Here is a 72,089-nt window from a genome sequence, read left to right on the forward strand (position 1 = left end):
TATTACCTATGTGGTAGGTACCATTATAAACCACACTTCATATACACAAGAAAACTGGACAAAGATGTCTTAGGTCAGTACTTTACTTAGAGCACCTCGCTCCCTCAAAATAGAGTCAGTAACAAAGTTCAGGGGGATCTTATTTCCGGGTCTGTGCTCTTAATCACTATGATATTCTGCCTCTCCTTTATGTACTTTCTTTACTAGATACTCAGGATACAAATTGTATTTTCCTTAGAATGCAAGTTGCTAGAGATTCTGGAACTTTCCTGGATGTGTAATGTAACAGTCAATATAATGAAGTTAGTCAGCGCTATGAGTAGAAGAGGAAGGGGAGAGGTCAGAAGAACTGTAGCAAAAGGCACTTTATGACATTAGCATCCTATGGAAGTCCTGGTATTTGCATTGCCTGAGAGCAGGTTTCCTTTGGCTTTTGACAATTGATTTGACAGCAGTTAGCTGGTTGAGCTACTTAAGCTCCATGCACCAGTGATGTTAATGCTCAATCAGTTGAAAAATAAAGTATATGTCCCTAACAGGTCTCACATCATCCAATGCAGATCAGAAGTAAATAGTGCTGCATGTGTGCTCCACCCAAGAATTTCTAGATCCCAGTTTGAGTTAATAGATTCCCAAAGAGACAGGGAACAATCACCTGGGGAGCCCAAGTTACGGACTTAGATCATCCATCTTCCTTTCCAGTTTCCTTTCAAAGGATTGATTAAAACAACAACAGGCAACAGCAGCATTTATCTTAATTATGGTAACTAAATGCAGGATTTGCACAAATGTGATACTTAGATATCTATATACTGAGGATAAAAGTTCCCAAAGTGACTAGTGGTTGAGTCTTTTACTTAGTTCATTTGAATTGATACTAGATTTCTCAGTGATAATTCACTGCTAATTTAAAAATATAAACAGAAAGTAAGCACAGAGTTTTCATTCCAAATGAAAAACTTCTGGAGCTCACTTCTTGCAAGGAATTTTGTGGGTGTTAATGTTCCTCCAACATCTAATGTATCTAAATAATATTAGCAATCATCTTTTGTCTAAATAGCACTTCACAATTTTCCAACACAGCAATATCCATTTTGTTACAGGATTTTCATAATCCTAAAAGCCAGTATTTTTAATTGACATTTTTACCCAAGAGGAAACAAACTCAAAGCCTAATTTGTGAGTGGAAAGGCTAAGACTGATCAGATTTTCTGATTGGCATGCTTATGTGTCTCTGCAATTTCATTATATTTCCAAAAAACTACTTAAGCAGTTTCTTTTTTTCCTTTCTTTTCCTTTTTTTTTTTTTTTTTTTTTTTAGACGGAGTCTTGCTCTGTCGCCCAGGCTAGAGTGCAGTGGCGTGATCTTGGCTCACTGCAAGCTCTGCCTCCCGGGTTCAGGCCATTCTCCTGCCTCAGCCTCCCGAGTAGCTGGGACTACAGGCGCCTGCCACCACCCCGACTAATTTTTTTTTGTATTCTTAGTAGAGACAGGGTTTCACCGTGTGTTAGCCAGGATGGTCTCTATCTCTTGACCTCGTGATCCGCCCGCCTCGGCCTCCCAAAGTGCTGGGATTACAGGCGTGAGCCACGGTGCCAAGGCCAAGCAGTTTCTTTTTAGCTAGAGACTTCAGCAGACATAAGGGGCAACTGAGTAGTCAGTTGATCTGTATTTGTTATATAAGATACATCATAAATATGGCAGTCATGTTACATTTAGTAATGAGCAAGTGGCAATGGATTAAGGAAAAATTGAGTCTCAGTAACTAAACTATGCAACTTTCAGCCGTTCATGGCCTCAGTATTCTCACCTATAAAATAAAAAGGTAAAATCAAATGATATCCAAAGCCATCAATATTCTACTTTTAAAATTATAATGTAAATCATTATAATCAGTTATTGGGAATGTTGTACAATTTTTATATCTTAATGTCTTCTAAGAGCAGGTATAATAGAAATTTTTCTGGAAGCTGGAGATTTTTATTTTCCCACAGAAAATATCTCATATTGTCAGAATTTCCAGGATTATAATAACAGAAGTAAATTGGTTTGCATAATTGTATAGTAACAAGAATTGTTCTCTGTTATAGAGACTATAAATTCATAGATTTGCTTGTGAGACATTTTTACATTTTTCTTACATTTGGAAAACCTGGTTTGATTCAATGTTTTTCTAGATATAAATGTTTTCTTCTTTGATTTTGATGGAAACCAGAGACAGTTCAAATAGGAATATTAACTTTTTTGTGTTTACTTTTGTTACTGACTGAGGTATGCAAAGTTTGGTGACTCAAGTTATTCTGTAAAATAACATATAAGATTCAAATATAAAGATAAATATAAGAGGCATATATCCTTCATATGTCTTATGGCAGAGCACAAATGCTCATTTGAGGTTTGAAATTTTAATCAAAACAAATTGAACTACATGATTCTGAAATATTTCATCAATTTAAGGATAAAATATAAATTATGAGTTCTATTTCTAATATTTTCAAGTGATGTCTATATGCTCACCCACCCACCACCTATATATAGAACTTTCAACCATGCTGTGTCCACCTCGACAGTGCCAATATTTTATACAGTTTCAGGAAGAGCAAACTTCCCTCTCATGAGGACTTTTGGAGAAGGCCTACTGATTTCATGTATTTTGTTTCACTTTGGCATGATATTGTTGAACAGGAAGGATAATACCAGCTATCAGCAAAAAATCAGATTAATTTCTTTGTATGCCTTTGTAAACCACATGTTTAAGTAATATAATGTATGTAGGCAATGATTGTGGTGTAGCGGAAAGAACACTGGACATGAAGATAGAAATCCTGAATTTGATATCATGTGTACATTTTATGAACTTCCTTTACATTCATATATAAATTGAGAATATTATATATGCCTCACAGGTCTGTTCTGAGTATTAAACAGGAAAAAAGTTAACTCTTATACAAGACAAAGCTATCAACAAATACTGAGTATTATTAATACAGATAAAGTATAAATAAGACATATGAACCTCCTAAAAAAGCTCTTTACATAAAAAAGTGAAATTCAAATGCTATTGACCCTCTCTATCCATGTCTTATTTTCATAGGATGGATGGTTCTGCAAGTAAAGGAAGATAAAGATCCTGATATTGTTTCATAAGTCCCAAAGATAGAAAAGTCTCCACAGCTTTTGTTTCCATTATAGCATTGTAAATAGATGATAAAACTTTTCTTCTTAATGTATTGAACACCAATATTGTGTTAAATTAGAGAATTCTGAGTCCACTGTCAAGTTGAGACAAAATATGTTCAGCACTATGCCAGAAAAAATAAACAATAATATAATCCTAATTTGTAGCAACTGCAGGTGTTCATGGTACAAATACTCCTACTATAGCGAATCCCAAGCTACCAACTTGTCATCAATAAAAGTGCAATAAAAACTTGGGAGGAAAAAAGCTGGGAGAAGATGATCAACAATCAACTCTCCAAGCTAGTGCAAGCTGGCTCCAGCAAACACCTGACTGGGGGCCGCTGATATTTGTTTTGGCATCTAGTTAGTTTAAGCAAATACAAGAAGAATAATCTTGGAAGTGCTTATACCTTGCCTTTATTTATACAAGCTTCTATTCTATTTAATTTAAATCAGAAATGTCACCTATTTTTTCACTTATATTTTACAGGAAAACCGAAACATTTAATGCTGCCAAGTTAAAATAGTTTTGAGTTCAAAACCTACTTCTCTTTCTTGCTTTCTCTGTTCCCAAAGAAATAACAAGAAATGATTTGACTGTAATTCTAGTTTCAGAATTGCTCAGAAAAGAAGGCATCAAATGATAGAAGCCTGGCTCAATTTTCACTGCAGATTCTTCATTGAGGAAAGTTAATTCCCAATGGGCTATGTCAGCAATTTCATGAAATACACACAGCGAGACACAAAAGCAACATGAGGCAGTACACATCTCACTCTGTTGCCCAGGCTGGAGTGCAGTGGTGTGATCTCGGCTCACTGCAGCCACCACTCCCCAGGCTCAAGTGATCCTCTGAGGAGTTATATCTTTTTACCTCCCAAAGCCTTTAAATATGACCCATATTAATGTCAGTGTTATCAGTGAGGTCTAACATCTTTCTTATATTATATTACAGAAATGTAGTAACCCGGGATAGTGATGTTAAAATAAATAATTAAATCAACATTATAATGATTATATTTGGTTTATAAGACACTCAGCAAAGGAATTGAAGTTTAAAGAACATTTAGAACAAATATTTTAGCTAGCACTTGCAGTTCTTATCAGGGAATATCAATTTCATAGCAAAATATCCATTAGTGTAGCTAGAGTTTCATGACATGTGGTATGCTGGCCAAAACACTGGACTAGGAGAAAATAAATTCTGTTTCTAAGGCTGGTTCTAATGCTGCCACCAACAAGCTATGTGATTAGATCATGACCTAGCTTCTTCGTGCCTCTCTCCTATTGTAAAATGGCAGAGAGGGAGTTTGACACATTCAAGTATTCTTTCCAATTCAATACTTCCTGAATTTATGAATCATGGTGTTTACTGACAAATTCCTTCTTTGCAGCTGTAATTAAAATTTTTGGATTTGTAAATAAGCATTTTAAGTTGTCGGTTTTTTTTTGCAATGCCCCAACTGGACAATATGATTGAATTCATGCAAATGCCTAAACTACATGGATAAACTATTAAATTACATAACTCATACTTGGTTCTAGAAAAAGTTTCCATCCGATGCACTGTTTTTTACCTAAATACTAATGATTAAAAAAGAAAGAAGTCCTAATTTTAAATAGGTAATTCAGTCAGTCCTTCTGTTATGAATGGAACTGTGTCTCCTCCAAATTTACGTGTGAAGCCCTAACCTCCAACGTTACTGTATTTGGAGAAAGGGCTTGTGAGGGCATGATAAAGGTTAAATGAGGTTATAAGGGTGAGGCTCTAATTCTGCAGGGCTTGTGCCTTATAAGAAAAGAAAGAAGCACCAGAGTTCTCTCTCCTCATCATTTGATGACACAGTGAGAAGGTGGTTTTCTGTAAGCCAGGAAGACAGCCCTCATCAGAAACCAAATCCGCAGGCACCTTGATCTTGGACTAGCCAGCCTCTGGAAATGTGACGAAATAAATTTCTGTTTTTTTAAACCACTCAGTCTATGGTATTTTGTGATGGCAGGATTAGCTAACTATGCACTTTCCTTTATTTTTTTCATTTGAAACATTATGAGGCCTCAGTTTTATTTTTTCTCATTAATTTAGTAATCAAACTTCTATTTCATTGTTTATAGTCCTTATAGTTTTCTATTCGTGCTAATAAAATGAATTTAGTCAGGAAAAATATACATTCTACATCCTTCTTTCTTCTTTAGCCCCGATTCTGAACAGTTATCATGTTCAGTTATTCTATCTGCCTATCTGCTAAATTTTCTTTTTCCCCTCTCTCTTAATTTTTCTTCCCTACTTCCCTAATTCAGATCCCTTTGCTACACTATGGTTTCCTAATTGGACTCTCTCAACGGCCCCCAATTTTGCTTCAAAATGGCCCTACAATGAGCTTCTTCACATCTACATTTTTTAATTAAAATTTTTCAATGGTTCCTGGACACCCATAAGATAAAAATCTCAAACTTCTGCACAGATCTTTAGATCCTTCATATCAGCCCTTTGCTTCTTATCTTTGTTTATGTTGTTGCCTTTCTTTGGAATATTTTCCTACAATTATTTACCCACCAAACTGTTCCATATCCCTCAAATAATAATAATATCAAACACTTAATGCTGTGTGTTAGACATTGTCTTACATATTTTATGTGTATCTGTCTATGCATTTAATCCTACAAAAACTCAGGGGTTTTGTAATAACTATTCTTACAACTATTGTATAACTATTCTTATAACTAATGTATTACTATTTTTATCTGAGTTTCTTTAATTCAGAGTACTGAGTGTCATAAGGATTAGTAAGTTGGCCCATCACACAGCTAGTAAGTGGTAGAGCAGAGAATCTAACCTAAGCTGAGCTGTCAAGAACCAGAATCTAGGCTTTTCTAACCTTAAAGCATACTGCCTCTCTGAATACAAATGTCATTCATTTACTTTGTGAAGTCTTCTCTAAATTTATCAGAAAATCTCTGATGATTTCTTCTTTTGTGCCTCACTGCACATTACCCTACTTTATTAGTTAACTTGCTCCATTTTCAGGTTATTTTATTCTCCTTCACTTAACTGAAAACTCATTGAAAGCAGAGACCACAAATTTTCACCATTTTATCCTTGTAGCAGTGCTTAGTACATGGTCAATATTTAATAAGCGAATTTTAAATAAGATCATTTTAACATTTTGCAGAGATCTTAAAATATTTTATTTTCTTTGAAAAAAGGAATTAACTCTTGATATGACTATATAATTTATTATCTTTAACTATTTTGATTGTGTAATTTTCAAGGAAAAATACAATAACAGAATAATCCATGCCAATAATTTTTTATCAATTATAATCTATTCTTAGAATTAAACAAAATATTTTTCCATTTATAAAATATTTTTAGAAGGATGACATATTATTCTTATTTTGAAAATATTCAAGCATCTCCTAAAATAAAACTATGAGCTGCAGTGAGAAGTCATCATTTTCAAAATTAGCTATTTTTGGCATTACACATAGCTTGAAAATTGACATTATAATTAAAATTGAAACAATTAAAAAAGGAGGTTTTTTTATTCAAACAAGCTAATTATATTCCAGTTTATTAATCATGAGTCTAGACAATAAAATATGATACCACTGAAGTCCACATGAACTGCCACCACCACATAGAGAACCATTATCATAGTTGGGCTTACTGAAATCATAAAACACAATATGCTTTACCAATGTCAGGTCCAGGTCTGATTCCACACCATTATATTTCTCTCTTTTTTCCGTATAAACAATTGTCCATTCATCTTTATTGAATCCTATCTAAAGAGTCTTTGTGAATTCAAGTTTGTAATGAAAATTCTGCCTGTATACTTATAAATTATAGGAGAAGTAAAGTGTTTGAAAGGCTTTTCATATACCTACAGATATTTCCTAAGTCTATTCATGGATAACTCTATTGAAGAAGACAGATAATCAAGAGTCTTTGTCATATATACTTATGTAGCAACACATATAAAATGAAAGCAAATTTAAGCAAAATTAAGTAAAATGAGGGTAGTTTCAAAGTTTAGGGAATAGCTTTTACCTCAGTTGGTGAAACTTATATCACAGTAAGCCATGAGATAATGTCTCACCACTCTGTAGCCAGTCCTGACACCTAATCCCTCAATCTTTCTCTGTAAAAGGGAAAATTCATGTTTCCCTGAACTTAAGTTTATGAACAGTGATGATGAACATAAGATGTATTTCATTGAATTAGTGTACTGGAACATCAAAATATTTCCCAAATCAACTAGAGCTAAGTTGACATTTTAGTTACTTCCTCATGCTTTTTATAATTTTTATAATTTCTTCTCCAGTATAGTCCACAGGTTGGCATATTGTAATCTGTAATAAGGTTATAGAGACTGGATTTATAATGTAATTCAATTAAACCAAGTGTGGCCCCTTCAGCCTGTGAAATACAAAATAAGGTGATACAGAATGGTTTTTACTTGAACTTAACACCTAAAGAGTCTGAGATTGTGAAGACTGAAAGTAACAGGCTTGTGCTGTTACTTGTACATGGTTGGAAAAATTGAGTTTTACACAAACTTTGTTAAAATGTAAAAAAAATGTGTTAATATGATATTTTATTAAATTTTTATTTTTATTGTATGAATTACTTCATGACACCCTAATTTGGCTTCTCTAAATTCTAAACTATAGAGACTTTTAATCTATGTGACAGCATAGTCAACTATTATAGGCTATAATGTTTACTATATCAATGCAGTATATGATCACAAATTCATTTCAACAAAAAGAGCAAGAATGCTGGTGGTGAAGACATAAAAACTGCTAAATATCACAAGTAGTGAAACAGTTCTCTTTTATGTAGCAGATTGTTCAGGAATGTTTGTCTATTTGTTACCTGATTAGAGCCTTCAAATGCCATAGAATGCCTGGATCTTCCAATCCTGGCTAAGGCTTAAGGATGACTGAAACAAAATTATATGTAATCATGTTCTGAATTATACCATTTACATCAGTCTCGAGGCCCCTTGTATTTTGTAGTAAGCATATCTTAGTGATTTTAGTGGATTTTTTAGAGTGGAATTAGAGACTACTTCATTGCCATGGAGGAAATGGTTTGAAGTTTTAAAAGTTCTGCAACCAAATATATGTGAATTAATTTGGAGTTTAACTGATGCTATGTTCTTGGTGCCCAGATATTTGTCCCGAGGAAAGTTTTATAGTAAGGAGCCAAAGTAAAGTTTTAAAAGAACAACTAATGCTAATGGGGATTTAAAGCATTTTTTTAAGGTTTCTGTCATTTCTCCATAGTCCTTATGAGCTCAGGACTTATTTCTGCTGGTCCAGGCCTCTCCTTAATGTGGAAGAAACTAATTTCTAAGAGTCCTTGCTGTGCACGGAGAGGGAGATTTACTATCTTAGCCACTGCATTCTTTAATTTTTTAAGTGTTGTCTTTGGCTTAAAGGAATTATTATTTTTCTAAATTTATTTTTTTGTATGTATTTAAGGTGTACAACATGGTTGTGTAATAATACATAATCATGGTAAGATAATTACTACAGTTAAACAAATAAACATATCTGACATTTTCCATAGTTACCTTTTGTACGTGTGTGGTAAGAGCACCAAAAATCTACTATGGAAATTTTCTGTACACAATACAATATTATCAACTATAATGTTCATGCTGTGCCTTAGATCTCTAGACTTACACATTCTACATATCTACAAGTGTGTACCCTTTGATCTACTTCTAATTTCTTCCCTCTTCCTGCCCCTTGTACATGAAGGAGATACTGCCATTTGTAACTACATGGATGAACCTGGAAGACGTTATGGAAGGTGAAATTACTCAAATACACAAAGCAAAAAGTGCATAAAATCACTTATATGTGGAATCTATAAAAAGCCACTATATTCTTGGAGTGAATACAGAGTCATGAGGCAGTCATATGGGAAGGGAACATAAGTAGTGAGCTGCCTTATGGAGTATGAAAACTCATGTTTTACTCATTAAGGATGATACTGACAACCAAGATGATGATGTAAAATAGCTCTGGTATTCTAGGAATTACATCTGTATCTATCTATCTATCCATATTTTTTTAACATAATGTATTTTACCTTCTCATTTTATGTTTATTTTAATCAGGAACTTTAGCATAAGTCAATAATTCATGGGTAAGGAACACATGAACAATGAAGGACATAGCGAAAACTCAACCTGAAATTAAAAAGTAAGAGGCAAAAAATACCTGATCCAGGAAGAAAGGTTTAGTTGTCAGAGAAAAGAAGAATTTTGAGAGTAGGTTGGTGACTTTTCCGTGTTCTTGCCCTGACTGATCTCCAGGATTGAGGAAAATGAGGCTGACATTAATTTCTGCAAGAACAGTTTCAAAAGCTCTGTGAAAGGTGGAGTCACCTATAACGGTGCTTTGTGATCCTTCTCACAGAGTTAGCACAAATGGGAGAGAGGCTTTTGCTCCTATCTCCCCTTCCCACACTTTTCTTTAAGCTCCATGTTCCTTAGCAACTGTAGATGCTTCAGTGCACTGGTGCTGGTGCCCATTGAGAAAGACTCACAGAAACAACTCCAGGAAGGAGAAACATTATGCGAGTGAAACATTTGTTATTATTACTAACTTCATGTCATTTGTACAAAGGGCAGATATAGCTCTGAATATATATAGATGGCACTATTTTTTCCTGCTTTTCACCATGTATACACATTTACATATGCAAAAAGACATTCTTTTAAATTCATATAGGTCTAATTCAGCATAGACTATTGTTTTAGGTAAGGTTCCTTAGAAGCAGAGCCTCAGATATAAATTTTTATGCAAATGAAACAAGAGAGGGCTCCCAGGTGAAAAAATATGACACTTAGTGAAGCCGGTGGAACAAGGGGAGGAGGTAGGCAAAGATGTGAGTTCTGCTTCGTGGTTTTTAAAATGTGGTCCCCAGACCCACAGCATCAGCATCACGTAAGAACTTTTTAACATGTGAATTCTCAGGGCTGGATCTACTGAATCAGAAACTTGAGGATGGGACCCAGTAATCTCTGCTTTACCAAGCCCTCCAGGTAATTCTGATGCACACTAAAATTTGAGAATCACTGGCCATCTAAAGTCTAACCTCAGCCTGCTCTTACAGAGAACCCTAGAGCATAAATGGCACTGCAGACTTCTCTCTCTTTGAGGCAATTAAGGCAGTTTTTGTATTCCCTGTGAATTAGTTATTGGCTGCAGACCAACCATGGGGGGGGGCATAGTCTCCCAGCATTTCTGGGTGAGGCATTACTATAGACCGTTCTCATGAGAAGGATGCCACTGAGGACTTCTGGGAAATAGCATCTAACCAAGGCACCAACCGCATCTACTGCAACTATATGTTCCACCAAATAGAGTTTTGAGTCAGTAGAAAAAGTTTTGTCACAACCTGAAATCCAGACTTCTAGGAGGTTCTCCTGGCATTGAAGAATCTAACTTTGGTGTCTACTACATCCCCACTTCATTGTTTTTTCCTAACCAGCATTCTGATTCCCAATATAAAGAGAAACGTTCAGTCCTAGAGCACTATGGACCCACAAGGGAAGAAACTATAATAAAACTATTGATAATATTGAAGACTTCTCACTCCTTTAAACATCTTAGTCAATGCATATTTATTGGGCATTACCTGAGGAAAAAAAATTTCTTAAATTAGAATTATTAGGGAAAGGATATTGAAGAGGACATGAAAAGAACAATGGCAGTTCCCTGCAATTTGGGGGAGTTCTTCTGAGGAAGTACCCTGATCAAAAAAGGAACTTGCAGGAATTGGTCACATGTCTGAAGGGAGAAGATAGCAGTGGCCTAAATGGGCATGCATCCAGCACAGTGTCCAAAGTGGGAGGTATCATGGAAAAGAAAGCCACAGAAATTAAAAAGGCCTATGTCCCAACGTCATTTCTGTCCTGTTGCTGGGACTTTCGCTTGTTTCTTCTTCTGCTTATGCTCACTTTTCATAGCTGTGACAAGACACTCCAAAAGGAAGTGTTAAATGTAGACTTCAGTCATCTTTGATCTGGCCCTGCAGCTGATTAAACTTCAGTGTTAATGTCCTACTGGAAGCTTCCCTTGAGGAAAGCATATGTTTTCTCAGAACCACACATTTAGCTCCTTGATTATTTTTAAGTTGGTATTTTCATGTTTATTAACTTTGATTGTCCCCAAATTTGTGGAGTCTTTAAAGGGCAAGAGATTTCTCACAGGTATACCTTATTTACAGTCCCCTTCAAATCTAACACAATGTGGGACAAACAGTATTTGCTCTTAAAAAACTTGCTGAATCGATTTCTTTCATTTTATCAGGAGTTTTTCACTTCTCAGCTTAAAAAAATAACCCCACCGAAGTAACATAGAAATATAAATCAACTCCAAATAGCGCAAATTGTAAAAATCTGAAGGATACTACCTGCTATTCTCCAAGCACACACAAAAAGCAATGTTTTAACACTTATGTGAGTCTTTGGGCCTCTTATCTCTGACACCATCCTTCTATTTTAACACAATGAAATTTTGTTTTGTTCTGTTTCCCACTGCTGCTGTATTGTACCATGCTTAGGAAATTCAGGGGCCATACATAAATTTTTATACTAAAATTTGCATTCGACATTGGCTTGTTTCAGGTACACATAAACATAAGCACACTACAAATTAATACCTGAACCAAACAAAAAATGAGAATTTAAATTTCCCATTAATAGCACATGAGGGTGTGTGTCTGACACTAAACTGCTGAATATTTGCTCAGTAAAAGCACAGGCAACAGGTCCAAGCACCAGGAAATCTACATGCCAGTTGAAGTTTGAGTCATCTCAGGCCTCATCAGGCAAAGCTGATAAATAGCTTTTCCTGTTTAAGAGGAGGGTGATGGATGGCAATGCTGGTTTCAGACAATTGAAATGCAATGATTGTCATAAATCATCAAAGACCAATGGTGTCACTTTATTAGCACTGAGGTTGCAGAGGACAAGTCTTGATATGCTCCTCTGAGACACAACTATTTATACAGAAACCACTTCTTTTTATCTTGAGGTCCTTCCATCTCTTTAAGGAAAAATAAAAATATTTTAAAAAATAAACTCAAATCTATGATATTTTCACACAGTTGATTCCCAACTTTTTCATTGCAAGGAGCAAACAAAACTAAGACTTTGTTCTGATACATAATAATAGAAATGTCTTCTCTTCAATGTAAGTTGTATTAATTCAGAAGAATACAAGGGAATCACTCAGCTAACAAAGTGAATTGTTCAACAAAAGAACACATTGCAGTATATTATACTCTAAATCCTGATTAGTATTTTCTAAGTAGATTGAACCCAGATGAAGGCAAGAACAATCCCCAGAACTTTTGTAAATTCTAAGACAATGCCATGTATTAATAATATCAGTGCTAAATTAATATATTGATTAATTGATTACTTTGATTTTCATATGATTGCCAATTTTTTTGCTTTATTTTCCCCTTTCATAGGTGATGCTTTAAAAAGGACTTTAATCATATTAATTTACTATATTTTACGTCATGATTACAATTTCATTCTATGCTAATTCTAACATTCACCTTGTGCCCAATCTTTTTGCAGTGAATTTAATGCTTAGAAGGTTTAACAATGTTACTTTCAGGACACTTGCAGATCATCAAATTATTCCAAATCCTATGAAGTTTTATCAGTTTATGTAAACATTCTAGAAGATTCTTCTTCCCTCAAGCCAATATTTGTGCCATATAACTAGTGAAAAAGATAAAATTATCATTATTATTATTATGTTTCATTTGGAGAAATGGACAGAATTTCTCCACAGACCATTTCAGTTTGTATTCTTTTGGCATTCCAGTATGTAAATACTAAAATCTCAAAATTATAATCATCCCACTCAATTCAAGGTTTGGTTTCCTTAGTGCCCATTAACAGTGGATTGAAGAAAATGTGGTACATATATACCATAGAACACTACACAGCCATAAAAAAGAACAAAATCATGCCCAGTGCAGCAACATGGAGCTGGAGGCCATTATCCTCAGTGACCCAACACAGAGACAGAAAGCCAAATACCACGTGTTCTCACTTATAAGTCAAAACTAAACATTTAACACATATGATTGTAAACATGAGAACAGCATGGGAATCCCTAGATGGGGTGAGAGAGAGGAGGTTGTAGGCTGAACTGCCTGTTGGGTACTATGTTTATGGCCTGAGTGACAGGATCATTGGGACCCCAAGCCTCAGTATCACACAATTTGCTCATGAAACAAAACTGCGCGTGTGCCCTTTAATCTATAATAAAAGTTTAATTTTTAAAAAAGACAAGGCAGGTAGGATATTTGAAATAGGATATGAAACACAAAGAGAAAACTTCAGTGAGAATAAGGTGGTGTAATGGCTTATAGCCTTCACTATCCATGTCATCATCTTCTACGAGCAGATCTCCAGAGAAAACACAAAGGGAATAGAAAAACAGAAAGAAAGGTGAGCACAGAGGGAAGGTATCAAAGAAAAACTAAAGAAGGAAAAATGGAGACAGTTACAGCAAGGTTATTTTATACAGGCAATGAACAACACTCACAGCATTAAGTAAAAATAATTTTTTCCTTTATAAAAATAGAATTCTGAAATGAATTGACACATATGCATATTCATCAGGCTGATATTATTTTCATCTATTCATTTATTCATTCAAAAAGTAAACTAGATTTCGTTAATTGATTATTAATGATGTTAAAGAAGTTTTCATATTTTAAAAGGCTTTTCCTCTCCTTTAAAACTGTAAAGTGTTCATACGCCTTATCTTTCTTTCACTTTCTTCACCTTGGACTTCAGAAGCCTTTAAGGACACTTGTTTTCTCTCCAGTTCAAGAGAACTGGCACTTATGGCTGGGTGTAAGCTTATAGGAGAGAAAAGAAGAAAATTCAGGATTCATATGATTATCCAACTAACTACAGTCAGGGTCTTATGCAAGGTCATTGTGTTCATTTGGAATTTTAGAATAAAATCTTATTTGTGACTGTGAACTTTTTTTTTGGTAAGAATACAACAGGCTATTTCATGGACATGCAAAGATGAGAAATAAAATAAGATGATCTTATGGGGAATGAAATTAGAAACTCAGAAAACAATTTTTCTCAATCTCTCTCTTCTTTTCTCTCTGTTTTAACATAGTGCTTTCCTCTGCTGTGGAATATTATATGGTACAGGGTTTAAGGGTTCCTTTGTTAAATGCATTACATTGTCTTAAATAAAGACAATAGACAAAAATACTTGCTGGACATACTTAAAACCAAGCACATGGTAATTTTGTACGGTGTCCGTTTAGCTAAACTAGAACTATGTTCCTTGGAATTTCCCTTCCTATAAATTTCTAGGTTAGGATTGGCCAACAGAAAAATCAGCATAAGAATTAGAAGGCAAGACGTGAAACAACAACCCTTACCTTTTGAAGGCTGATTTAGGGTAACAAGCTGCAGCTTGAAGGAGTGGTTGCTACTTTGCCTTCACCTTCTTGGCCATACCCAGCAGTAATTCAGTTCCTACCTGGACTTCCTCTTGCAATTTCTCTGAGTCCTAAGTGAAGCTTGAACTTTAGTTTCTTTTGAAGATCATCTGTGGCAAAAGGTTGCAGTTTCTTTTGAAGATCACTTGTGTTGTTGAGTTTCGGGCTGGAGGAAGATGGGTTTTGGTCTGTCTTCCTCATGGATTCTACTTTGTCCTTACTCTTCTCACTTCCCCCAACACACTTTATGTCCAGGTTTGCTTTCAGAGAGCTGGTCCTGCTTACATTTAACAATTTAAGGCCCACCACTAGATGTAGAAAATAGCTTTGTGTAGACTTTTTCATCAATTTCTACAACTATGTAAGGTTCAATCTCTATAATAATCTCTCTTATTCCATACCATTCTAGCAATGCACTTCCTGATGAAACCTTAATTGGTACAGAAATGAGCTAAGCAAAGTGGTTCCAGAGGAAATAACTTATGGATGGCTTATGTGACTTGATTCTGGGTTATCTGGAACTGTTTTTATCTGAGCAGACTTAACTGCATTAGTAAATCTGTTGCGACTGGTAAAGAGGACACTACCAGCTTATGACATGCAGTGACACAAAATTTATTGAATTGCAGCAACATGCAGATACCTTTAATCAAGTGCCTATAGAAGGAAAATCTTTGAGTGGCCAAGTATTTGCTGCCATGGGGCATTTTCATAAAAAATAAAGATGATCCTTTTGCTTGGTTACTTCTAAATGTGCCAGAACACTTGGGGAGAGGAAATAGTCAGCTAAAGGCTTTCAATTCCCACCACGAGATCCAAATAAAGAAGCAGAAATATCCTATGACTGCTCTGAAACAAAGCAAAGCAAAGCAAAACAAAACAAAACAAAACAAAACAAAACAAAACAAAACTTAACTTTATCTTTCGTGGCTCCAGCACCAAAGTTTGAAATGAAACTAAACCAAAATGAAAACCAGACTCAAATTATGTGAGTAAATAGATTTGATTAAAGTAAATCGAATTCATAGCTTCATAGGGTCTCTTATTTTAGATTTAGGCATTGATTGGGAAAGACTTGCACCCTGGAAATGGTTGAGGCTATGTCGGAAAATCTGAAGCTAGTGTCCTTGAACCCTTAAATTTTGTCAAGTATCTTTTGCTAGTAGAGGGAGCCCTCTCTCCCCAGTCTTGGGGAAAAGAATCTGAACAATTTTATAAAAAGACTACTAGTCCTTCTCAGGACCTGCCCTCCCTACCTCTCATTGTTTCTAGCACACGCACACAGACGCAAGGATTGTCACACCCCATAATTGAATCACAGGGCCAATTCTTTAAGTTTTTGTACATAGTCATGGCATCCTGTCAAACTTCTCTCTTGAGAAATAGCTTCTGGCCTACTGCCCAACCATTGTAGAGATTGTTTTACCAAGGGCCATTATGTTTTGATGTGACTTGAGCTGCCTGTCATGAGGTAGATGTTTCCTGACATATCCATTCCTAAAGCTGGGCACGCACAAATGGATTCCATCATTGCACAGATGTGACAGGTAAGAGACTGAGCTCAAACAAGTCAAAAGTCATAACTAAGTTACATGAGCAAGTGGTACAGATGCTCATGGCTCCTACTCCTTCTGTGCTGCTTTCTTGCCACAACTTGAACACTTAGTTATGTAGAGGGCTCCTCTATATCCATTTGCTGAGGAAGAAAAAAACTCGTGGCTAGTTTATGGATGGTTCTGCATCACATGCTGGAATCCCCCAAAAGTGGATGGCAGCAGCATTATATTTCCACATATGGGTGCTAAAGAAGGGTGGTTAAGGGAAATCCTCTTAGTGAATAGAAAGTAGCAAATTTGTTTGTTCACTCTGTGTCGGAGGACGTATGCCTGGAGATATGGCTGAAGTATAGACCTACACTGATTCATAGGTATAAACTAATTATTTTATGGAAAATCAGGGACTTAGGAACACAACTGGTAATTTAGTGATAAGGAGCTATAGGGCACAGATATGTGGAAAGATCTGTCCAAATGAACAAAAACAGCAGAATTATGTGTACTTCATGTAAATGCTCTTCAGAGAGCAAACTGGCAGATGAAGACCTTAACAATCTGATGTACAAAATGATCAATTCTGTAGATATTAGTTAGCTTCTTTTCTCAGCCACCAATTTTGCCCAATGGACTCTTGAACAAAGTTGTCATAGTGGCAAGGATGGAGGTTATGCATGGGCTAAGCAACACCGATTTCCACTCTTCAAAGCCAATCTGGCTGCAGCCACTGTTTAGGCCTTAATTTGCCAACATCAGATTCTAACTTCTAAGTTAGGTATGCGTGACTTAACTAGAAGAGAAATGAACAACTCCCAAAGATTGTTAAAATACCATAAGGAATTTATCACTTAGTAAAGTCATATTTTTAGTTGTATAGTAGATGGTTTTATCAAGTTACATTTTATTAATGTCTTTATTTGGAGGTTAAATATAGATAACAGATTGCATGGATGTCACTTCAACAAGGATACACTAGATGTTTTATGCTGTTTCAGCCTGATTAAGCCAAACCTTCCCCCAGAATCTCTGTCTCTTTATGGCTTCAGGTTAGAGTTGGCGAAAAAGAAAATTTGTAAAAGTTTAAAAGGTAAATTAGTTGGGCATGGTGGTGGGAGCCTGTAATCCTAGCTACTTGGGAGGCTGAGGCAGAAGAATCACTTGAACCCGGGAGGCGGAAGTTGCAGTGAGCCGAGATCACACCCAGCCTGGGTGACAGAATGAGACTCCATCTCAAAAAAAAAAAAAAAAGGTAGAAGTGGGGCATAAGACATATACTAAAGGCTGTTATAGGACACCAGACCCCACTGCAGCTTGTGCCAATTGTCAGTGAGCTGGTGACTCACATTTTTGATGTGGGCAGCAGCCAAGCCTGCAGCTCCCTATGCTTCCACCAGATATTCTTTTTCAACTTCTCCTAATCTTGTATCATGTACCTGTGCAGCTTTATGGTAAGTCCCAGCTTTTTCTTCAGGTTACCCAGTTCATTGCAATTGGACGTAGTTTCAGTTTGTTTCTGTGTGTAGCAGTTTGTTATTTCTTTCCACTGCTTCACATTCACCTTTTCATCTTGACTGCTGTCCCTTGTCATCTATAGGCACTTCAAGCCCATCACCATATGCACAGACAAATGCCTCTCATGAACTCTGTAAGGTCTAATCCCTATAATAACTCCCTTGTTTTGTATCACTCATGGGAGTTCTGCTTTTTTGATGGAGCCCTCACTGAAACAGTCTGTGGAAGTCAGTTTTTAATAAAGAATAAGAAAGAAATTTCCCAATAGTCATTGCCAATCTAATACCTGTAGAAACAGTAGGCTGGGCATTGACCAGTTGCTGAACTTTCTCAATTGCTAATGTTTAGAAGTATGCATTTAATCTTCTATGTCAGCTAAAAAAGCTGTCACAGTGGACAACTCTAGCTTACAGGAGCATTATGGGAACAGCCTTTTGTGCTTTCACCGAGATAGCAATTGCTGACTTGGTAAGTCCAAAGATCCAGGATGTGTCTAGAAAAGAGTATATGTCTTCACATTTGCTGTCTTCTGCGTCAGAGAACCCATGCTATTTAGTTGGCCTAAAATATCCTATTTTAGACAGTGGTCATAAGAAGGTGACCAAGTTGCCCTGTTTAAGTGCCGTACCCCAAATAATTGGTTTCTATGTTTACAAAGTTGGTTTAGAAATGAGAATTGGTTTACAGGACTATTCCTGCAGGAGAAGTGGGGTTCTCCTAGTGAATAAAATAAAAAGCTGGAAGGGAAGTGATGCTTACAGAGAAAAACTCTAATCTAAATCAAAGTCACCGAAGAGGTTCAATTTTTCCCAGGATACCAATATTAGTGCACAAGGCTTAGAATCTAGGCTAGAATTTTATATTTTGTGGTAATAGTGGAGAAGAATAATATTATCAATATATTCTATGGATTTGTTTAAGTATCTTTGAGAGTTTTTTATAGCACCTCAAATTGGATTGAGACTTATGATCTTCACATTTAGCAACCATTATCCACATATCATTAGCTATATACTTATTTTTTCATTTTGAAACACATAAGCAGCACCAAATGTATTTACATCTATAAAGAAAATATATTTTAAAAATTAAGTATTTTACCAAATGTACCTTTTAAAATTAAAAATACAGAAAGAAAAAAAGAAGCAAAAGAAAGAAGAGAAGAGAAAGAGAAAGAAAGAAAGAAAGAAAGAAGAAAAGAATCTATAATGGTTTGTTGTATTTTGAATTATCAAAAAAAAATTAGTTTTAATGCCCTCAACTTACTAATTGTATTTTATCTCTTGTGTTGGGAAATTAATTACCAAGTGCAGTAAGGGAGAAGGGATAGATGCCCTTCCCCTTTTCTTGTACAACCACCTCCCACAGTACAAGCGGATGTGCATAGGATGACATCTCATTTGGATCTCATTGTTTTGTCTTGGAAAGCAGATATCATTGGTACATGGGGAACTGAAGTATTTGTTGTAAGTAAATAATAATTTGTTCTGTTCTGGAAACTTTATTTTGCACTCAGAATAATATTTAAAAATATAGACATTAAAAATGTAATAAGGTCTTAAGAATGAAATGCAATATAGGGGCATTCCCTTTTCTACATTTGTTCACAAATAAGGAAATGTTTAAAAATACCAAAACTAATAAAAATGTTTAGCAACCCTTAGTCTTGAGGTTCTCCGAACCAGTTATTCTCTCTAAAGGCTTTGGAGGCTATGGGATCCATTGTTCTTTGGATCAAAGAAACTAATCGTAGTCCCTCCCTAAAAAATAGTTTAAGACCCATTGTAAATCCCGGACAGAGCTTTGTGCTACCTTCTTTACACCCACTGTTTTTCCAGAGTCAGAAGCCAGAAATATTTGGTATAAATAAACTTTGACCAAGCTTATGAGGACAAACCGACTTAGACAGAATGTGAATTGAGTATACTATATACTCCATAAGTAACAGGTAATCAAATGAAGTTTTAAATGTTAAACCCACTCGAAAATGCCTTACTTTCTCTCTTCATAAATGCAATTATTTGTGTGATGTATCAACGTAAATAAGCTCATTTAATTGAAATTCTCTTATATGAAATGATTTTCATATGGTGGCGGGCGCCTGTAATCCCAGCTACTCGGAGAGGCTGAGGCAGGAGAATGGCGTGAACCCGGGAGACGGAGCTTGCAGTGAGCTGAGATCGCACCACTGCACTCCAGCCTGGGCGACAGAGCGAGACTCCATCTCAAAAAACAAACAAACAAACAAACAAAAATTCTTATTACAGCCATTATGAGATATTGATGCTACTACCATTCAAACAAAACTTTAGCAGTCATGTTCAATTGAACATAGTTAAAATAAGTCATACAATAGAAAAATCTAAGTTAGTAGAGCTTACAACTAGACATGGTGAAACATGAATAAAATATTCTACTTAAGTTATGGTGACACTCTATCTCTTTTTAAAAAATGCATACAAGAAGGCAGAGGAATTGATAATCCAAGCACTTAAAGCTGAATTCTGAAATCTACATTAAGGCGTTTTTATGACACACAGCAGAGAAACCAGAATGACTAGTCTCATGTGAGTTCAGTTCTAAGTTTCTCCATCAACTTATTGCATCCCCTTAGGAAAATTTATTAACTTTGCAGTTTTTCACCATCTGTAACATGGGAATAAAATATTTGGTACCTACAGCTCAATGACTCTGTGAAGAAAACCAGGTCATATTTGTGGCATATCATCAAATCTTATAGGAAGAAAGCACTCTAAAATATGAGGCTTTATTGTATCTTTTCTTTCAAGAAGGAACAGACGCTAACATTTCTCTAGGCTAAAACAATTAAAGTGGATCTGTAAAAGCATGCCTTATTACACAGATATATTTCCAGGCATTTCATCCTCATGTCCCTACCAGTATTGGTAGTGCTGGGTTATTTCTCTTGACAGATACTTTTTCTAGAGTAACACATGCAAATTATCTTAAATAAAGTTAAGATTATAATTTTTTTCTGGAGTCATTTCAATTAATCTCCTTGCACTTCAGCCAAAAATAAGAAATAATAATTCTCATGAAACCTTGGTAGGGACATAATTCTTGGTACCTAGAAAGGCAAGAGAAAAATACGGTCATGTCACTTCTAAGAATAAAAGGAAAATATATTTATCACCACTTTTACATGTTCTTTCAAACTTTAAAAAAGTATTATTAAAAGAATTATTTTTTGTTTTCACATTAAATGCTTTATAAAATGATGTATGGGAGAACTCAGCAGGGGAAAATTACTTTAGTTTCCATGAACAGGCTTACTGCCTTTTTGAAGTGTGGCAAGTAATTGAAACCTTTAAAAAAATACCCTCCATTTCCATTCCTAAATACCAAGCTACCTTTAGACAGATGCAACGTGACCAACCTTCAGCCTGAAACAATAGCATCTTCAAACCCAAGATATTTAATTTTATTTCTTCTTTTCACATGAACTATTTTGAAAATTTGACAACAAATAAGCATCTGATTTGGGCTGCTTTCTATCAGGAAAGTATTGTTATAAAAGTTATGCAGTATTTACATCACTACCCCTTTCAATAACAAGCTCAACATTAAATTCTTCAACTTGCCATCTCATGTTAATATCATGACCACATTAAATCCATGATTAGTGAGCTTTTTGTTGTTCCCAGGGAACTTAAGTCAATATATTTTTATTTCTCTAAATAATAACATGTTGTGTATTGTCTTGGAAATAAATTTATCAAAATCAGAGTAAAGGTTTGACCAGTGTGACTGCTTAAGAGGATATATGAATTAAAGAGCAACTGAGTCAACAAATGTCCATTGAGTCCCTCTTGTATGTAGAATATGGATCCAGTCAATACAAATAATAATAAAAATAGACACTGTATTTTCCTTTGATGAAGACTACTTTTTATAAAGAGCCTTCCATAATTAGTATCTTATTATCTACTTTAGTCCTCACAGTATCTCATTGGAACCTGTACTATTCTTATGACCATTTTTCAAAGAAACAAATGTTTAGAAGTTGTGTAAACTTCGCAAGTTTGCAAATCCTAAAGTAGTAGTGCTGAAACTTTAGGCCAATTCATTCTGATACTAGGGTCTATGCCTCAGCTTTCAATAAAGACACTGTGTATCTTCACAATAACAAGTTTACATGTGGGCCCTAATTTTAAAATAAATAAATTTTCCCAAGGTTTTATCTTTAGCTTATTGGTTAGATCTCAGATTGTTTGAAGATTAAGGCACAAAAGCTGTTTTACCATTTATGTGGTGGAACTGCTATACTGATTAGATTAACCAGAGTAGCCAGACAGCATTTTCCATATTTAAATGCAACCCCTTAGAACACGGTCTGACACACAGATGGGCTTCTCATCCTACTTCAACCCCTCAGTTTCCATTATGAGAACTGATTCACCTTAGCTACAAATGCTTCTCATTCTGTAGGACTTTTAGTGGGGGTGTGTGTATGGGTGGAGGAGAAATACATTCAATTGGACATAACTGTTAAAATTTTGTATCAGTATATCAAAGATTGTAATAAAAATTTCAAATCTAGGAAAATCACCCTGTGTGAGAGAATTTTCATTTAATAAGCTTACTTATGTTGATGTAGCAAACAATAACATTCATAGAAAGATACAGAAACTAACACATTTTCTAGTGGGTTTAAGACTTAAAACATCATTTGAATGCCTGTTACTTTTTGTGTATGTAGTATATTCAATCACACACCACTAGCTTTATCCAAACAGTGGAATACCTCATTCCAGGAAAAAGCCAAAATCTCAGCAAGCTATAGTCAGCACTTAAGGAACAAGGTATTGGGGAAACCATTCTATCTTCGGAGAAATCAATCATTGGTATGGAAGAAATAATAAACTCTAGCGCTCTGTGCTCCTCTCCTAGCCAAGAATTTGGTAAAACTCCGTTTCAATTAATGAGTAGGAAGGATGGGAGCTAATTTTTTTAATTCTCAAAGGAGGGTCACTTAAGTTTCCAATGGTTCATTTTTAACAAGTGTGTCACTTTGGGGCACACTTCTTTATGCTTTTCTCAATGTTAGTCACCCACATGAATAAGAAAGACTTTTCTGGAACTTGCAGGGAAAGTTGAACAGTGAGAGAGGTCTTGTATGTCCATTATTCATTTTCAAAATGGACTGATATTCAAGACTGGGTTAACTTTGGGTCTTTGGGCTTTTGGCCTTTAGTGGTATCTTCTTCAGTGCAGTCTCCAAATGCCAGGTGACCAGCATCTCTGAAGATAGTGGTTCATTCAAATGTCTAGGTCATTCTCAACAGTGTTGATAAAACAAGGACAGACTGTATTAATCTTTGTAGACTTAAAAACATAGCGGCAATAACAAATGTACGATGAATAAAGAGTTCTGTTTTGACTTTTGCAAGACGAACTTTTAGCATAAGGTAGACCAGAACATGACTGAAGGAAAACTGTGCAGAACTCTTAAAAGGTGGAAAAAAGCCCCACCTTATTTGATTTACATCCCTATGATCACAAAACTAGCAGCACACCTTTCAATTCTCCCTACTCCTTTTTAGGAAATGGCAAATTATAAAACTATCACAGAGAAATATTTCTTACTCCTTTAGGTACATAATAAATAAAACAGCCATTGAGCTTATCATAAGAGCCTTATGACTTTTTTTTTTCTGTACTGGTGAGCTACATGAGTTATAAAACTCACATAACAGAGATAAACTTAGTTAACCTGTTGTAACAAAAATAAGATTGTCTCTTCAGTGTCACAGAGATGAGCCCCACAGCTAGCAATTTGCTAAGCAGCCAAATAAAGCATTCTGTCACTTCTTTAATATTTATTTTTTGTTTAGGTTATTTTGTCTCCTAATTTATGATGTTTATGAGCACAAAGTTTCTGGATTCTTCTTTTGAGACCGTTTCAGTAAGAAACAAATAAGTAGAGTCCTTGGTCATGTCGTCTGCTGGCTATTTATAAATTCCTTGTGACACATTAAAAAAAACTTAAAAAGAGTTGCTTCATAGGATCTTTTATCTTACAGTGATGATTTCTTTATTTCAGTTTCAAATTTTAATTTTATTCTCTAATTTTATGGAAAAAATTGTATTATTTTTCATTTTTTTCTCAACGTTTTCTCCCTTTGAAATGTGCGTACTTTAAACAACTCATAATTTATTATTAATTTTCTACATCAGGAAATTTATTTGCTTTATTGTTCTTAAAGTGTTGTTTAATGTCTTCCTAAGGGATACTCTATACCTATTGTTTCATAACACAGAGTATCAATAGCAATCTTGGTAAATCATCACCCAGGAACTATTGCTTAGCTTTTCACATGCAGATACTAAATTTTGTCAGCACAGCTAGGTTGAACTTTTAAACGCAGTTTCAAATTTAACAAGTTCAATAACATATAAACCAGATTGATTAATTAAAGTTGATATACCTAAGAGGAATCAGAATACTGAAGTGTGCATGAACGACTTCTTCTCCTCCTATGTATTAACTTAATAATGCCAATGTGTCCATTTAAGCTGAAATGTGAACATCACATAAATATTCAAAGTCTACGTGACTTGACATGGTGGCCATGAAAATGTACCTCTCAGATCTCCTATTTAGGGGATTATAATTGACTGATGACCGTAGCTGCTGTACACTGATTTCACCACCTTGTTTATACCAAGGCCAGTACAATGATTTCACCACCTTGTTTATACCAAGGCCACTACAATGAGTCGTTAACTCTGTATGGAGAGCACTAGGGCAAGTCCCGCGAGATGAAGGACTCCTCTAACAGGTGGGTTTTGGTGCTGGACTCCCCACTGGCCTTGCTGAAACTTTATAAGAACTGCATCAGCATTGAAGAATTTTTCTCCTAACCTTCCATGCCTCTCTTTTCCCCATATCTCACATATAAGAATCAAGCCTGTGGTTTACAGTAGCCCAGTCCTCTTGGATTGTCATATTGTTTTAAAATATTTATACAAACATTTCAGTTTAGCCCTACAGATGTGAGTGTTTTGAATAAATTGACCTATTTTTTCCTAACCAGTTATGTATTGTAGTTCATAACATTACAAGTTTGTAAGAAGCATTTTACTAGGTTCCCCAAGTAGTAAACACCAAAAGATAATAATGTAAAATTATAAGGGGTTGTGTTATTCATCAAAATTAAAAATTTGTAAGAATCCTTGACTAAAATGTTATATTATAAATCTATTAAACATTAATAGATTTAAAATATTTATGCAGCCAAATCTAAATAAGTATCCGCATAAGTATAGAACCTGCAATGCAGCAACATCTGAAGAAATCAAAACAAAAATATAATGTCCTGATACTGCTCTCAGAATAATATCTTTTATGTAATGTGCCAATTAGAAAGTCTATACATTATCCTCAATTCTGCTTATGGATTAGGAAGAACCCATGAAAATGTGTAGAAAAATCTAAACATTCTGAAATGTATAGAAAGAAATAAAACAACATAGTGAAATAATTGTTTGTTTAGTTAGTTTACAAAAGAGATGAAAAATAAATGTGGTAGATATTTGTGAAATGTTGAAAAGATGTTGTGTAGAAAAATTGTTGATATTTTCCAGTGTATCAGCAGAGGACAGAACAAGAATTAGTGGCTGACAGTTGATAGTAGGCAAGATTTTATTCAATATGAAGATAAACATTCTCACAATAAGTGTTAGTCACATTACAGATTTGATTACCTCAATATAGTATGATATTTTAAGTGTAAGTGAATCCTAATTTTGGGAAAAAAATATATATATACATATGTATATATTTCCAGTACTCTTGTAAGTTGGAACATGAATATATTTTTATTAGGTTGCTCACAGAAGTGAATGGCACATTAGCACAGGAATCAAGGATGAAGTTTTTAGCACAAAATATCTTCCAAAGAAAATCATCACCCAGATGTTTCCTCAGATTTAATAACCTCAGCTGAGTGTTCCACCAGTTCTTCATGACTTTCCTAGAGTGCTCTATCCCAACAACAGGTGCCACTTCACAGAGATCCAATGGCCTTTGCCGCTGTCTCTGCTGTCTAAGTCCCATGCTTCCTTTCAGGCCTTGGTCAACCATTTGTGTGTCTTGCTAGCTCATGTCCCCTCTAAAATTCGCAGCTTGATAGTTCTGTGTGTCTGCCACCATCCCAGAAGTAAAGAGTGAGTAGAGACTGAAATTACATCAACATAGAAAAACATTAAGAATAGTTATTAGTAACTGGATATGTGAGTATATATATTTATAGATCCCTATATAAAATCTATCTATAAAATATAAAGTTATCACATATATACATACACATACATATGTTATATACACATATTATATATAAGATATATACAAAAAATGCTTATAGGTAGAACCCATGCCTCCTCCTCAAATGACGTATGTCCTGTAGAGAACAAAGGAACCCTTCATTAATTTATGTATTCAGCTACGAGCCATAAAAAATAATGTCTTTTGCAGCAACATGAATGCAGCTTGAGACCATTATCCTAAGCCAATTAACACATGAACAGAAAACTAAATACCACATGTTCTCACATATAAGTGAAAGCTAAACATTGAGTACACAGGGACATAGGGATGTGAACAATAGGAACATAGGATGGGAACAATAGACACTGGGGGACTACTAGAGTGGGGAAAGAGGGAAGGGGTCACAGGCTGAAAAGGTAACTAGCGGGTACTGTGCTCATTACCTGGGTGATGAGATCATCTGTACTTCAATCCTCAGCATCAAGCAGTATACCCATGTAACAAACCTGCACATGTATCCACTGAATCCAAAACAAAAGTTAAAAATAAAATAATGCATTCTAATATAAAACATACATTCATAAAATACCTCGGTATGCTAGGGACAAGGAATACAAAAATAAAGTTGTTTACTGTCCAAAGATATTTTAGATGGAGAACATGGGCTAAAAATTACTATAGTATGTCCTTTTGTACTTGTGCACAGTATACTCCTGCATACAGGTGTCCAATAAGAGTTGGCTGATAAAAGGATAGAGAATTTCTCTACTGTGGCTCAGCACACCTTCTCCTGGCTCTTTTCTGACTCTGGATGTGGCCAACGCATTTTCAAAGGGGAAGAAGAAGAGACGAAAACGTAATACAGAAATCAAGAAACTAGATTTAGTACTGCAATTTCTAACAAAGATAATTAGCTGAAAACATTGTGTGCTAACCCGAAGACTGCTTAAGGACACACACACACACACACACACACACACACACACACACACCCATGATTCTCCATGGGGAAGGGTCAATTGGAAAAAGTCCACAGAGACCACAGGTTTCGACCAAGAACCTCTTAATGAACTGCTGGACGGGATGGATCTGCTTTTCAGCTGCAAGTCACTTTCCTTCTTTGATGGTTACAGAGAATGCTATGATCTTCCCAGAGATGCTACAGGTCTGCCCCAGAGCCTGTTCGGAGGCTACAGATTCATAAGGCATATTCTGATCTTCACATAGGAGCTGGATGTGTAGAAAGATCTCAAATTTGTGATTTATGGCCATCACGATAATTTTGGAGGTGTCTTTTTAAAAGGTCTCATTGGCTCCTTTACAAAGTTAATTGCAGTTGCCTGATTGCTGAACCGGTTCCAGTAGTTTATTTGCTGAGGCTGTAGGCTTTTAATTCATGTCAACCTCTGATTACTGTAGTTCTGCTGTCTACCTGCTCTTCAATGAGCATTGCCAAATCATAACAGTACAATCTATTTCCTGTGTTTTAATAGATAAATCAGGGCCATCTTCTTCTAAGTAAATGTTGAGTTACTTTTCTCCCAATGCATTACCTTGAACAATCATTATTGCAATTCATCTACTATTCCTGTCTACTCACACACTCTCTTGAGAACTTTCACCAGATATTTCACTACTCATAGAAGAGACAAGAGACAGCTATCTACTAATATGATCAGTTACTCCTTATTCAGATCAGTTACAAAGAGGCTAAATTAAATGCATTCTAGGGCAATGTCAAGTCACATTTTTCTATTTGGAGAAGCACATTTTATATATGCTTTCCCCCATATCTTTACTTATGCTTTTTTCTTTCTTTATAATATTCTGGAATTAGAGTCAAGAGGTAGGGTTCAGGAAGGGGATACAGAATCGTGTGAGAAAGCTGGCTTTAGAGTAGGGATCATATTGATCACCACTCTGAAGTCCCTATTCCACTGTCATCTTCGATGAATAATCACCAGTTTTTAATCACCCATAATTTGTTTAGAAACTCAGAAACTGGGTCAATCATAACTTATTTTGTAAAAATAAATACATAAAACAAAATAATAACATACTCTAGGGCCTCATCAAGGACTTTTTGAAAATATAAACATCATAATTTTGCTCTTACCTTTATCAATATACAAATTTCTTTTCTTCAGAAGGAAAAACAACAATAGGTTACTTATGTATGTTTGCTTACTTCTTATGAAAGCTCCACTTCCTAATTATTAATTTATGTACTATGTTTATCTTAATATTCAGTAATTCTATTCTTTATAATGAACTTTACCAGTCTTTGTCATGGAAAATTATCAGTCTTTGATCATTAAGATTTCTTTCTAAAAGAATTAGAAACCTCCTATCAACAAAGACAAGTTTGCTGTATGTATCAGAAACCCCCAGTACAAATAGTCTTAATAAGAAAAGTATTATCTCATGTAAGAAGAAGTCAAAGTGTAAGATGTGATCAAGGTATAAAATATGGAAGCTGTGACTTAGTTTCTCTGCAGTTCTCTTAGCTCTACTCTAATTGCAGGTGATACAGCTAGAGTTGGGAATGTCTATTAGAAGGAAGAGTTCATATTTTCTTATGTCGTCTTCTTAGCAACCAGGATCTACTTTCCAGAAGTCCCACAGAAAACTTCTCTCACATTGTGCTGTCTTGCATTTGGTTACATGCCCCTTTCTAAATGTAGAGTGGCAAAGAGAATACGATTGGCTTAACCTAACCATTTAGTCAACCACAGATGATTTGGGCAGCAAAAAGTATATATGAGGGTGGATGTTCTTGTAAAAAGTATGAAAATTTCTATCTATTAGTTCTTTTAAAACTAAAGGGCAGATGGCTTTCATCTGGGCACTAAAAACCATATATGTATGATGGAATCTTTGCAATTTTATTATGAGTATATGCAAAATAGCAATCTTCTACTGAAAACTTATTAAGTAACTCATATTCTAAAAGATGTGATTTTAAAAACTTTGACTGAATTAGAATTGATTGGATATCTAATCATGTTTTGTAATTAAATTATCTCCTATCAATGAAGATATATAATACCAAAAGATTATAAGAGACTATTTAAATTTCCCTCAAGCTTCCTTTATGCTCAGATCACTCACTCTTTCTATTTGGTCTTCAAAAGGTAAGAATAATAGCTGCTGTAATGTAGCCTTATAACTCTTGTTACAAATAGTGATTTTAATTTTTAGTTAGTTTGATCATTTATAGAACTTATGAAGTCTTACTTCTTCTGCTTCTGGAAAGATATAAGAAAAATTCACCATATGACCACTTATTTTCCAAAGAGTTTATCACTGGCAATGGGTGGAGGAGGACTGATGTTTCAGGGATTCACAAGATGGAAAATATTCATTCATGATAAGTACCTTTGCAGGTCAAATGGTCTGGTGATGCAGTAAGAAAATCCATTTATCTTAGTCTTACTAAGCATTTATCAAGCTATTTCATCATGAATTTATATTATGGTAGAATAAAATTTAATGTCTGAGGGGATCTTGTTTCCTAGAAAGAAACTCTTGGAAATGCTGAGTTAAGGAGTGGTCAAATGAAAGTATTAATAATCACAGAAGGAGGATTTGGCTTGGAAGCGTTTGAAGGTTGAGTCTCTGCAAGCAGAAGTGGAGACAGAGTTTGTGATGCAAGGTGTTGATTAGGTTATCAACACCTGTGAAAGGAAAAGGAAGAAGCAAGATTGGGCAAGAGGAGTAGATGAACTGTGAAGCAGGCCTGACAACACCTAGCCTAACTGGAGAACTCTGAGCATCATCCCCAGATTTGGCGCAGGTTGGGTCAGAATTTCTGAGCCCCTATATCTTCACCACGCTTAGTCAGCAGGTGTGAGATTCTTGGCGCAATAATGTTTCTTCAAGTGACCCTCTGTAGATGAGACGGCCAATTGAAGGGGATGAGAGCTGGAGGCTGTCTGCTGACTGCACTCCCTACAACTGGGCGCAAGTTCTTCTTTGAGAAGAGATCTGAGTAGTTAATCTCTGTGTCTACAGTAGTCCTAATTGGTGTTTCTCATATCCTCTTCTCCATATACAACCAGAAAGCTACTCCTCAAGGATTCCTGTGGGCTTCTCTTCCTGAGGAGAAAGTGGCAGTCTTTGCAAACAGGGAGCCCCTAATTTTCAGATTAGGATAGAAACATCCATTGGCCAAATCAAGGCAGCTATAGTTAATAATTCAATGAGGCTCTTGCTGTATTTGCTAGTAAAAGGTTACCTCCTTTGTAGAGCAGAGTATTTAAACCTTCAGAGTACAAATTGCAGGTTCAGAAAGCACAAAGTTCCCCAGTGGGTCATCAGGAGTGAAGATAAACAAGATCACTTATTTCACCACTTGATTTCTGGACCTGTGTATTTATCCTATTGGGGACACTTTGCCATATAAAATTTTTAATGCATATACTGTGTTCTGGAGGAAGGCACCCCATTCTTACAGAATAATGCTTCTCAGGTAGCTCTTTATTTGTACCTTCACAGCCACTCCAGCACTCTGGCAGACCAGCACTTCTGGGTAGTGGAGTAAGTCATACATCCAGTGGATCCTGTGGGCATCATTAACTCCCACACCTTCTTTGCTGTAAAGTGTTTTCTTGTTTTTTTCTCTGGTGTGATGCTTTGGACACCCATTCCAAAAGATCGGTCACTCCATAAGACCTTACGTAGCTGTGTTTGCTGAAGTTCTGCGGGCAAGTAAGGGAAATCCATACTCTAACAGTTGTCTATTCCTATGAGAACAAGTGACTGGACCTTCTAGTATGAATGGAGCCCATTTGGTCTCCTCAAGAAATTTTGTCATATTGGAAGATGTTCTCTGTTGCCAGTGGGTGGAACGTTAGTTGGTAGCAGAAGCTAGATCAACCTTGCTAGTCTGAAACCCATGTTGTTGGATCCATGCATAGTTTCTATATCTGCCACCACAGTCACCCCGTTTATATATCTATTATATCCACTTTGAGGTGGCTGTTGCCAAAAATTACTGACAATATCAGGTGTTTATTTAGTGCTGTTTTATGGTTAATGCTTTCTAGTGGCCACTAATATGTAACATAAAAATCTGCACTTCGTGCCAACTCTCACATGTTTAATCACATGCTATTCAAGATGTGTGCTTATACTTGACCTTGCATTTTTTTTTTCACTTCCAGGGCCCTGATCAGCTTTCTAGGCCATTCACTGCTAATCATAAGTGCTTATATATTCTAATCTCAGGAAGCTTCTTTCTCAACACAAAGTATAGGACCAGGGACACTGCCCAAAGTTATGAAGCTATGCCCATAGGAAGGATTCATGGCAGTCTTTCAAGGCCATCTCTAAGTGAGGTTGCAGTGCAGCTAAAATCCATTTTTGGCTTGCACCCACATATTAAGCCAACACACTCATAGTCTGAGTTTTTTTTCTTTCAGCTGGTCATATGGGGGACCCTACTATGCTAGAGTTGTGAACTGAAGGGCAGGCACTAGGGCAATGATGGTGGATGCCATTGTCTGGGTTTCCTACTCATGCAGCTTTCTTATGCCCTGTGGTCCTTCTCGTGTGCAATTTGGGATATACCTCTTCCGTCTTATGCTGAATTTCTGCTAGGCCCATCACTTATTAATTTGTTGGCTGATAGACCCAGCTCTCGACAAGCAGGTCCAGACACATGGTCAGCTGTTCTGTCTATAGTAGAGCCTAATAGCATTCCACAAGTTGTTTTTGAAAGATATGTAATTGTCTGCTTTATTTGGCATGATCTTGCTCCAGAACCCTTGGGATTTTTCAAAAGGCATATGATTTTCTCTGACAAATGGCATAGCTTTACTCCAGAATCCCAGGGGCCCACATTATGATTCTTACACTGAGACTTGCCACAAATTCCACACTGCCTCTTTTCTACTAGCCATTATATCTCCAGTACCATAAGGTCTGCAAAACCATATGACTCTAGTGTCAGGGCTACTTTCACTGTAACCTGGATCTGCTGTAGAGCTGTTTTTTGCTGTAAGATCTTTCCAAAGCTAACAGCATTTCATTCCATGCAGTATGTGGGCATGAGCAGTATTCTTAGTTGTGTAGGATGCTGCCGTAAGAATCTAAAAAATGTACCAGTACTATTCTTTGTTCCTGGTAGGATGTGCAAAATGCAATAATTTTTCTCTTATTTTGGAGGGGATGACTCAGCATACACCTGTCCACTGGGCCTTTAAAAGTTGTATGAATGTGTTGGGCTCTTCACTCTCTGTAGAATTATCTCCAACCCTCTGGAGTATGTGTATTTTATTGAGATCTTTAGCATTGTCTTGCTCACTTGGTCTGATGAACGTAATGCCATTGACATAATGGACTAATGTAATGTTCTGTCAGATATCTAGGTGATCCAAATCTCTTTAGACTATGCTATTTTATATACACACACATACACACACACACACACACAGAGAGAGAGAGTGTGTGTGTGTGCGCGCATGTGTGTGTGTGAACTTAGCCCTGGGACAAGCTGGTAAATATATACTGTTGTATGTTCCATATGAATGTAAATTGTTTATAATATTTTCAGATTGGGAAAGAAATGAATGTGTTTATCAAATCAGAGGCCAGATATCATGTTTTTGAGGCCATATTAATCTGCTTTTGCCAAGAAATCCGTTTGACATAGTGGTTTCAGTCAGGCTAATACTTCACTTAATTTGAGTAATCTGTCATTTTCCATGATCCATCTATTTGGAATTAAATGGGGAAATGGTAGGGACCACACCCCCCTACTTCGTTTAGATTATTGGGGTCACAAATCTCTATCATGCCTTCATGATAGGCATGATGGCTAGGAGTGGGGCAATTTCAAAGGTGTCCACTTTACTTTGTCACTATTATAGCTCTTATGCCAAGGCAAAAAAAAAAAATGAGGCTTGTTACAAGCTACCAAATATATAACTCCAAAATATACCTGTGGAGACCAGGAAAGTGTCAATGAGTAGGTCTGTAGACCAAGTGGAACCACTGGATGACCATGACCTTTGTTACCAGCTGCCAAATACATAACTCCAAAATATACCTATGGAGAACAGGGAGTGACTACAGACTGAGTAGATCTATAAACCCAGTGGAAACACTGGATAACCATGACTAGGATTCTATTTATTACTTAGCCCACATATGACACCTCTCTTATGGGACTGGAATGATGGTGAAGATTCTGGTTACCAACTCAAACCCTGTGTCCAACAGTCTCCAAATGTGTAAGTACCCTCCTTTTAAAAATATATTGGTACCTGAGAAAATGGCCATAGGTCACTTGGAAAAGTAGTGGAGAAATCATTACTGTGACGTTTTTCTTCATAAAAAATTGGAAAAAAATTAGTCAATGAATTCCATATCTGAAAACAGGTTCAATCTAAAATTATACAAGGAACCATAATTTTTATTGGGGTGACTTCTGTAAGCTACTTATTCATTCTTATTTCCTCTGATGACAAGGATGTCTACCTATTTTTGCCTCTCAATAAATGATTTTCTTTTAATCATGTCAGTAACTCTCTACAGGTCAGAAAACCTTGGCTGTCACTCCAAACTTATAATTCATTACAATAATTGCAATAGCTTGCCTTCTGGTTCTGAATCAATATCATCTGCCCTCTACTTTTGGGAGATTATTTTATCCCCGGTGATATCAGTGAGACAAGTTCTGTAACAGCCTCTCCTACCACCAACACTGGCACAGAGAAGAGGCCACCACTAACATTTTTAATGATACTCATGCTCCTGTCACCATTGCATTCCTTATGGCCTTGATATGGGGTGGTGTCTCCAATGGAATACAATCATCTGGAGGATTTTTGGGACATATATTGGATATCTATTTCCAAACATCCACCCCTTTCAATCTGTTCCTTTACTATTTGCAGTGGCAATCCTGCCCTTTCAACTTCCTTTCTATGGGTCATCACTTTTCCTATGCTTAACATCATCCTTGTAGCAAGTTTGCCACCTCTCCCTGACTCCTTGCCAAGTGTTAAATCTAGTGTCTTCTGGGTGCCCTCCAAAATAAATGAATTCTTCCTGACGTAATTGTATATTCAAATGACCTTTATTAAGCATCTTCAGAATCCAGTTCTTTCTTCACTCTCCTGGCCCCTGCCATTCTGTGACAGCTAGATCTTCCAATTACTTTGTGATATAGTCTTCCCCCTTCCATCAAACCCAGCAATGCCCCAGGAAGGTTACAGTATAACTTAACCCCAGTTATTGGCATAGAGACTATGGGTAGAGGTGAGGTCAAATCCTGGGAAGGTAAGACCTGTTATCTTACAGACTCTGCATTTTCTTCCACCATGAGGATAAGAGGTGGTGTGTGTCTGTGTGTGTGTGAATTTGTGTGTATGTGTGCATGTGCATGCACTTCTTCAGGCTCAGAAATTTGGGAGGAGAATGGGGAGTTAAAATATAATAGAGAAATCCACTCAGACGTCATCATCCCATTCAGAGACATCCACCCAAATAGCAAAATCTCAAAATGTCTTAACCAAGGTCCTCACCTTGGCATAATAGACTGACTTTATCTGTCATTTAACTATCTTTGCAGTTCTGTCACTCCAACATTTATATCATAGACATGGTTCTTGGCTTCTTTTGCTCTTCTGTTGCAGGAAATGAGAGCTTTGATGCAACCAAGATCATTTGGTTTTCACCTTGCTTTTCGATTGCCTTTTACTCATCCTCATCTGTTCTTTATATTTCTGTAGTGCATCAATAACATTTATAAACAGTCATTCCATACTAAAACTCATCAGTGTATCCCATCCTACCAGCACCATCCCAACTCACCCCTGTAAATATTTTAACAACTGGACTACCATCGTGCATCCAGGACAATGTGTGTTCCCCCTACCACCAGTGACAGGGTCCTCATTTAACAGGACATTGATTAATCCAAAAACCTCATCTTATTGTCCACTTTATTGGGCCAGTTTTGATATCTCTGATCTCAATTTGAGTTTCTCTGAAGTGGAAGCTGAGACACTATAGGGTTCAAGAGGTTTATTACATATCAATACCTGTGAAAGGAAAGAAGAACTGTTGGACAGAGGGCGAAGTTGTGATGAAGGCTCTCCAAAGCCTTGGCTAACTCAGAGGGAAACCTGGCAGTGATTCATGCCTCTCTGAGTTGATCCTCATCAGGCTGAGGTATGTCAGTGCAACTGAGATAGACCCTAAATGATGGGACAGATGAAAGCCATCTGCCAACTGCACTGTGTATCTGGGCAACAAATTACCTTGAAGGGAGATATAGGTGGTACAATGTCAGGTCTATACAGGGGTAGAAAAAGCTGTCCAAATGGCATTCTACCTTCTCTCTTATTTTTTGTAAAGCCAGAATTAAACAAGTCCAGACAGACAAGAAACTTTCTTAATTCTAAATGACCTTAGTAAAGAAAATTCTAAAGCCTATTACCTTCTATTTCAAAACTGTGCTAAGGTAAAACTATGCTTGTTCGAAGAGAGCAACTTTTTGACAACTTGTTCAGGAAACATTTATTTTTCCTTCCTGTCAATGCAGAGAATTATAAGGCTGAATACACTGTGAGTGTAATTATCCAGACTCTTATTGTTAGGTCAACCATCCTGGCAAACTAAGCACTCTGTGTGCCCAGAGACAATCTTTCTTTTAAGGACACCACTAAGTTCCTGCCTAAAGATAGGTAACAGCCTTTCCAAGTGCAACAGAGATTTCATGTAGAAAAAAAAATTGCCAAAATAAATGAATAAATAAATCTACATAAACTGGTGGGTTTTATGAATTTCCACTCTGATTTTCTTTCTACTTCTGACTTTAGTGTCAAGTATTCTGTATGATTGTTTCATATAAAATAAGGACTACTTTAAAAATATTTACTCCCAAGTATTTAAAAAGTCATAACTCACCCTACCTTTAGGGAGGATGTTCCAGCTAAGAATTTATGCCTTGGGTTTTATAAATATAATTTCGTTGATTGGGTGGCATTTTGTAATGCAGAGATATTTGTAATTTTTAATTCTTTGTGATTCCATAGCATATGCGAACATCTCTATTTTGTTCAGTTATGCCTAAATTTTGTGTTACTACTATGTGGCACTCATTACATAAGGGGCTGGGAATACAAAAATAAATAAAACATAGACAACACATTATTAGCTGCTCATGAAAATGTTATGTCCAAAATTAAACTGGGCTTGTCGTATACAAGAGAGTGTACATGGCACCCTGAGGTTCTTTCATTAGGAGACTTACATGGAAGAAGTAAGGAAACTTCATTACCTATATTTTATGCAGACCTAGATTCTGTATATTTTATACTGGCCTGTGATTCCTGTGTACATGATGAGACATGAATCTCTGTTATGTCTCAGATGTAGATCTCTAGGCTGGTCTTCTTAGGGTTCAAGTTGGCATATCAAAGGGTCTAACCAAAAAAGAACTGTGGGAGAGCTTGTAGCCAGATCCTCACTACCCTCAAGTTCTTTGGTTCTTGATAGGAAAGGAGAGAACTTTTGTGCCTAGTGTGCCTTGAACCAGAGCCTCTCTCAAAAACAAGTGTAAATGTTAATGGTAAAACACAAATTCCATCATGCTTTCACTGTTTTTTGTATTACGAGTTAACACGTCTATTCATAGGAGTTTTGGGTCATTGATGTTACTGAATTTTCTATTTGGAGCTACACACAGATATAAAGAAATGGAAAGGAAGTCATTCATGCACCTTTTCTGGAATCAATAATCTCAGAGTCTGACTGGTTAGTGTCTTCAAATGATATCACAGTTGATTGCAGAACCCTGAGAATAAAGTTATAGGTGGTGCAGGAACAATTATTGTTCTTACTGTGAACTCTGATTTTTTTCTCAGGTTTCAGAAGGAAGAGCCTAAAGGAAAATGTAGGTCAAGTGCTTTTATCCTGTGAAACTTTTAGAAGAGCAATCATAAAATCACAGTGACTGGCCCTGATTTTCAGTGATGGAAAAAGAAGAGCAATAGGTGAAAAAGCAATGGACAGGTATTTTTAAGTAGTATTTTAAAATACATAGCAGCAAATATAAATTTTTTTAAATTAGGAATATATTTGATTGGTTTAGTCTAATTTGACTTTGGCTTATTAAATTTGGCTTTCTATGTTACTAATTCTGGTTACTATCATATTAATGTGTCAAAGTGCAAAAAGAAAAAACTAAAACATATGTTTATAAGGCATCATGTTTAATGTGCTACAAGTCTCTAATTAACATACAACCCTTCACAAAACAATTGTTTCCAAGCCTGTAAATGTTTAAGAGGATGGGGCTGCTTTGCTCATTACTGTAATTATTGTAAAATCAGGTTTAATAAATTTCTTATTCATAGGTATTATATTAATTTAAAAAAAATTATTTATAACAATTTAAAGTACTCTATTATCTCAAAAGCAGATCTTTCTTTTCTAAATGAATGTTTTATATTTCAAGAATAATGTTATTTTAGTTGGGACAGTATCCATTTAGTTAATATTATAATTAAATATCTAATGAAACTTTCTATTGTATTAGAATTGGCTATGATAAATCTGCAATTCCAATATATTAAAATTGCTACAAATATGACTGGAGTATATGTGTGACCTGAAAAAACAGGCATATCTTGTTTTATTGTGCTTAAGTTTATTGCATTTTGCAGATGCTGCATTTTTACAAATTGACACTTTATGGAAACCCTGTGTCAAGCAAGCCTATTGTGGCCATTTTCCAACACCAAGTGGTCACTTCCTGTGTCACATTTTGGTAATTCTCACAATATTCAATCTCTTCATTATTATTATGCCTGTTTTGGTGATCTGTGATAAGTGATCTTTGACATTATTATTGTAACTGTTTGGGGGTGACACAAACTGGACCCACATAAGATAGTGAACTTAATAAATATTATGTGTGTTCTGACTGCTCCACTGGCTGGGTGTTCCCCCATCTCTCTCCCTTTCCCTATTCACTAAAACACAAGAATACTGAAATTATGCCAAATAATAAATCTACAGAGGCCTCTAGGTGTTCGAGTGAAAGGAAAATTTGCACATCTCTGATTTTAATTCAAAAGCTAGTAATAATTAAGCTTAGTGAGGAAGACATGTTGAAAGCCTAGACAGGCTGAAAGCTAAACCTCTTGCAGCAAACAATTAGCCAAGTTGTGAATGCAAAAGAAAAAAAAGTTATTGAAGGAAATTAAAAATGCTACTCCAGTGAACATACAAATGATAAAAACATGAAACTGTCATTGCTGGCATGGAGGGTTTCAGTGGTCTGCATAGGAGATCAAGCCAACCACAACATGCCCTTAAACCAAAGCCTAATCCAGAGCAAGACCCTAATGCTCTTCAATTCTATGAAGGCTGAGGGAGTTGAGGAGGCTGAAAAAGAAACGTTTGAACTTAGCAGAGGTTGGTTCATGAGTTTAAGGAAAGAAGCTGTTGCTATAACATAAAAGTGCAAGGTGAAGCAGCAAGTGGAGATGTAGAAGCTGTATCAAGTAATCCAGAAGATCTAGCTAAGAGAATTGATGAAAGTGGCTATACTAAACAATAATTTCAATGTAGACAAAACAGACACAGCTGTCTATTGGAAGAAGACGCTGTCTAGGATTTTAATAACTAGAGAGGAGAAGTCAATGTCTGGTTTCAAAGCGTCAAAAGACAAGCTCTCTTGCTAGGGGCTTATGCAGCTGGTGACTTTAAGTTGAAGCCAATGCTTATTGACCATTCTGAAAATCCTAGGGCCTTTAAGAATTATGCTATATCTACAGTGCCTGTGCTCTGTAAATGAAAAAAACAAAGCCAGTATGGCAGCACATCTGCTTACAGCATGGTTTAGTGAATATTTTAAGTCCACTGTCCAGATCTATCCTTTCAAAATATTACTGCTATTGACAATGCACCTGGTCACCCAACAGCTCTAATGAAAATATACATGGAGATTAATGTTGTTTTTATGTCTGCTAACACAATATCCATTCTGTAGTTTATGGATCAAGGATTAATTTTGATTTTCTATGACTGACACTTTAAGAATACATTTTATGAGGCTATAGCTGCCATAGATAGTGACTCCTCTGATGGATCTGGCAAAGTAAATTGAAAACCTTCTGGGTAGGGTTCACCATTCCAGATGCCATGAAGAACATTCATGATTCATGAGAGGAGGTCAAAATATCAACATTATTAAGGGGTTGAAAGAAGTTGATTCCAACCCTCACGGATAGCTTTGAGAGATTCAAGACTTCAGTGGAGAAAGTAACTGCAGATGAGGTGGAAATAGCAAGAGAACTAGAATTAAAAGTGAAGTCTGAATATCTGACTGAACTGCTGCAATCTCATAATAAAACTTAGATGAGGACTTGCTTCTTATGCATGAGAAAAGGAAGTGGTATACTCCTGGTGAAGATGCTGTTAACACTGTTGAAAAGACAACAAAAAAATTTCTAATATTACATAAATCTTGTTGATAAAGCAGCAGCAGTGTTTGAGAATATTGACTCCAGCTCTGAAAGAAGTTCCACTGTGAATAAAAATGCTATCAAACAGCTTCACATACAATAGACAAATCTTTCATGAAAGAGTCAATAAGTGACACAAACTTCATTGTTTTATTACTTAAGAATTTGTCACAGACACCAGAACCTTCAGCAACCACCACTCTAACCAGTCAGCAGGCATCAACCTCCAGACAAGACCCTCCACGAGCAAAAACATTATGACTCACTGAAGATTAGATGATACGTAGCTTTTGTTTTTAGCAACACAGTATTTTAATTGAAGTACTTAAATTGTTTCTTAAATATAATGTGATTGTACATTTAACAGACTATAGCATATTATGTACATAACTTTTGTATGCACTGGGAAATCAAAAGGTTCATGTAGCTCACTTTAGTGTGGTGGTCTGGAACTGAACCCACAATATCTCCCAGGTATGACAGCAGCACAAAAATTGTAGTGCTGCAGTAAATTTTTTGGCACTGACTTCAAATTTGAGCCAAGTCAGGATATTTTATTTGAATTTTTGGAATGCAAAATGTTTATGAAAATGTTCTACTTTGAAGCAATATATTGCATTGTAAGATTTTATTAATTGTAGAGTAATGTTTTGAAAATAGTTTGATTGGGAGAGAGGTATGTGTTGAAATTTGAGGGTATCAAATATCTGGTATAAACAGAAAAGCAAAGGGAGGGACAGAGGGTATATGAACTGGGAAGGCCAGTCATATTTGTTTTATTGATTTCATTATTTTGCCTTTAATTGACCCAGTAGACAGCTATCTGGACACACCTCTTGGAAAATTTGGTGCAATGGAGGGGAGAACAGGCAATACAGAATAAATGGAGAAGTATCAGGAGAATCACTCTATCTTATCTCTTAGGGTCCCAACTAACTCATTAGAGAATGAAGGTGTTGGACTTGTTCAGCGGTGTTTAACTATAATAGTTCCACACAGTAGCATACCATAAACAGTTATAAAATGTATTACAAGACATTTGCTCCCTAAGTAGTGGGATAATGTTTTAAAATGTTATGAGATTTTTTCCTTATCAGTATTTTTCTTCTGCCATGATGATTAGTTTTTGACATGAGGACTTGCCTAACCAATGAGAAGAACAAGTACTACCAAGGTCAAATAAGAGGTAAGACTTAAGAACAGTTTCTACCATAAAAGAATGAGAAATATAATGTTTTCTTTTATGCTGGGGGAATAGATTGCAGGAGTGGATGTGGGGAAGAGGAGAGAGAGGGAGAGAGAAACATATTCAGTGCCAAGTAGTTAGATACAGCATCTTAGCTAATTGATCCTCTGCCCTTCCTTGGGGTTAACTTTTGGAGAAGGAGGAATAGAAAGTAACTGACAAGATCAGATTAATACTTTCTTCTCAAGAAGAAAAAATAAAATAAAGGAGTGGTCCTAGAATTCTGCTCGTACTTCCTTCCATCAGGCATTTTGAGTGAGATAATCAATGCTTACCCCCTCATTTGGTGACACATTTGCTCACCTAGGTGTCTTTAGGACTAAAATAACACAGTGTAGCAGTCTTGTAGGAACTAAGAGCACAGAAAAATAGATACAGATTTACTAGCATCAAGAATTACCTTCCCTACTTCTCTTCCAACTGCTCATGGCCAGTGAATTATAATCTCAGAAGTGACTCTTAAAGCTGCTTATCCTTGCTGAAGGAAAAGCCTTGGCCAAAAACTGGTTTGGTAGTGTTTCCAGTGCTTGAAGCTCTTCACCCCAGGATGCATCCATCTTCACTATCCTGCACATTGAGATGTCCATTCTACAGGTACACATGTCAAGCTGCAATATCCATTGAGAGATCTAATCATACTACATGCAGCCTTCAGCTTCAAACCTAAAAGTACCCATCACCTTTACTAGAAACAATCATCTCTTTTATCCCTTGTAAGAAAAAATTAACGTGTGGGAAGTTTTCTTCACTTGGATGTGAAAGCTACAGCTACTTACAACTATATACATACATATATACACACACATAGTTGTACATATGTATACATATACACCTGTAGTTGTAAGTAGCTATAATTCATTTGTTTTGATTCTTGTTTCATATTTTATTGTATAAATAAACAATGTATTGTATCTTCCTTCACACAAGTTATCAGAACTTAATTATAAACTCTACTAATAAAGATAGTATGTAAGTGGCACAGGGATAGAAAACTGGCTGATGAAATAGAACAGAAAATCAAGAAGTAAGCTTATGCATTCACATTTAAGTACAGCAGAAGTGGCCTGTCTTATCAGTAAGAAAATGTAGGAGGATTCAAAAAATGGAATAGGAAAAATGGCTATCTGCAAAAATAAAATCATCTCCAGATAAATTAAGGACTTGAATATTAAAAACAAACTGTGAGCATCTTAGTAGAACATATTGGTGAACATATTTTAAGCACAAAAAAGCACTGACAATATTTGACAATATTAAAATTAAGAAATTTGGCTTGTTAAAAATAATCCTAAGTGAAAACATGTTATAAATGGGGAGAAGTAATCAGCAATAAACACAGCCAACAAGTACATTTTATGAAGACTAGCTAAAGAAATACAAATTAGTAGATAAAAATCAGCAACTCAAAGAAAAAAAATGGGGCAAATGCATGAAAAGGTATTTCATATCAGAGGAAACACACCTGGCTAGTAAACATGCTATAAGATGTTTAACCACATCCAAAGTGAGGGCAATGTAAATCAAGACTACTATGAGGTTTCACTTTAGTCACATTATATTGGCAAAAATTTAAAAAGCTTGAGTGTATGCAGTGTTGGAAGCCATATATACCTTGTATCTCTTATAAATTGCTTGTGGGGCTGTAAAATGCTAAAACCACTTTCACATTATCTTATCAGTTTAGATATTGACATATTCTATGAACCAACCAAAAATTCTATTTATAAAGCAGAGAGAAACTCAGATGCATGTATACCAGAAGACATGTACAAGAATGTTTATAGCAACACTGTTCAAAACAGCAAAACCTTAGAAACAACACGTATGCTCATCAACAGGAGAGCTGATGAATATATTGCATATTTATATGATGGAATATGGAAAAACAATCAATTTGAACAAAGTATAGCAAAATTTATTATATAATAAACATGAATAGTATACTGTTAAATGAAAAATTACCCTAAGTTGTTATCCATAGTAACGTTTCCTTTTTAATAAAGTTAAGGACAACTAAAATTATATACTCTATTGAAACATATAAGTTAAAAAAACATAAAAAGAAAAGTAAGAGAATGATGAACTCAAGAATGCAGATAATGATTTCTTTGGATGAAGGAGAAGAGGAAGCAGGTGTGATGGAGGAAGCAGAGGTGAAGGCCATGAGGCCAGAAATGAATTACAGTCAAGAACTTGACCTTCATTTTGGGTAGTATGTTCACAAGTGTTTATTACATTAACGTGAACAATCACGTAAGTTTCAATAATGTATGCATACATACATAAAAGGCGGCCATGTATGGACCAATTAGATTACTGTTAATCCAAGTCTGGGCAATGAGATCCTTAAAAATTTTAGAAAGTAACATGTTTGCTCATGCTGGTTCTGTAAGTCTTTTAGAAAATCAAAATTAAGGGCGGTTCCAAGATGGCCAAATAGGAACAGCTCCAGTCTACAGCTCCCAGAATGAGCAATGCAGAAGATGGGTGATTTCTGCATTTCCAACTGAAATATGGGGTTCATCTGACTGGCACTTGTCAGACAGTGGGTGCAGGACAGTGGGTGCAGCACACTGAGTGTGAGCCAAAGCAGGGTGAGGCAGCACCTCACCTGGGAAATGCAAAGGGTCAGGGAATTCTCTTTCCTAGGCAAGCAAAGCTGTGACAGATGGCACCTGGAAAATCGGGTCACTCCCACCTTAATACTGTGCTTTTCCAATGGTCTTAGCAAAGGGCACACCAGGAGATTATATCTCATGCCCAGATCAGAGGGTCACACGCCCACGGAGCCTCACTCATTGCTAGCACAGCAATCTGAGATGTAACTGCAAGGCAGCAGCCAGGCTGGGGGAGGGGCACCCGCCATTGCTGAGGCTTGAGTAGGTAAACAAAGCAGCCAGGAAGCTCAAACTGGGTGGAGCCCACCGCAGCTCAAGGAGGCCTGCCTGCCTCTGTAGACTCCACCTCTGGGGGCAGGGTATAGCTGAACAAAAGGCAGCAGAAACCTCTGCAGACTTAAATGTCCCTATCTGAGAGCTTTGAAGAGAGTAGTGGTTCTCCCAGCACAGAGTTTGAGATCTGAGAACGGTCAGACTGCCTCCTCAAGTGGGTCCCTGACTCCCGAATAGCCTAACTGGGAGGCTAGTTAGTAGGGGCAGACTGACACCTTACATGGCCAGGTACCCCTCTGGGATGAAACTTCCAGAGGAATGATCAGGCAGCAACATTTGCTGTTCAGCAATATTTGCTGTTCTGCAGCCTCCACTGCTGAAACCCAGGCAAACAGAGTCTGGAGTGGACATCCAGCAAACTCCAACAGACCTGCAGCTGAGGGTCCTGACTGTTAGAAGGAAAACTAACAAACAGAAAGGACATCCACACCAAAACCCCATCTGTACGTCACCATCATCAAAGACCAAAGGTAGATAAAACCACAAAGATGGGGAAAAAACAGAGCAGAAAAACTGAAAATTCTAAAAATCAGATAGCCTCTCTTCCTCCAAAGGAACACAGCTCCTCGCCAGCAATGGAACAAAGCTGGAAGGAGAATGGCTTTGATGAGTTGAGAGAAGAAGGCTTCAGACAACCAAACTTCTCTGAGCTAAAGGAGGAAGTTCGAACCCATCGCAAAGAAATTACAAACCTTGAAAAAAGATTAGACAAATGACTAACTAGAATAACCAATGTAGAGAAGTCCTTAAATGACCTGATGGAGCTGAAAACCACGGCAGGAGAACTATGCAACATATGCACAAGCTTCAAAAGCTGATTTGATCAACTGGAAGAAAGGGTATCAGTGATTGAAGATCAAATGAATGAAATGAAGCGAGAAGAGAAGTTTAGAGAAAAAAGAATAAGAAGAAATGAACAAAGCCTCCAAGAAATATGGGACTATGTGAAAAGACCAAATCTACGTCTGATTGGTGTACCTGAAAGTGACGGGGAGAATGGAACCAAGTTGGAAAACACTCTGCAGGATATTATCCAGGAGAACTTCCCCAACCTAGCAAGGCAGGCCAACATTCAAATTCAGCACATACAAAGAATGACACAAAGATACTCCTCAAGAAGAGCAACTCCAAGACACATAACTGTCAGATTCACCCAAGTTGAAATGAAGGAAAAAATGTTAAGAGCAGCCAGAGAGAAAGGTTGGGTGACCCACAAACAGAAGCCCATCAGACTAACAGCTGATCTCTGGGCAGAAACTCTACAAGCCAGAAGAGAGTGGGGGCCAATATTCAACATTCTTAAAGAAAAGAATTTTCAATCCAGAATTTCATATCCAGCCAAACTAAGCTTCATAAGTGAAGGAGAAATAAAATCCTTTACAGACAAGCAAATGCTGAGAGATTTTGTCACCACCAGGCCTGCCCTAAAAGAGCTCCTGAAGGAAGCACTAAACACGGAAACAAACAACCGGTACCAGCCACTGTAAAAACATGCCAAATTATAAAGACCATCGATGCTAGGAAGAAACTGCATCAACTAACAAGCAAAATAACCAGCTAACATCATAATGACAGGATCAAATTCACACATAATAATATTAACCTTAAATGTAAATGGGCTAAATGCTCCAATTAAAAGACACAGACTGGCAAATTGGATAAAGAGTCAAGACCCATCAGTGGGCTGTATTTGGAAACCCTTCTCACGTGCAGAGACACACATATGCTCAAAATAAAGGGATGGAGGAAGATCTACCAAGCAAATTGAAAACAAAAAAAGGCAGGGGTTGCAATCGTAATCTCTGTTAAAACAGACTTTAAACCAACAAAGACCAAAAGAGACAAAGAAGGCCATTACATAATGGTAAAGGGATCAATTCAACAAGAAGAGCTAACTATACTAAATATATGTGCACCCAACACAGGAACACCCAGCTTCATAAAGCAAGTCCTTAGAGACCTACAAAGAGACTTAGACTCCTACATGATAATAATGGGAGACTTTAACACCCCACTGTCAATATTAGACAGATCAATGAAACAGAAAGTTAACAAGGATATCCAGGAATTGAACTCAGCTCTGCATCAAGCGGACCTAATAGACATCTACAGAACTCTCCACCCCAAATCAACAGAATATACATTCTTCTCAGCACCACATCGCACTTATTCCAAAATTGATCACATAGTTGGAAGTAAAGCACTTCTCAGCAAATGCAAAAGAACAGAAATTATAACAAATCGTCTCTCAGACCACAGTGCAATCAAACTAGAACTCAGGATTAAGAAACTCACTCAAAACTGCTCAACTACATGGAAACTGAACAACCTGCTCCTGAATGACTACTGGCTACATAAAGAAATGACGGCAGAAATAAAGATGTTCTTTAAAACCAATGAGAACAAAGACACAACATACCAGAATCTCTGGGACACATTTAAAACAGTGTGTAGAGGGAAATTTATAGCACTAAATACCCCCAAGAGAAAGCAGGAAAGATCTAAAATTGACACCCTAACATCACAATTAAAAGAACTAGAGAAGCAAGAGCAAACACATTCAAAAGCTAGCAGCAGGCAAAAAACAACTAAGATCAGAGCAGAACCGAAGGAGATAGAGACACAAAAAACCCTTCAAAAAATCAATGAATCCAGGAGCTTGTTATTTGAAAAGATCATCAAAATTGATAGACCGCTAGCAAGACTAATAAAGAAGAAAAGAGGGAAGAATCAAATAGATGCAATAAAAAATGATAAAGGGGATATCACGACCGATCCCACAGAAATACAAACTACCATTAGAGAATACTATAAACACCTCTATGCAAATAAACTAGAAAATCTAGAAGAAATGGATAAATTCCTGGACACATACACCCTCCCAAGACAAAACCAGGAAGAAGTTGAATCTCTGAATAGACCAATAACAGGCTCTGAAACTGAGGCAATAATTAATAGCTTACAACCAAAAAAAGTCCATGACCAGATGGATTCACAGCCGAATTCTACCAGAGGTACAAGGAGGAGCTGGTACCATTCCTTCTGAAACTATTCCAATCAATAGACAAAGGAGGAATCCTCCTTAACTCATTTTATGAGGCCAGCACCATCCTGATACCAAAGCCTGGCAAAGACACAAGAAAAAAAAGAGAGAATTTTAGACCAATATCCCTGATGAACATCGATGCAAAAATCCTCAATAAAATATTGGCAAACTGAATCCAGCAGCACATCAAAAAGGTTATCCACCATGATCAAGTGGGCTTCATCCCTGGGATGCAAGGCTGGTTCAACATACACAAATCAATGAACGTCATCCAGCATATAAACAGAACCAAAGACAAAAACCACATGATTATCTCAATAGATGCAGAAAAGGCCTTTGACAAAATTCAACAACCTTCATGCTAAAAACTCTCAATAAATTAGGTATTGATGGGACGTATCTCAAAATAATAAGAGCTATTTATGACAAACCCACAGCCAATATCATACTGAATGGGCAAAAACTGGAAGCATTCCCTTTGAAAACTGGCACAAGACAGGGATGCCCTCTCTCACCACTCCTATTCAACATAGTGTTGGAAGTTCTGGCCATGGCAATCAGGCAGGAGAAAGAAATAAAGGGTATTCAATTAGGAAAAGAGGAAGTCAAATTGTCCCTGTTTGCAGATGACATGATTGTATATCTAGAAAACCCTATTGCCTCAGCCCTAAATCTCCTTAAGCTTATAAGCAACTTCAGCAAAGTCTTAGGATACAAAATCAATGGCAAAAATCACAAGCATTCTTATACACCAATCACAGACAAACAGAGAGCCAAATCATGAGTGAACTCCCATTCGCAATTGCTTCAAAGAGAATAAAATACCTAGGAATCCAACTTACAAGGGATGTGAAGGAACTCTTCAAGGAGAACTACAAACCACTGCTCAGTGAAATAAAAGAGGATACAAACAAATGGAAGAACATTCTATGCTCTTGGATAGGAAGAATCAATATCGTGAAAATGGCCATACTGCCCAAGGTAATTTATAGATTCAATGCCATCCCCATTAAACTACCAATGACTTTCTTCACAGAATTGGAAAAAACTACTTTAAAGGTCATATGGAACCAAGAAAGAGCCTGCATTGCCAAGTCAATCCTAAGCCAAAAAAACAAAGCTGGAGGCATCAGGCAACCTGACTTCAAACTATACTACAAGGCTACAGTAACTAAAACAGCATGGTACTTGTACCAAAACAGAGATATCGACCAATGGAACAGAACAGAGCCCTCAGAAATAATACCACACATCTACAACCATCTGCTCTTTGACAAACCTGACAAATACAAGAAATGGGGAAAGGATTCCCTATTTAACAAATGGTGCTGGGAAAAGTGGCTAGCCATATGTAGAAAGCTGAAACTGGATCCCTTCCTTACACCTTATACAAAAATTAATTCAAGATGGGTTAAATACTTAAATGTTAGACCTAAAACCATAAAATCCCTAGAAGAAAACCTAGGGAATACCATTCAGGACATAGGCATGGGCAAGGACTTCATGTCTAAAACACCAAAAGCAATGGCAACAAAAGCCAAAATCGACAAATGGGATCTAATTAAACTAAAGAGCTTCTGCACAGCAAAAGAAACTACCATCAGAGTGAACAGGCAACCTACAGAATGGGAGGAAATTTTTGCAATCTGCTCATCTGACAAAGGGCTAATATCCAGAATCTACAATGAACTCAAACAAATTTACAAGAAAAAAACAAACAACCCCATCAAAAAGTGGGGGAAGGATATGAACAGACATTTCTCAAAAGAAGACATTTATGCAGCCAACAGACACGTGAAAAAATGCTCATCATCACGGGCCATCAGAAAAATACAAATCAAAACCACAATGAGATACCATCTCACACCAGTTAGAATGGCCATCATTAAAAAGTCAGGAAACAACAGGTGCTGGAGAGGATGTGGAGAAATAAGAATAGTTTTACACTGTTGGTGGGACTGTAAACTAGTTCAACCATTGTGGAAGACAGTGTGGCGATTCCTCAGGGATCTAGAACTAGAAATGCCATTTGACCCAGCCATCCCATTACTGGGTATATAACCAAAGGATTATAAGTCATGCTGCTATAAAGACCCATGCACATGTATGTTTATTGCGGCACTATTCACAATAGCAAAGACTTGGAACCAACCAAAATGTCCATCAATGATAGACTAGATTAGGAAAATGTGGCACATATACACCATGGAATACTATGCAGCCACAAAAGATGATGAGTTCATGTCCTTTGTAGGGACATGGATGAAACTGGAAACCATCATTCTCAGCAAACTATCACAAGGACAGAAAACCAAACACTGCATGTTCTCACTCATAGGTGGGAATTGAATAATGAGAATACTTGGACACAGGAAGGGGAACATCTCACACAGGGGCCTGTCGTGGGGTGGGGGGAGGAGGGAGGGACAGCATTAGGAGATATACCTAATGTAAATGATGAGTTAATGGGTGCAGCACACCAACATGGCACATGGATACATATGTAACAAACCTGCACGTTGTGCACATGTACCCTAGAACTTAAAGTATAATAATCATTAAAAAATAAAATTGAAATTAAGCTTTTTTGGCATATCTTGCCTCTGGCATGTGTTCATAATATCATACGGATATGAATTTAGGTTGCACTGATATTTGAAAGTTTATTAGAGATATAAAGAGACTTACATGACTCTTTAGCTGCTATCTACTATTCACGCATACTGATAAAACAACAGAGTGTTGTCTTGAATATGGAAAGGTCCGATGGAGAGGTTTGTATCATATCTGATTCTAGTTCTCTGGGATTTTAAGGCAGAATCAGGAATGGAGGAGGGAGACTAGTGCCACGAAGAGGCAGAAATCCAGGGTAGAAGTAGCAGCTTGATGCAGCAAAGGGTCAAAGCAGAACAAAGGCAGAATTCCAAATGTTGTAGCCATCTTTCCTTGGTTAGATACCATTTCTTTCTCTAAAAATTTAGATATATAATCTTTGCTTCCATACCAACCTACAGCATTTTTATTTAGTAAAAATTGTCCTAATATACAAAGAATAGAGAACATGGATGTGAATTTGAAATTGCTTTTCTGAAAATGACTAAACTTTATACCATTTTATAAATATTCATTCCTAAGAATTCCATATAGCAATTATTATAGTTTCTCTGATACCCCAATTAATAGGAATAACTATAGCATAGTTCCTACACATTAATTAGCTTTCAGGTATTATCCAGATTGTTTTCCTGTACTGACATCCATAGTCATGCTTCTCCCTTGAGAGGCACTACAGTGTAAACAGTGAGGGTGCGGATTCAGGAATCAGGTAGACATGGGTGCATATTTGGCTCTGTCACTTAGCTATTTGGTATTAAGCAAGTAATTTAGCTTTTCTGTACTCTGGTTTCTTGATCTGCAATGTCAAGATAACAATAATCGTATGTATTTGATTTTTCGCATGTTTACAAGATTAGAAGTAATATATGTAGAGCACTTAGCACAGAGAAAGAGCTGAACATATGACAATTAATAAAGGATGTATTTAAATATAATTTTGTTCCAAGAAATGCTTATATAATGATATTTTGTTCTATAAATTTGTCCTAAACTTTGAGAGACTAATTTTCTACCTGAGAGAGGCCAAACTCAAAATCCTTCTCACTTTAGAAAATAAGCTGTAGAAACAGATTCTCGATGGAATTGTATGTGTTTGGAAACCTATACATCAAACTAAAAACGATTAACTGAATAAAGAAAGAACACACTTGTTTTTATTTCTTGACGGGGTATCAGCAACTCTGAGTGTAACTGTGTGATCCTTTTCACTAATACTCTGTCGATTCCTGTCAAAGCAGAAGAAAATGTGCTAGGCTGGTGTTGATGATTCACCCAGATCACTTAAACATCAATTTTTCAGGCACTTCTTATTACTTCTCTGTATTTTTCCCTGTGCAATTTTGAAATGGCTTCTATATTTTTTCTTTCCCCTCAGTTGAAAGCAAAACAGAAAACTAAATTCAAACACTCCCCATCCAAACTACGTTGGAACATGTACTTGTGCAGCATGATATAACCAGAAACTTAGATATCTGTAATCTCAGCATGATATAACCAGAAACTTACATATTTGTAATTCTTTAAAAAATAGTATAGTCTGAAGGTTAAGAAACATTTAAAAATTATGGAATATTCACTTTTCTCTGCAGCCTCACCAGCACCTGTTGTTTTTTCACTTTTTAATAATAGCAATTCTGACTAGTTTGAGATGGTATCTCATTGTGGTTTTTATTTGCATTTCTCTAATGATTAGTGATGCTGAGCTATGTATGTTGGCTGCTTGTATGTTTTCTTTTGAGACGTGTTTATTCATGTCCTTTGTCCATTTTTAAAATGGGGTTGTTTTTTGCTTGTTGATTTTTTTAAGTTCCCTATAGATTCTGGATATTAGGCCTTTGTCAGATACATAGTTTGCTAATATCTTCTCCCATTCTGTAGGTTGTTTGCTCTGTCGATAGTTTCTTTTGCTATGCAGAAGCTCTTTAGTTTAATTGGTCTCACTTGTCTATTTTTGTTGTTGTTGCTGCAATTGCTTTTGAGGACTTAGTTGAAAATTCTTTGCCAAGGCCAATATAGAGAGAGTATTTCCTAGATTGTCTTTCAGGATTTTTATACTTTGAGGTCTTACATTTAAATATTTAATCCATTTTGAGTTAATTTTTGCATATGGTGAAAAGTAGGGGTCTAGCTTCGATCTTCTGCACGTGGTTAACCAGTTATCCCAGTATTTTTTATTGAATAGGGATTATTTTCCCCATTGCTTGTTTCTGTCAGCCTTGTCAAAGGTCACTCTGTAGCTGTGTGGCTTTATTTCTGAGTTTTCTATTCTGTTCTATTGGTCTATGTGTCTGTTTATTTTGTTTTTGCTTTTGTTTTAAACCAGTACCAGGCTGATTTCGTTACTGTGGCTTTATAATATAGTTTGAAGTTGGGTAATATGATGCCTTTGGCTTTATTCTTTTTGCTTAGGATTGCTTTGGCTATTCAGGCTCTTTTTTGATTACGTATGAATTTTAGAATAGTTTTTAAAAATTTTTGTGAAGATTGATGTTGGTGGTTTGATAGGAATAGCATTGAATCTGAAAATTGCTTTGGGCAGTATGGCCATTTTTACAATATTGATTCTTCCTATCCATAATAAGCATGAAGTGTTTTTCCATTTGGCAGTGTTTTGTAGTTCTCCTTGTAGAGATCTTTCCCCTCCTAGGTCAGCTGTATTCCTGGGTATTTCATTTTTTTATGGCTATTGTATATAGGATTGTGCTCTTGATTTCACTCTCAGCCTGGTCGTTATTGGTGTATGGAAATGCTGCTCATTTTTGTACATTGGTTTTGTATGCTGAAACTTTACTAAAGTTGTTTATCAATTCTAGGAGCTTTTTGGTAGAGGCTTTAATATTTTCTAGGTATAGAATCATATTGCCAGTGAAAAGAAATAGTTTGACTGCTTCTCTTCTTATTTGGATGACTTTTATTTCTTTCTCTTGCCTGATTGTTCTGGCTAGAACTTCCAGTACTACATTGAATAGGAGTTGTGAGAGTGGGCATCCTTGTCTTGTTCCACTTCTCCAGGAGAATGGTTAGAGTTTTTGCCCATTCAATATGATGTTGGCTGTGGGTTTATCGTAGATGGCTGTTATTATTTTTATTTTTTCAAGACAGGGTCTCACTCTGTCACCTAGACTGGAGTGCAGTATGATGGTCCCCACTAACCACAGCCTTGTTCTCCTGGGCTCCAGCAATCCTTCCACTTCAGCCTCCCAAGTAGCTGGGACTACAGGTGTGGACCACCACACCCAGCTAATTTTTGTATTTTTTGTATAGACAGTGTTTTGCCATGTTTCCTAGGCTGATCTTGAGCTCCTCAGCTCAAGCAATCTGCCCCCTCAACCTCCCAAAGTTTTGGGATTACAGGCGTGAGCCACCACACCCAGCCTGCTCTTACTATTTTGAGGTGTATTTATTTGATGCCTAGTCTGTTAAAGGTTTCTTATCGTGAGGATATTGTACTTTATTAAAACCTTTTTCTGCATCTATTGAGATGACCATATGGTTTTGCTTTTGATTCTGGTTTATGTGGTGAATCATTAAATTGGTAAATAATGTAGTAAATCAATAAAATAAATGATAAATCAACATTTATTGATATGCATATGTTGAATCAGCTTTGCATCCCAGGAATAAAGCCTACTTGATTGTGGTATATTAATTTTGATGTGCTGCTCGATTCGACTTGCTAGTATTTCATTGAGGATTTTTGTGTTTATGTTCGTGAGGGATAGTCCAGCCACTGTGGAAAGCAGTTTGTAGATTTCTCAAATAACTTAAAACAGAACCCCCAGCATTCCCATTACTGGGTATACACCCAGAAGAAAATAATTCTACGAAAGAGACACTTGTACTTGTATGTTAATCACTGCACTCATCATAATAGCAAAGACATAGAATCAACCCAGGTGTCCATCAATGATGGAATGAGTAAAGAAAATGTTATACATATACACCATGGAATACTGTGTAGCCATAAAAAAGAATGAAATTATGTTCTCTACAGCAACATGGATGGAGCTGGAGGTCATAATCCCAGGCAAATTATGACAGGAACAGAAAACCAAATATTTCATGTTTTCATTTATAAGTGGGAGCTAAACATTGAGTACACATGGACACAAATATGGGAACAATAGACACTGTGGACTACTAGAGGGTGAAGCAGGGGCTGGGTTACAAAACTACCTATCAGGTGCTGTGCTTAATACCTGGGAGATGGGATCTGTACTCCACACACAGCATCATGCAATAATCTCCAGGTAACAAATCTGTACATGCACCCTCTGTATCTAAAATAAAAGTTGAAACAGAAAGATAGAAATGTTGGAAATTTCCAGGAAATACTAGTTTATTGCCATCACTAAACTGAATGTTCATTATCCCAAAACTGGGGTATTCTTTACCCCTCTAATGGTCCACCTAAGAGAGATACTGATTCCTATGGCTCATAGTTATTTATACCCTTAATTAGCATTTTTTGCATGAGAACCAATTTATATAAAATAAAACTATTTAAAGTGACATTTAACAAAAATATTTTTAAAATATATCTTTTAAAAAATGATAAATGATCATTTAAAAATATCTAAACACTACAATAGAATTTAAAAAAAACACCAATACCAAGAAAGCGTATCATTTAACAGGAAACAAAAACATTTAATTCTCTTTTACTTTACTAAGTCAAAAAGGGAAAGACTAAATGTATACAACTCTAATAACTTTATTGTACAAAATATTTCCAACGGAAAAAGTTGTGTGTGTGTGTTTCATATTAGAAAATTAGCAAGAAAGAGGCAGCTTTCTAAATTCTCATACTGAAATTTAATTGAAGACCGTATTGTGAGCCCCATTTGACTCATGGATCACAAATTGGTAACAGCTGATATAAATCTATAGACTACATATAATATTATTTGTTATTATTTCCAATTCTGCTTGTATGTTTAATTAAATAAGTTCCACTGCCAGTTAGGACCAGCAGCCTCAAGGTTCACGCTTTGATTTCAGTCAACTTAGTGATAGGTTTTTCCGTGGGAACAGTGCCCCTAGGATGCCTAGACACAGCCCACAGTCCAAACGAAGTCTGCAATTGTGTGCTACTGTGTACCTTGGAAACATATCTTTTAACCATCCTCTAGACCCTGGTTTTGCAACTTCAGAACTATTGACATTTTAGATCAGATAGTTTTGGGTCTGTGTTGAGGGGAGGGGTGTTTTGACAATCATTTAGCTATATTCCTGGCTTCTACCCACTAATTGCTAGTACCACAAGCCTCTGTTAGTGACAACCAAGAATGCCTCCAGTCACTGTTAAAAGTCTCTAAGGGGCAAAATTAACCCAAATTAAGAACCACTGTTCTCACCCTTAACTTTGTTGATGATCTCAAGTTCTTACCTTTTTAAGTAATATATCAAATATTGTATGTCTTTAATATGTATGAAATTCCATTCTAACACATGGGGTTTAATTGTTTATTTGTTAATCCTTTGGATGGGTGCTTTGAGGAATGTACATGGTTGGGCTCATTGAAAATATAAAATTTCATTCTTAATAGTCATAACATTAAGGTTTAATGTGAAGAACATGTACCATGCATGGTCCCTTTTGAAGGACTCTGAAGTATAAGCCATACTGAAAACACAACACTTAGCCAATCAAAAATCCTACCTCTTGAAGAACCAGACTCCTTAAGAAAATAATGTTTTATCTTCACCCTAAGGAAATATAACTCAAAATTTTGTCCTAAGAATGTGGGCAGCAAACGGTAACTTACAATTATTGAAAGATCAAGCCCTAGCCTTTTCTCTGTTGGAGTTTCTGTTTAAAGGAGAATGTGTATGGCCTTTAAAATATTTAAGAGGTCTCTAAAAGAAGGAAGTGGAGAGAAACAAATCATGACTATAAAACCCTCGAGCTGATTAAGTCAGAGCTGAGGAAGCATTTTATTTCCTCTCTGAAGTCCTAATCTTTTTCTCCTAATTCTATTTGCTTAGGCTGATATGCTTTAAACTTCAGATCACCTAAGTCCTGATTTACTAATTGTCTATTCCATTTTTTCAATCACCCTTTCTTCTCTAGTGTATCACTTCTGACAATCTCTCCTTTTCCTACTCATTTAACCTCAGAAGTGTGATGTAGATCCAGGATTCTATTAGAGAATGAGACAAAATATTACTAAACTAACCAACCAAATATATGTACTATGTATTTTTACTGCTCTAAATATAGTTATTAGCAGAATATCTCATTTGTAAATCAGGAGTTATGCTATATATTTAAAACAAAAATATGAACAAATATGAGACGTATCACTTACTGAATTCATGATTTTGAGCAATTCCTTTATTTCTCTGAACTTCAGTTGTTTTGTTGGTCAGTGGGATAATTAGGATAAATGAGAAAAAGTAAAAACTTTTCAAGTCTATGCATACTCATTTTGCATATAATAAATGCAAAAACATCAGTCCTTACTAGGTATTCAAGAAGAAAGTCTCCCATTTCCAGTATCTTCTACAATGAAAATAATTTATGATTTCATAAATCTCTGCTCTGGCTTTTGAATGAAAATTATTTACTTCTAATTTCAGGGAAAATATACTGAAGCCAGTACCAGCACTTTGATTACCAAAGCAAAAACTGACTGTTAAAACTGTCAAGTGACAGTAAGTGATTCAACCTTCTTTTTACTGGATTGTTTTCTGGTTAAGTTAACACACATTTCAAAACTTAACCAGAATCGCTGCCTTTTGGCTTTGACATGGAAGTTAAAGTGATGCTATTTCAAGGGAAACTGAAATGCAAAGGATGTTATGTTGCATTTACTTTAAGGTTCATTCACTCTGACTTTTACATGACTTGTTAGACATTAGCCTCCCTGTTTTGAAAAGGCCAGGTACATCAGGGTTAGTGCAGAGGGTGAGCACTATTAGTTTGCACTTTATCACTGTCATCCAGCTGCTGAATGGCTGCATTTTACATTACACAGGTAATGAAAGATGTCAGAGCTATTTCAGGGAAATGGTTCCTACATAAGTCAAAACTCAACAGAGGACTCATAGTTTCTGATTTTCAGTAAGAAAAAGTTTTTCTGTCTAAGTACCTCAAATAGCCTGCTTTCAATTTTCAATGAGAATATAGTAATAATGGTCTGTGAGTGCATATTGTTAAACAATAAATGAACTCTATGACAGAATTGGTTCAGAATTTATTATTTTAAAATGTAAGTAAATATAGGATAAGCTAAAACTTTGCTTCAAATATTTGCTTTAAGCTGGATTTTTTTTCTTTTTTTCTTTTTTATTATTATTATTAGTATACTTTAAGTTTTAGGGTACATGTGCACAAGGTGCAGGTTTGTTACATATGTATCCATGTGCCATGTTGGTGTGCTGCACCCATTAACTCGTCATTTAGCATTAGGTATATCTCCTAATACTGTCCCTGCCCCCTTCCCCCATCCCACAACAGACCCTGGAGTGTGATGTTCCCCTTCCTGTGTCCATGTGTTCTCACTGTTCAATTCCCACCTATGAGTGAGAACATGTGGTGTTTGGTATTTTGTCCTTGCGACAGTTTACTGAGAATGATGGTTTCCAGTTTCATGCATGTCCCTACAAAGGACATGAACTCATCATCTTTTATGGCTGCATAGTATTCCATGGTGTATATGTGCCACATTTTCTTAAGCTGGATTTTAATCAAAACTAAATATCATAATGAGATGCACATTGTGTTGTTATTCATTCTTTTTGTTAACTCATATGACTTTGAAAACTTAAATAACAGCGTGTTCGCTCAACATTGTGCTGATCTCACTTGCTCCCATCTAAGCACACCCCAACAAGCTGCCATACCCAAATACTGACAGTTTATTGGGGCATTAAGCAAGGATTTTATTTCACTTTATTATATCTTATCACACTTTTCATTTTTTATTCCACTATGGTAGGCTCATCTTCTTCTCATACTGCCAGAGGCTACCGATCTGTAATATAGCTCAGCTTCAAACTCACTCAAAAGAAGAAAGATCGAATGAGTGAAAATGAAAGCAGACCATAACCATTGTTTCCATTCAAACTCATAAAATTTCTGCACCCTTGGGGGATTTCTTAAGATCCTAAATACAGTCTTCAGGGAAGAACATGAATTATATGTAAGGAGATTTCATTTCCATTTCTGACCCTGATGTTTACCAGCTGAAAACAGTAATATTTCTGGTATCAAATTTCCATATTTACACATTAATAATTGGACTAGATAATATTAGGTCACTTATAGCTTAAAATATTATTCGTCAAATAATAAGAGACTGTTTACTTTTTAAGTAAATAATTGTGTACGTGCTGTTTGTTCTCAGTGAAATACAAGCAGATTTTTAAACTCTTGGAATGTTTTGGGAGTAATATCACTTTATAAGTAAATATTTGCTTTTGTGATGGTTAATTTTATGTGTCAACTTGACTGGAACATGATTGTTCCCAAATATCTGGCTAAACATTATTTCTGGATATGTCTGAGAGTGTCTCTGGATGCAATTAGCATTTGATGGGGTAGACTGAGTAAGGCAGATTGCTATCCCCAATGCTGGTGGGCACTGTACAGTCTTTTGAGGGGCTGAATAGAATACAAGGGTGGAGGAAGGCAGAATTCACTCTCTTTGCCTGACTTATTGAGCTGGGACATTTGTCTCTCTTGTCCTTGGGCTGGGACTTACACCATCAGCATTCCCGGTTCTCAGGCCTTTGGACTTGGACTTGAAATACACCAACTTTCCTGGGTCTCCAGCTTATGGACAGCAGATTATGGGGCTCCTCAGCCTCCGTAATTATGTGAGGCAATTCCTTATAGTAAATCTCTTACTAGATATACAGTTGACCATTGAACAATGTGGGAGTTAGGTGTGCTGACCGCTCCCTATGCAGTCAATAATTCACACACAAATTTTTACTTCCTAAAAGCATAATTACTAATATCCTACTATTTACTGGAAGCCTTATTCATAACAAAACAGTTGATTAGCACATATTTTATGTTATATGTATTATATACAGTTTTCTTACAAAAAAGTAAGCTAGAGAAAAAAGTTATGAAGAAAATTATAAGGAAAAGAAAATATATTTGTTATTCATTAAGTGGAAGTGGATCTTCATAAATGTCTTCATTCTCATTGTCTTTAAATTCACTAGGCTGAGGAGGAGAAAGAAGAGGAGGGGTTGGCTTTGCTGTCTCAGGGGTGGCAGAGGTGGGGGGGATGGGGCATGAAAGAGAAGGCAAGAGAGATGGGTATACTCGGTGTAACTTTTATTGAAAAAAATTCACATATAAGAAAACCCACGTAGTTCAACCCCATGTTGTACAAGGAATAATTGCATCTATGTATATATGTGTATGTGTATAAATATTGATATTGATATTAAGAAAGAGATATATCAATAGGATATATATGTGTGTATATAGACATACATAGTATATATCTAGAAAGAGATACATACGGTTAGTTCTGTGTCTCTGGAGAACCCTGACTATGTATTTTTTTCCAAAAAGTGGACTTTTCAAAACTAATGGCAAATTCTTAATTCCTTATATTGGATTATACATTTTTCATGTCATTCAAAACAATTTTCCCTATATTACCTTGTTTTTTATTTATTTTTTCCATTTTTTAAGAAATTTGGGACTCACATGATATAACTGTTAAAAATCAACATCTTATTATGACATATAGTATATGTGCATAAATATTACTTTGCAGTTTAATAATAGATGTAATGAGAAACCTTTTGTTGTTACTGTCACACAGATGAAGTACTAGACCATTCCCGGAGGTCTTCCTCTGTCCCTTTTCTGTGCCAATTATCAGTTAATTTCCTCACACCTTCAATCAAACCCACCCTGTTTTATCTGCTCTGCCACAAGGAAGTTTTAAGCATTTTTTTTCTTTCTTGCAAGCACAATATTAAGCGATGTCAGTAGAGGGCACTGGAAGAACTTTGTGGGAGGAAGGGGCTTCTGATTCCAAAGGCCAAGAAGCCTTTGGCTGCCTGCTCCTACTGTGTGGTTTGTAAACATGTGCCACCCTGATGATGAGAGGATTCTGAACATGGTGGTTCCTGGACTCCCTCTTTGCATTTATGAGCCAGTGTTGGCCTCACTGCACTCCAAGGGGTTGTCCAGTGATTGTGGACTAACTTTGGCTTGGAAAACTTAGTAAGCTTACTATCTTATGGGATGCAACTACACCTTCTTCAACGATGAACCCAGTCTTGAGAAGGGGTACTCCTTTGCAAGTCCATCCTTCCATAACTACTCTCCCTCAACCCAACAGTATTCTTCAGAATTCTGCCTACATATATATAATTACTCCTCTGGTATAGCTCTTTAGATCCTGACTGACAAACCTTGAAAATCGAAATGCCTTTCCCAATTACCCTCAAGGCAGCCACTATTCTGACTCATTTATAAAGATTGTCTTGATTTCCTTTATAGTTTTGTCACCTACGTATATATTTTTAAACAACATAGTTTCATTTTGCCTTTTTTAGAACATTATGTAAACTCAGTCTGTAATCGTTTTTATTTATTTTTTGTTCAAAATGATGTATTCTAGAAGCCCTAATGTTGCTGTATATATGGTCTGCTTTATTCACATACCTCCAATGTATTTTCCATGGATTGTTCCCAGTGTTTGACAAGTATGAGCAATTGCATATATATATATATCATATATATAAAACTATATATGATATATATTATTATATTATATGTTATATATGTATTGTATATAATATATTACATATATATAATTTTTTAGAGTCAGGCTCTCACTCTGTAACTCAAGCTGGAGTTCAGTGGTGCAATCATGGCTCAATGAAGCCTGAAACTCCTGGGCTCAAGCAATCCTCCTGCCTTAGCCTCCTGAGTACCTAGAACTACAAGCATGCACCACCACTGAAAAATTGCTTTTTAAACACTCTTTTACTTATTGCAAATCACTGTTTTTATCTCTATGAACTATGTGCAGGGGTGAAATTTCTGAATCAAAAGGAATACATTGTCAACATTTCTAGATTATGGAATATGGATTACCAAAGAGGTGATACCAATGTATTAATACAATCCCTCCAGCCATATAGAATTCTTGTAGCTCTATATCCTTGATAATACATTTTAATATTAAAAAAATGCTATTATTTAGTAATAAGTACTGAAGTTTAGCACCTTTATACATATTTATTGGTACTTTGACTTCCTCTATGGCAAAATAGAGCCTGTATTAAGCCTTAAAAGCCTGTATTAAGCCGTAAAAGCCTGTTTTAAGTCTTTTAAACATTTTTTTATTGGGATGTCTGACTTTTTCAAAGCTTTCTTCATATAAAATCTGGATAAAAGTCCTTCATCAGCTGTACGTGTTGCAAATTGCTTCTTCTGTTCTATGGCTTTTTGCTTTTCTTTTTAAATGGTGTCTTTTGAAGAAGAAAAAATTATGGCTATAATTTTAACAGCGTTGAATTTATTCATCTTTTTCTTCATAGTTACTGCTTTTTTTTGTTTTAAGAAATCCTTTCCTGTAAAGGACATTAATATATCCTTCCATATAATCTTCTAAAAGCTTTATGGTTTTGCCTTTCACATTTTGGTTTTTAATCTACCTGAAATTGATTTTTTATATGGCATGAATGCTTTTGCTATTGCGCCATAATTTCTAAAAATCCAATGTACACAAGGTCACCATTAACATCTAAAGTTGTGGCAAAGTAACCTAGTGTAGAATAATGCTGAATTAAAGGAAAAAAAAATTTATTTTTTAAGAAACCCTTAATTAAGTTGTTACTGACTGCCAGACAGAATAGTAAGTGTTTTACTTACATAACCTCAAAGAAGCTCATTTTACAAATAAACCAATTTAGGGTTGGGAGTTTCAGGTGCTTGGCTAAGGTCACATCATAGTATAAATTTGAACAAGGATTAAAAGTTTACAAATTAATTCAGAAAACTTCTACTACTTCTATCTTTCTAGGGATAGAAGTTTTGTGTTTGTGTGTTCCCTCATTTTTTTCTCCTTTCATGACTTTAATATGAAATTTGTATTCCTGGAATTATCAACTATCTTTGATTACTACTCCATGTTTTGCCTATATTCAAAGTCACCCAGGCTGGGTGCAGTGGCTCACACCTGTAATCCCAGAACCTTAGGAAGCCGAGACAGGATTATCACTTGAGTCTAGGAGTTTGAGACCAACTTGGGCAACATAGTGAGACCTCATCTCTAATGTCAGGGTGTGTGTGTATATATACATATAATATATACACGTATGTGTATAATATATACATACATGTATATAATACATGCATATGTGTATATATGTGTGTGTGTGTGTGTGTGTGTGTGTGTGTGTATTTATCAGATACCTGTTTTGGGTTACCAGTCGAAATTTCATTTGAACGCAGGTTTTTTTCCTTTAAAAATGTCTGAAAATAACTAGTCAGTCAGAGTGAATAATAATTATAGAGTTGAATAGGATGCCTTCAATTGTCCAAAAATAAGATTATTTTTAAAATCCACTGGAGAAATTAGATTTAAAGGTTTGTAATTCTAGAATTAATGTGAATTTAGTAAAGTCAATACAAAGTCAATTTTATTTGCATACTACTAACAACATTTGGAAGACGAACTTTAAAAATCATTTGTAAGAGCATCATAAAACTAAAAATACTCAGGAATATATATTTTTAAAAAACAAAAAGGATCTCTTCACTGAAAACTACAAGTCACTGCTGAGGAAGTTCACAGAAAGCATAAATACATTTAGAATACATTTCATGGGTTGAAAAACTAAAACTAAGTCGCGTTAAGACGTATGTTCTCAACAAGATTATTTCAACGCCATCACAATAAAAATCCTTAGCCTAAGTTTTCTTCTGTGCTTGATCTTGATGACTCTTTACTACTCTTTATTTCTCCAATGCCTTCAAGCTTTATGTATGTGTATGTGTATGTGTATGTGTATGTGTATGTATGTGTATGTGTATGTGTATGTGTATGTGTATGTGTATATGTATGTGTCTGTATGTGTATGTGCATATCCTTTAACTGGGCCAAAACACCCAAGCTGTGGCTTTCCACCTTGGTACTATTAACTTTGAGAGCTTGATAATTATTTGTTGTGGTAGGCTGTTCTGTACATTGAATATATAGCAGCATCCTTGTTCTCTACCCACTGGTTTCAGTAGCACCCTCCCCTTCCCAGTTGTGACCAAAATGCGTGTAATAATTGCCAAATATCCCTTAGGAGGCAAAATTGTTCCCATTTCAGAGCCACTGACCTAATACAATATTTCCTGAAGCAGAAATCTCACCTTTCAAATAGTTATTTTCTTCGCCTGATAAAATGAAAACTTTAGGTAAATTAAATTTAAAGGAATTTAATTTAGCAATGACTGATTCGTGAATCCAGCAGCCTCCTGAGCCAGAGTACAGTCTGAAACTCCAGCACAGCTACGTGATGGAAGAAGATTTATTGGCAGAAAAAGGAAAGCGATGCACAGAAAACGGAAGTGAGGTACATAAACAGCTGGATGGGTTGGTGTTTGCCTTATTTGAACATGGTTCAAACAGTTGGCTACATTTGATTGGTCAAAACTCGGTTAGTTGCACAACTGTAGGGTACAGTCTGTTTACATCTCCACTTGTTATAATTCACAATGTACAGAGAAACCTTTAGGCCAAACTTAAAACATGTAAGGAGGCATCATTAGGCTAAATTTGATTTAACACTCCCCTTTCATTTATTGCTTTAAAACATTATCTTTCATCCTGATTCTTGAACCATTTGCAAGAATTACACTATTTTAAATAATTCATTTATTCCCCATTGATTATAGAATAAATTCCAAATATCTTTACACGGCATTTAAAGCTCAAACTATTTCACCAGTTTCTTGTCTCACCATATCTTGATTCAGACTGAGTATTCTTACATCATTTCTTCTTCTGGGTGGATGGTTTTGATAATATTTTACAAGGGTCCTCAGAAGATTCTACATGATAAAGCACCACTCATCTTGGTAATGAACCTGATAATGTGGATTTATAGTGGCTTTTTTTCTCTCCCTGTTTTGCTATCCTTATCCCTTACTCTTAATGCTTAGGATCAATCCCCAAAGTACCTGCACACAAGTTTTAGTCTCAGGCTCTGATTTTGGTGGATCTCAAACTAAGACATACCGGCTAAATTTTGCTCATCCTTTAAGACTCTTCTTAGGTATAATTACAAAAAATATTTCCTTCCTCCTTCTTTCTCTCTCTCCCATTTGACTGGTGCTCCTCCCCAATGCCACTCATCAACACCAAACCCTGTGCTAATTATTTGCAAGCCTTTTTGAGAACTGAGTCTGTGTCAGAATCATCTTTGTATCTATAATACCTAGGTATTATAGTGAATAATGTGATACCTAGATGGTCATAATAATATGTTCCATATCAATTTTAAATAAAATAATTTATTATGTGGTTAATTAATATGGTTACTGCTTTTCATTTGTCTTCTGCTAACATTTTGGGAAGAAAAATCTATTCTCTACTAACTCTTTTCCCATATCTCATGCTCAATTTTAGAATATTAATATCTGGTTTCCACTCTCACCATTGATATGTAACTGGCTTATCAAAATTTAGAACTGTATTTTAATTGCTAAATCAAGTGACTCCTTATCAGTGTTCCTCTTTATCAGTCTCTCTGGAGGGCCTGACACTGTTGACTACTTCCTTTTTCTGGAAACTTAGTTTCCAGGATATAACTGTCTTCTATTCCTGTTTCCTCTTTGATCATTCTTTCTCACTTTCCTTTATTATCTATCATCTTTTCCCTTTATATTCCTATTGAATTCTATTTTTCCTGTATTTCTGCCTTTGACTTCTTCTCTGCTAGCTCTGTGCATTTTCTCAGGTGCTTACATAAGTAACAGGTTACTTTAACTTATAGGTATGCATTTTGTAGAATGTGCTATCAAAATGTATTGTGGTATTTTGGGTACTTCTAATTCAATAGAACCAGTATTTTTCTTGCCTTTCTCAAAAATTTCTTTCTGAAAATTGGTTAAACACATCACCAAGTGTCTAGCAGGTTGTCATTCCCTCTCTTTTTCTAATTGATTGCAGACATGTTTTTGATTTGCTGTCTCTATATCTAATTCTCTCAATTTTATTCTCTGCCACCAGATGATTTATTTGAAATACAAGCCTGACCTTGTCACAGATCTCTTTAAAAGCTTCAGATTGGTCACCAAAATATAAATTATTTCTGAAATCTTTAGCGTGGAATTCAGGATCTTTCTTAATGAAGCTCTACATTTCCTCCTCTCCACTTCGTTCATTTATCTATCAGTTTTGTTGTTTGTCATTCTGTTAGTCAATAGTAATATTTGGTTGAACAAAACACACACAGTTCCTCTCCTCCTAGATCTTTTATTCCCCTATGCTTCTAGTCTCCACTGTACCCACTAGACTGCTTTTTTAATTTGATACACCACATCTATATTGTGAAATTATTACCACAAAGTTAGTTAACACATCCATCACTTCACCTAGTTATCGTGTGTGTGTGTGTGTGTGTGTGTAGTGAGAACATTGAATATCTACTCTCTTAGCAAATTTTAAGTATACAATATGGTATTAACTATAGTCACCATGCTATATGTTAGATCCCCAAATCTTATTTATCTTGTAACTGATATCTGTTCCCTTTGATCAATGTATCCCCTGTCTCCTCCAATACCCTAGCTCCTGGCAACCATCTTCTTGGTAAAATTTATTATTGATTCAATCCTTACTTGTTGTCTATTTAGATTCTTTATTTCTTCATGATTCAATCTTCGTAGGTTGAATGTTTCTAGGGATGTATATTTCTTGTGGGTTATTGAATTTTTTGGTTTATAATTTGTTCATAGTAATCCCTTTCAGTCCCTTGCATTTCTGTGGTATTAGTGATGATGGATATTATTTCATTCATAATTTTATTTATGTGCATTCTCTCTCTTTTCCTTGGTTAGTTTATCTAAAGGCTTACCAATTTTTTTTGCATTTATTTTTAAATTTAATTTTTTTAACTTTTATTTTTGCTTGAGGGGTGCATGTGTAGGTTTGTCATATAGGTAAATTGTGTGTTGTGGGGATCTGGTGCACAGATTATTTTGTCAACTAGGAAATAAGCATAGTGGGTTTTCGATCCTCACCCTTCTCTTAGACTTTACCCTCAAGTAGGCCCCAGTGTCTGTTGTTTTGTTTAGCTCCCACTTATAAGTGAGAACAAGTGGTATTTGGTTTTCTGTTCCTGTGTTGGTTTGTTTAGGATAATGCCTCCATCCATGTTGCTGCAAAGGACATAATCTCATTCTTTTGTGAGCCTGCATAGTATTCCATGGCATATATGTACCACATTTTCTTTATCCAGGCAACTGTTGATGGGTATTTAGGTTGATTCTATGTATTTGCTATTACGAATGGTGGTATGATGAATATATGAGAGCATATGTCTGTATGGTAGAATGATTTATATTCCTTTGGGTGTATACCCAACAGTGGGATTGCTAGGTCAAATGGTAATTCTGTTTTAAATTCTTTGAGGAACGGCCAAACTGCTTTCCACAATAGCTGAACTAATTTACATTCCCACCAGCAGTGTATAAGTGTTTTCTTTTCTCCACAAGCTCAACAGCATCTCTTATTTTTTGACTTTTTAATAATAGTCATTCTGACTCGTGTGAGATGGCACCTTTTTGTAGTTTTAACTTGTATTTCTCTAATTAGCAATGTTGAGCATTTTTTCATATGCTTGTTGGCTGCATGTATGTCTTCTTTTGAGGAGCTTTTGTTTATGTCATTTGCCCACTTTTTAATGGGGTTATTTTTTTTCTCACAAATTTGTTTAAGTTCCTTATAGATTCTAAATATCGAGCCTTTATTGAATTCACAGTTTGCAAATATTTTCTCCCATTCTGTAGATTCTTTAGGTGATCTATTCACTCTGTTGATGTTTGGTTTTGATGTGCAGAAGCTCTTTAGTGTACTTAGGTCCAATTTGTCTATTTTTTTTTTTTTTTTGCAATTGCTCTAGGCATCTTCATTGTGAAATCTTTGCTAGGTCCTATGTCTGGAATGGTATTTCCTAGGTTATCTTTCATAAAATCAGCTTTTAGCTTTGTTGATTTTTATTCCATTCTCTATTGCATTTATTTCTACTTTAATTTTTATTATATTCTTTTGTCTGCTAACTTTGCTAGTAGAGAGTGAGATTATATATTCAGGGTATTGAAATAATAAAACTGCCAACTGAGCATACTATACCTAAAAAAACTTTCCTTAGTAATGAAGGACAAATGAAGAGTTTAAAAAACAAATGAAATCTGAAGAAGTTCATCACCACTATGATATTCTAAATCTCGAACCTTATGGGAAATTCTAAAGAGATTTTTTTTAACCTGAAATGAGACAATGCTAATTAACAACATAAAAACATATGACTGTACAAAACTCAGCAGTAAAAATAAAAATATAGTCAAATCAGAATCCTCTAATAATGTAATATTGATGTGTAAATCATTTTCAACTCTATAAAAGTTAAAATATAAATGTATTAAAATAACTGTAACTGCAATAATTTGTTATAAGATACATAATATAAAAAGATGTAATTTTTAAAATTGATAACTTAAAATATGAGGAAGGGGGAAGTAAAATTATTGAGTTTTTGTATGCAATGAAAGTTAAGTTGTTATAAGCTTAAACTAGAATGCTATGAGATATATTTTATATAAGCCTTATGGTAAACACAGAGGAAAAACATGTAGTAGATATTCAAAAGATTAAGAGAAATAAATCAAAGTATACCACTGCATAAAGTCATCCAACTACAAAGAAAGCCTGCAAGAGAAGAATATAAAAACAAAGAAACTACATGAGTCAGAAATAAATTAACAAAATGGCTATAACAAGCTCTTACTTATAAAACACATGAAAAAATGCTCATTATCACTGGCCATCAGAGAAATGCAAATCAAAACCATAATGAGATACCATCTCACACCAGTTAGAATGGCCATCATTAAAAAGTCAGGAAACAACAGGTGCTGGAGAGGATGTGGAGAAATAGGAACACTTTGACACTGTTGGTGGGACTGTAAACTAGTTCAACCATTGTGGAAGTCAGTGTGGCAATTCCTCAGGGATCTAGAACTAGAAATACCGTTTGACCCAGCCATCCCATTACTGGGTATATACCCAAAGGACTATAAATCATGCTGCTATAAAGACACATGCACACATATGTTTATTGCGGCACTATTCACAATAGCAAAGAGTTGGAACCAACCCAAATGTCCAACAACGATAGACTGGATTAAGAAAATGTGGCACATATACACCATGGAATACTATGCAGCCATAAAAAATGATGAGTTCATGTCCTTTGTAGGGACATGGATGAAACTGGAAATCATCATTCTCAATAAACTATTGCAAGTACAAAAAACCAAACCCTGCATGTTCTCACTCATAGGTGGGAATTGAACAATGAGAATACATGGACACACAAAGGGGAACATCACACTCCGGGAACTGTTGTGGGGTGGGGGGAGGGGGGAGGGATAGCATTAGGAGATATACCTAATGCTGAATGACGAGTTAATGGGTGCAGCACTCCAACGTGGCACATGTATACATATGTAACAAACCTGCACATTGTGCATATGTACCCTAAAACTTAAAGTATAACAAAAAAAACTTTAAATAAGTGGATTAAATTCCCCAATGAAAAGACATAGAGTGGCTGAATAAATTTTTAAAGCATAGTGATTTGCTGCTTACAAGAGACTAACTTTAGTTTTATGGACACAGATAAGCTGAAAGTGAAAAGCATAGAGAAAGAAATTCCATGCAAATGGTAACCAAAAGAGACCAGGAGTACCTATACCTATATCAGAGAAACTACATTTTAAGTGAAAATTAGCCACAAGACTCATGTCTGTAATCTAAGCATTTTGGGAGGTCAAGGCAGGTAGATCACTTGAGGTCAGGAGTTTGAGACCAGCCAGGCCAACATGATGAAACCCTGTCCCTTCTGAAAATACAAAAATTAGCTGGGCATGCTAGCACATGCCTGTAAATCCCAGCTACTTGGGGGGCTGAGGCACAAGAGTCACTTGAACCCAGGAGGCAAAGGTTGCAGTGAGTCAAGATCGTGCCACTGCACTCCAACCTGGGTGATGGAGTGAGACTCTGTTTCAAAACAAACAAGCAAACAAAAATTGGTCACAAGAGAAAAAGAAGGCCACTATATAGTGATAAAGGACTCAGTTCATCAAGAAGATATAAAAATGGTAAATATATATGCACCAAACATGAGAGCACCTAAACATATAAAGCAAACAATAAAAGAACTGAAAGGAGATATGAACTCCCATACAATGATAATAGGAGACCTCAAAACCCCCACTTTTAATAATAAACAGAATATCCAGAAAGAAAATAAATAAGCAGTGGATTTTAACATTATAACCAAATGGATTTAACACATATATACAAAACACCCCATCCAACAGCAGCAGAATATATACACTTCTTAAGTGCACATGAACATTCTTTAAGTTAGATAATATTAAGCCACAAAACAATTCTTGAAAAATTGAAGAACATTGAAATCACATTAAGTATCTTTTCTGATCACAATGATATAAAACTAGAAATCATTTAGATAAAGAAAATTGGAAAATTCACAAATATGTAAAAACTAAACAGCACACTCCTGAACAAACCAGGGGCCAAAGAAGAAATTAAAACGGAAATAAAATCTTGAGACAAATAAAAATGCGATACAGTTTACCCAAGCTTATGGGATAGAGCACGGCAGAACTAAGAGGGAAGTTTATAGCTATAAATGCCTACATGAAAGAAAATGAAAGATTTCAAATAAACAAACTAATTTTACACCTCAAGGAAGTAGATGAAGACTATTTAATAGGTAAAGTTTCACTAAATTCAAAGTTAGCACATTGGACTGTTTTAACCTCTAGAAATGTCTTGGCCTCTCATTCATCATGACATTGCCACTGAAATTTTCTTTTACTTGAGTGTTCTTGTATTCTTTGTCCACCTTGCAGTATCTTACTCATCCTTAAAACTAACTGAAATTGCAGCATCTTTTCTCAACTTCTAAATAATTCTCCTACTTAAGTTTCAATAGAATTGGAACTCCTTGTTAATTAACCATGATTAGTTAATATTATATAGAGACTAACGTAGAATATTTCATCAGTATATAGTACTATTTATTTTAAGGATTAAAAGAAAGGGTTTTGAGTTAGAAAAATCCAGTCTCTAGTCATGTCCCTGATATTTATTATTTATGTGATTCATCCTAGAAAAATTACTTATTCTATGCTTCTCTTTCTTGGTACATGAAACCAATAAATCTAGTTATGTATTTTGATCTAGATATCTAAATCTGTGTCTCTATCTCTACAAACACATTTACGCCTCCAATATGATTTGGATGTGTGTCCCCACCAAATCTCCTGTTGAAATTTTATTCTCAGTGTTGGAATTGGGGCCTGTTGGAAGGTGGTTGTTTTATGGGACCAGATGCCCCATGACTTAACACCATCCCCTTGGTGATAGGTGAGTTCTCTCTCACTCAACTAGTTCATGTTAAATCTGTTTATTTAACAGAGGGGGATATCCCTGTTGTCTCTGATGCTACCAATCTAACCATATGACACAACTACTACCTCTTCACCTTCCTTCATTATTGAAAGCTTCCTGAGGCCTGCACCAGGAGCAGTTGCTGGAGCAGTATTGTACACCCTGCATAATTGTGAGCCAGTTAATCATCTTTTCTTTATAAATTACCCAGCCTCAAGTATTTATTTATAGCAGTTCAAGAATGGACTAACACATTCTCTAAGTCCGATCAATTCATTCTTTCTAAAGATAGGGTTTCTTGATATGTAGATAATATAGACACAGTTAATTCAGTGCATTTTAAAAAATGTATACTGATATTCTAATATAACTATACCTACTTCCTGTCCTTATCACTCGTACTTTTCTTTATTAAAGTACAGATATTAATAAGAATGGTTGTTTAAATAAATGGCAGTGTTTATAATGAAATAGAACATACACTTATGTAACATTTTAAGCAATGACTATATGATATTAGGGAAGTCATTTAGCTATTCTGAACTTCAGTGTCCTAAATTGAAGACTGAGATTGTAGTGTTACAGCCCTTTCTAGTTCTAATCTAAATTATCATTCTAATGTTTAGTTTCATAATCCATGTAACTCTGATTATAAAACAAGCACTATAAAAATGATATCAGAAATTTTGATGGTGCTTCATTTTTTATAAATTTTTTGATATGCTTTATTTTATTCTACCAATTTTTCAAGATGCACATGTTATTACTATTAATTTTTAAGATGAGAAAACTAATAAAAAAGTTGAAATGACTGTCACCTGTCAGACAGCTAGTTAAATTAGTTACTCTGTTTTTCAATCTAGTATTCCCTCTGCTACACTAATGGCTTGCAAAAGTTGGCTCAGGACCCATTGGAAATCTCAGGGCCCTAGAGTTTTACATTTCAAAAGTTATAAGTAGAAACATTCACCTAAATTGCAGTCATGTTTATGCAAGGGTCTGGGATAGTTTTTTTTAGTGCTTTAAGTTTTTTAATTATAAAAAATACAAAAGCATCTATCTTTATCTCTATTATCTATCTATCTATCTATCTATCATCTATCTATCATCTACCACTATAATTAGTTTTATAATTTTATGACAAGGGACACAATAAAATTTGATGGAAAAATGACAGACTAAGATTTCAAGTGCTTGAATTCCATTTCTGTTATTTCTCCTATTTACATAGTCTGCCATTTATCTACATTAGATTCCTCAAGCATAGAAAAGAAAATAATGGCCTTTCAATTAATTCTCAATGATACTGACTATATATATGTGTCCTATTTTGGCCATGAATTTCAACCCTCTAATTTTTTTCTGAAGTCTTTTCTTAAGCTGCTTAAAGCAGTAAGGATGCTACTTTTCTATTTAATTTGAGAAGTTTCTTAAAGATTCTGAAAGTGCCACACCAGGCAGGGAAGTGCGAAGAGAGAAACCATGTCAGGAAATGGAGCAGCCATGGTTTATTAGTTAATCTGCAGAATGTGACAAATGCCCCTAACAGTCCTTATGAAAACATGAATGTCTTCATGAATAAGGGATTTCTGAGCTGCTGTCCTACAAGACTGATTTTTTGTATAAAAATCTGCTTTTAATTCATCTTTATGTCCATAATATTCCACTATAGTAAAGAGAGTAGGAATCTAATAAATATTTTGAAGTATTGGAAAGAAATAAAATCCCAGCTCTGTAGTTTACATGTGTGAACTTGGGCAAAATACATAATTTTCTCCATTGTAAAATAGTAAGAACAATATTTACTTCAGAGGATTATTTAATTTGTAAACGTACTTGGAATTTATTTAAAGCTTAGTAGGTGTCAGTTTTTCTTCCATTCATCTTGAATGAATCAATGATTAAATGGTACTTTAGGCAGAATATTTTGAGCAAAGATCCTAATATTCTTTTGAGCAAATGCCCACAGAATATTCTGGAAATGGCAAAAATGTTTGTGATTAT

Source organism: Nomascus leucogenys, chromosome 22a (genome assembly GCF_006542625.1).
Source record: "Nomascus leucogenys isolate Asia chromosome 22a, Asia_NLE_v1, whole genome shotgun sequence".
In the NCBI taxonomy this organism is placed as follows: domain Eukaryota; kingdom Metazoa; phylum Chordata; class Mammalia; order Primates; family Hylobatidae; genus Nomascus; species Nomascus leucogenys.